The sequence below is a fragment of the Mustela lutreola genome, chromosome 2 (genome assembly GCF_030435805.1).
Source record: "Mustela lutreola isolate mMusLut2 chromosome 2, mMusLut2.pri, whole genome shotgun sequence".
Classification (NCBI taxonomy): Eukaryota; Metazoa; Chordata; class Mammalia; order Carnivora; family Mustelidae; genus Mustela; species Mustela lutreola.
The window spans coordinates 10,559,343-10,631,431 of NC_081291.1; the positions used below are offsets into that span (position 1 = coordinate 10,559,343).

General features: G+C 38.7%; 2 protein-coding genes across 2 annotated transcripts; both read left to right on the plus strand.

Annotated features, from left to right (window-relative positions):
- The first annotated feature begins 29,405 nt into the window (after positions 1 to 29,405).
- Positions 29,406 to 30,344, plus strand: LOC131823104 (olfactory receptor 7A10-like). The gene has a single exon (XM_059159081.1). It carries the CDS (start codon positions 29,406 to 29,408, stop codon positions 30,342 to 30,344), a length of 939 nt encoding a protein of 312 aa, XP_059015064.1.
- A 19,840-nt stretch (positions 30,345 to 50,184) lies between these two features.
- On the plus strand, positions 50,185 to 51,123 carry LOC131823105 (olfactory receptor 7A10-like). The gene has a single exon (XM_059159082.1). The coding sequence runs from the start codon at positions 50,185 to 50,187 to the stop codon at positions 51,121 to 51,123; it is 939 nt and encodes a 312-aa protein (XP_059015065.1).
- Positions 51,124 to 72,089: the final 20,966 nt, after the last annotated feature.

Genomic DNA, 72,089 nt, shown 5'->3' on the forward strand with positions numbered 1-72,089 from the left:
GAGTAAATACCCAGTAGTGCAATTCCAGGGTCATAGGGAAGCTCTATTTTTAATTTCTTGAGGAATCTCCACACTGTTCTCCAAAGTGGATGCACCAACTTGCATTCCCACCAACAGTGTAGGACGGTTCCCCTTTCTCCACATCCCCTCCAACACACGTTGTTTCCTGTCTTGCTAATTTTTGCCATTCTAACTGGTGTAAGGTGGTATCTCAATGTGGTTTTAATTTGAATCTCCCTGATGGCTAGTGATGATGTTTATTCTGATTTTTATTCTTTGCCTGGTATTACCATTGCACTGCCAACCTCCTTGCTGATGTTTCTTAATTTCTAATGATGAGAGTGAGTGATGGTGAATCTATTTAGAGGGTCTTTCTAGAAGAGTAAATCTGCTGGTCCCTCGCCAATGCTGCAGTTCAGGATTATTGAATAAGACCACTGCCTGGCTAATATCACTGAGTACTTTCTACAACCTGAGGTTTGAGCCATATAGGTTACTCTTCTTCATTCTTAATTTTCCTTATTGCTTTGACTCTAGAGACTCCAATCAAACAAGAATGGCTAGAGGTGGGAAGGCTGCCAAATTTATAGTTACTAGTTATATGATACCAGGCACATATACTCCTTAAGGTTTTTGTAAATTGAAAATACTTATTGTTGGGATTATTCAATGAAATAAAAGAGGTAAAGCATGGACCACTGGATGTGGTGTATAAACAATGAATCTTGGAACACTGAGAAAAAAAATAAAATTAAGATGTTAAAAAAATGATGACACATTATGTGGTCTACTGGAAATACCTAACAAAGAACATTCTTCATATCTTCCTTTGTGAAAGTTAATCATGCAAATGTTTGTTATTCCCATTATTTCACCATTATATTACCCTTATTAATTTTTTTTGTTTTTTTTTGAGGTTCCTTAAAATTACTGAGTTGTCCCCAAATTATACTTCCAAGATAAATATACCTGATTTGATATTCCACTTAAATGACTTAAAATATTTACTTAAGATAGCTTTTCATTGACAAATTATATAACTACATATTTGATTGTTAAAAAATTTCTTTAAAAAATTTTTATTTATTTATTTTTAAACTTCATTTTAAAATGTTTCCTTTGCTGTGCAGAAGCTTTTTATCTTGATGAAGTCCCAGAAGTTCATTTTCACTTTTGTTTCCTTTGCCTTTGGAGACATGTCTTGAAAGAAGTTGCTGTGGCTGATGTCCAAGAGGTTAATGCCTATGTTCTCTTCTAGGATATTGATAGATTCCTGCCTCACACTGAGATCTTTTATCCATTTCTAGTTTATCATTGTGTATGGTGTAACAGAATGATCAAGCTTCATTCTTCTATAAATAGCTGTCCAAATTTCCCAGCACCATTTATTGAAGAGACTGTCTTTTTTACACTGGATATTCTTCTCTGCTTTTATGAAGTTGAGGATGTTCCCTCTATCCCTATACTTTGAAGCATTTTAATCAGGAACAGATGCTGTGTCTTGTCAAATGCTTTTTCTGCATCAATTGAGAGGACCATGTGGTTTTTCTCTCTTCTCTTAATGATTTGTTCTATCACATGATTAATTTGCAAATGTTGAGGGATGCAACTCAGGGATGAATCCCACCTGGTCATGGTGGATAATCTTTTTAATGTGCTGTTGGATCCTATTAGCTAGGATCTTGCTGAAAATCTTAGCATCCATATTCATCAGTGATACAGGTTTGAAGTTTTACTTTTTGGTAGGGTCTTTGCCTGGTTTGGGGATCAGGGTAATGCTGGCTTCATAGAAAGAGTCTGGACGTTTTCCTTCTGCTTCAATTTTTTGAAACAGCTTCAGGAGAATAGGTGTTATTTCTTCTTTGAAAGTTTGGTAGAGTTCTCCAAGGAATCCGTCAGCTCCTGGGCTTTTGTTTCTTGGGAGGTTTTTGAACACTGCTTCAATCTTGTTACTAGATATAAGTCTATGCAAGTTGTCAATTTCTTCCTGGTTCAATTTTGGGAGTTTATAGTTTTCCAGGAATGCATCCATTTCATCTAGGTACTTAACTTAAATGCATATAACTGTTGATAATAATTTCTGAGGATTGTTTCTATTTCCTTGGTGTTAGTTGGGATATCTCCCTTTTCATTCATAATTGTATTAATTTGGGTCCTCTCTCTTTTCTTTTGAATTAGTTTGGCAAATGGTTTATCGATCTTATTGATTCTTTCAAAAAGCGAGCTCCTAGTTTCGTTGATGCATTCTACTGTCTGTCTAGTCTCTATCTCCTAGATCTTTGCTCTAATCTTGATTATTTCCCTTCTTGTGTGTGGGGTTGGCTTAATTTGTTGTTGATTCTCCAGTTCTTGAAGGTGTAAAGACAGCTGGTGTATTCTGGATTTTTCAATTTTTTTGAGAGAGGCTTGGATGGCTATGTATTTCCCCCTTAGGACTGCCTTTGATGTATCCCATAGGTTTTGGACTGAAGTGTCTTTATTCTCATTGGTGTCCATGAATTGTTTAAGTTGTTTGATTTCCTGGTTGATCTCTGGATATTCTCAGATCACAATGCTTTGAAACTGGAACTCACCACAAGGAAAAGTTTTGAAAGAAGTCAAACACCTGGAAGCTAAAGACCACCTTGCTTAGGAATGTGTGGGTCAACCAGGAGATCAAAGAATAACTTAATTCATGGACCCCATTGAGAATGAAGACACTTCGATCCAAAACCTATGAGATACAGCAGAGGCCATCCTAAGGGGGAAATACATAGTCATCCAAGCCTCCCTCAAAAAAAAAAAAAAAAAAAAAAAAAAAGGAAAAATCCAGAATACACACCAGCTGATCCAAACATTCTTGAGCAAGGTGGTCTTTAGCATCCAGGTGTTTGAATTCCTTCTGAACTTTTCCCTGTGGTTGAGTTCCAGTTCAAATTGTTTTGGTCTGAGAATATGCAGGGAATAATATCAATCTTTTGGTATCAGTTGAGCCCTGATTTGTGACCCAGTTCATGGTTTATTGTGACGTTTCCATGTGCACTTGAGAAGAATGAGTATTCTGTTGTTTTAGGGTGGAATGTTCCGTATATATCTATGAGATCCTTCTGGTCCAACATACGTTCAATGCTCTTGTTTCTTGATTTTCTCCTTGATTGGCCTATTACTGAGAGTGGCATGTTAAGATCCCCTACTATTAATTATTCATATCAATATGACTCTTTATCTTGATTAACAGTTGTTTTATGTAGTTGGCTGTTCCCATATTGGAAGCATAAATATTTACAGTTTTTAGATTTTCTTTGTGGACAAACCCTTTAAGAATGATCTCTGACTACAGTCTTCACTTTAAAATCTAATTTATCTGATATGAAAATCACTACCCCAGCCTTCTTTTGAGGCCCATTGGCATGAAAGATGCTTCTCCATCCCTTCACTTTCAGTCTGGATGTATCATTAGGTTCAAAAAGGGTCTCTTGTAGACAATATATGGATGGGTCCTGTTGTTTTATCCAATCTGTAACCCTGTGAAATTTTACAGGTGCATTTAGACCATTCACATTGAGAGTGATTATTGAGAGAGACGTTTTTATTGACATCATGTTACCTGTGAAGTATTTGCTTTTACAGATTGTCTACATAATGGAATGGGAGAAGATATTTGCAAATGACAATACAGACAAAGGGCTGATACTCAAGATCTATAAAGAACTCCTCAACCTCGACACTCAAAAAACAGATAATCATATCAAAAAATGGGCAGAAGACATTAACAGACCCTTCTCCAAAGAAGACATACAAATGGCTAACAGACACATGAAAAAAATATTCATCATCACCAGGCATCAGGGAGATTAAAATCAAAACCACATTGAGATACCACCTTACACAAGTTAGAATGGCCAAAATTAGCAAGACAGTAAACAATGTGTGTTGGAGAGGATGTGGAGAAAGGGGAACCCTCTTACACTGTTGGTGGGAATGCAAGTTGGTGCAGCCACTTTGGAAAACAGTGTGGAGATTCCTCAAGAAATTAAAAATAGAGTTTCCCTATGACCTGCAATTGCACTACTGGGTATTTTCCTCAAAGATACAGATGTAGAGAAAAGAAGGGCCATTGGTACCCCAATGTTTATAGCAGCAATAGCCATGGTCGCCAAACTGTTGAAAGAACCAAGAGGCCCTTTAATGGACGAATGAATAAGAAAGGTATAGTCCATATACACTATGGAATATTATGACTCCAACAGAAAGGATGAATACCCAACTTTTTTATCAACATGGCAGGACTGGAAGAAATTATGCTGAGTGAAATAATTCAAGCAGAGAGAGTCAATTATCATATGGTTTTGCTTATTTTTGGAGCATAAGAAATAACACGGAGGACATGGGGAGATAGAGAGGAGAAGTCAGTTGGGGGAAATTGGAGGGGGATATGAACCGTGAGAGGTAGTGGACTCAGAAACAAACTGAGAGTTTTAGAGGTGAGGGCAGTGGGAGGTTGGCTGAGCCTGGTGGTGGGTTTATGGAGGGCATGTATTGCATGGAGAACTGGGTGTGGTGCATAAACAATGAATTCTGAAACACTGAGAAGAATTTTAAAAAATAAATAGAAATTAAAAAAAAGACAAATGATAACATGTGTTGCAAGGATGCAGAGAAAAAGAGAACACTGTTGGGAACATAAATTTGTACAGCTTTTATGAAAAACTGTATAATAAATTTGTACAGCTTTTATGAAAAACTGTATAATAATTTGAAAAATGTATAGCTACCATATGATTCAGCAATATAATTTTTGCATATGTATCCCAAACGATGTCAGTATCTCAAAGAGATATCTGTAGTGTCATGTTTATTGCAGCATGACTCACAATAGTCGAGATATGGAAACAACCATGTGTCCATCGATGGATAAATGGATAAAGAAAATATGGATATATATGTATATTTGTATGTACACACACTCACTCTCTTTCTCTCTCTCTCTCTCTCTCTCTCTCACACACACACACACACACACACACACATGCACACAATGGAATGTCATTCAGTGTTAGAGTTGAAAGAAATCCTGTCATTTGTAACAATGTGGATGAACCTGGAGGACAATATGCTAAGTGAAGTAAGCCAGACACAGAAAGACAAATACTGCACGATCTCACTTATATGTTGAATTTAAAAATGTTGATCTCTGAGAAGCAGACATTAGGCAAGTGGTTTGCAGGGTCTGGCAGGAGGGGCAAAGGAGAAATGCTTGTTAAAGTGTATAGGACTTCCATTATGCAGATGAGTAAGTCCTGGTGATCTAATATACAGCATGGCAAGTATAGTTAACAATACTGCATTGTGTTCTAGATACTTGCTCATAGAGGAGATCTTGATTTTTTTTTTTTTTACCAAAGAAAAAAGAACCATGTGAGTTATGTTTATGTTAATTAGCTTGATTGTGGCGAGCATTTCACAATGTATACTTATATCAAAACATCACTTTGTATATGTTAGATATATACACATTTCCTTTGTCAGTTATACCTCCATAAAGCTGGAAAAAAATCATGGGGCTGTAAATTTTCTTTATCTTTTTTGGGTTAATTTTAATGAATTATGGCTTCTAAGAAATATGTCCAATTTCTCTCTTTTTTCCCCACAAAAGTCACTCCTATTTTGATTTCTGAGGCCATAGATTAATGTTCCCTATTTTTAAACCTTTTTTTAAAAAATATTTTATTTATTTGTTTGAAAGAGGGAGACCATTTAAGAGAGCACAAGCATGGGGAGTGGCAGAGGTAGAGGAGAAGCAGACTCCCTGCTGAGAAGGGAGCCATGTGGGACTCCATCCCAGGATCCTGAGATCACGACCTGACCTGAGGATTGGTGGTAAACTGACTGAGCCACCCAGGCATCCCAGTTTGCTCTTTTTTTTTTTTTAAATTGCTGAGTAGTATTCCATTGTATAAAAACCCTACAATTTATTTATTCATTTTACTCTTCATGAACATTTTGGTTATTTCCAGTTTTTTTTTGTTATTATAAATCAAACTTCCATAAACATTCCTGTAAACTTTTGATGCACTCAGTCACTCAATTTTGGGGGATTCATAAGAATGAAATGATGGGTCACAGGTTACATATAATTGGGTAACATTGCTAAACACTTTATAAAGTGGTCCTACCAGTTTATGTTTCCATCATCACTGCAGGAGTTTAAGGGTCCACATTAACCCATAATGCTTACTACTTTTCTTGTCTAAAATTTTAGCTATTCCAGAAGGTATATAGAGGGTGCGTAGTGCTTTCTCATTTTTATAATTTCTAAGTTATAGACTTTATTTTGGAATAATTTTCGATTTCTAGAAAAGTTGCACGAGTAGTGTAGAAAATTCCCATATGCTCTTCACTTAGCTTTTCCTATGTTAGCATCTTACATAACAATGACACATTTGGTACAAATAGGAAATTAACATTAAAACTGTGAGAAGTATGTTACATGAACATACAGACTTTATCTCGATTTCACCATTTTTTCCTATTTGTGGCCTTTTCCTGTTTTGAGATTAAATACATGAAACTTCTTCCCATTTAGGGTTCTTTGTGGTTTTTATTTGCACTTTTTTGATGGCTAATGATGTTACACATACTGATCATTTGCATAGCCTCCTTTGAGACACTCAATTTTTTTTCCCCACTCTCATTTTGGTTGTGTTTATTTTCTGTTTGTGAAAGTTCTTCATATATTCTGGAGTCGTTTGGAGGATATTGGTATTGTGAACTATCTCTTTCTCATGAATAGAAGAAATTCTCCATCTTAATAAATCCTAACTTAGTAACATTTCCTTTTGTGGTTATATCTTTTTATAATAGCTTTATTGAGGTATTATTGATATATAATAAAATTCACATGTTTAAAATACACAATTTGATACATTTTTCTTACCTTTTTAACATTTTTAAAGCTTACAGTTCAGTTATTTTGTATATATTTATGGTGTTGTTTAATGGGTCTCCAGAACTTTTACATCTTGTAAAATTGAAATTCTCAACCCGTTAAACAATAATTCCCCATAATCCCCTCTTCTAGCCCCCTGGAAATCACCACCCTATCTTCTGTTTCTATGAATTTGACTATTTTAGATACCACGTATAATTTGGATCATGTAGCCTTTGTCTTTTTGCAATGGTTTATTTCATTTAAGATATTATCCTCAAGGCTCATCCATGTTGTAGCATCTGACAGAATTTTCCTTCCTTTTTAAGGCTTGATAATATTCCATTGCATTTGTATATACCATTATGGTTATCCATTGATGGACATTTGAATTCCTTCCACATCTTACCTAATATGAATCATGTTACTATGAGCATGGACATGCAGAAATATCTTGATGCATTCTACTGTATCTCTAGTTTCTATCTCATTGATCTCTGCTCTAATCTTTATTATTTCCCTTCTTGTGTGTGGAGTATGTATTTCCTCCTTAGGACTGCCTTTGCTGTATCCCAGAGGTTTTGGACCAAAGTGTCTTCATTCTCATTGGTTTCCATGAATTGTTTCAGTTCTTCTTTGATCTCCTGGTTGATCCAAGCATTCTTAAGCAAGGTGGTCTTTAGCTTCCAGGTGTTTGAGTTCCTTCTGTACTTTTCCTTGTGATTGAGCTCCAGTTTCAAAGCATTGTGATTTGAAAATATGCAGGGAATAATCTCAATCTTTTGGTATTGGTTGAGCCTTGATTTTTGACCCAGTGTGTGGTCTATTCTGGAGAAGGTTTCATGTGCACTCAAGAAGAATGAGTATTCTGTTGTTTTAGGGTGGAATGTTCTGTATATATCTATGAGGTTTATCTTGTCCTATATGTTATTCAATAGTCTTGTTTCTTTTTTTTAAAACTATTTTATTTATTTATTTGACCGACAGAGATCACAAGTAGGCAGAGAGGCAAGCAGAGAGGAGGAAGTAGGCTTCCTGCTGCAGAGAGCCCAATGTGGGGCTCGATCCCAGGATTCTGGGATCATGATCTGAGCTGAAGGTAGAGAATTTAACCCACTGAGCCACCCAGGCACCCCAATACTCTTGTTTCTTTATTGATTTTCTGCTTGGATGATTTGTCTATTATTGAGATTGGCATGTTAAGATCTCCTACTCTTAATGTATTCATATCAATATGAATCTTTATCTTGATTAACAGTTTTCTTATGTAATTGGCTGCTCCCATACTGGGGACACAAGTATTTACAATTGTTAGATCTTCTTGGTGGATAGTCCCTTTAAGAATGATGTAGTGTCCTTCTGTATCTCTGACTAGTCTTTAGTTTAAAATCTAATTTATCTGATATGAGAATCAATACCCAAGCCTTCTTTTGAGGCCCATTGGCATGAAAGATGCTTCTCCAACCCTTCACTTTCAGTCTCGGTAAATCCTTAGGTTCAAAATGAGTCTCTTTTAGACAACATATGGATGGGTCTAGTCGTTTTAACCAGTCTGCAACCCTGTGTCATTTAATGGGCTCATTTAGGCCATTCGCATTGAGAGTGATTATTGAGAGATACGTTTTTATTGACCTCATGTTACCTGTGAAGTCTTTGTTTCTATAGATTGTCTCCATATATTTCTGTTCAATGATTTTCTTAGGATTTTTCCTGTTTTATAGAACCCCCCATTAATATTTACTTTAGTGTGGGCTTGGTGGTCACATGCTCTCTTAAACCTTGCCTGTCCTGGAAACACTTTATCTCTCCATCCATTTTGAATATCAGTCTCACTGGAGAAAGTATTCTTGCCTGCATGTTCTTCTCATTTATTGCCCTGAATATGTCTTGCCAGCCCTTTCTGGCTTGCCAGGTTTCTGTGAACAGGTCTGACATTATTTTGATTGGCTTTCCTCTGTACATAAGGAATTTCTTTGTCCTGGCTGCTTTCAAGAGCTCCTGTCTACAATTATGATTCATAATTTTCAGTATCAGGTGTCTTGAGGCCTTTCTAGGTTCTATGATTTTGGGGGTAGACCTTTCTACCTCTAGCACATGAACGCTGGTTCCATTCGCCACATTGGGAAAAGTTTCATATAGAATTTGTTCAACTATACCTTTTAGTCTTCTTTCTTTCTCCTCTCCCTCAAGGATTCTAATAATTCTGTCATTGGAACATTTCAAGGCATCATTTATTTCTCTAATTCTGTTTTCATGGTTTCTAAGCTGTTTGTTCCAGGCTTCCTTCTGATCCTTTCTCTCTATCTGTTTGTCCTCCTGATCACCAATTCTATCTTCTGTCTCAGTTACCCTAGCTTTTTAAAATAATTTTTTATTTTGTTTAATAAACACATATTTTTTATCCCCAGGGGTACAGGTCTGTGACTCGCCAGGTTTACACACTTCACAGCACTCACCATAGCACATACCCTCCCCAGTGTCATAACCCCACCCCTCTTCTCCCAACCACTTCCCCCAGCAACCCTCAGTTTTTTTTGTGAGATTAAGAGTCACTTATGGTTTGTCTCCCTCCCAATCCCATCTTGTTTCATTTATTCTTCTCCTACCCCCTTAACCCCCCATGTTGCATCACCACTTCCTCATATCAAGGAGACCATATGATAGTTGTTTTTCTCCGCTTGACTTATTTCGCTAAGCATGATACCCTCTAATTCCATCCACGTCATCGCAAACAGCAAGATTTCATTTCTTTTGATGGCTGAATAGTATTCCATGTGTATATATACCACATCTTCTTTGTCCATTCATCTGTTGATGGACATCTAGGTTCTTTCCATAGTTTGGCTATTGTGGACATTGTTGCTATAACATTTGGGCTCATGTGCCCCTTCGGATCACTACGTTTGTATGTTAAGGGTAAATACCCAGTAGAGCTATTGCTGGGTCAAAAAGTAGTTCTATTTTCAACATTTTGAGGAACAGCCATGTTGTTTTCCAGAGTGGTTGCACTAGCTTGCATTCCCACCAACAGTGTAGGAGGGTTCCCCTTTCTCCACATCCTCGCCAGCATCTGTCATTTCCTGACTTGTTGATTTTAACCATTCTGACTGGTGTGAGGTGATATTTCATTGTGGTTTTGATTTGTATTTCCCTGATGCCGAGTGATATGGAGCACTTTTTCATGTGTCTGTTGGCCATCTGGATGTCTTCTTTGCAGAAATGTCTGTTCATGTCTTCTGCCCATTTATGATTGGATTATTTGTTCTTTGGGTGTTGAGTTTGCTAAGTTCTTTATAGATTCTGGACACTAGTCCTTTATCTGATATGTCGTTTGCAAATATCTTCTCCCATTCTGTCAGTTGTCTTTTGATTTTGTTAACTGTTTCCTTTGCTGTGCAAAAGCTTTTGATCTTGATGGAGTCCCAATAGTTCATTTTTGTCCTTGCTTCCCTTGCCTTTGGCGATGTTCCTAGGAAGATGTTGCTGCGGCTGAAGTCGAAGAGATGGCTGACAGTATTCTCCTCAAGGATTTTGATGGATTCCTTTCTCACATTGAGGTCCTTCATCCATTTTGAGTCTATTTTCATGTGTGGTGTAAGGAAATGGTCCAATTTCATTTTTCTGCATGTGGCTGTCCAGTTTTCCTGACACCATTTATTGAAGAGGCTGTGTTTTTTTCATTGGACATTCTTTCCTGCTTTGTCGAAGATTAGTTGACCATAGAGTTGAGGGTCTATTTCTGGGCTCTCTATTCTGTTCCATTGATCTACGTGTCTGTTTTTGTGCCAGCACCATACTGTCTTGATGATGCTGGCTTTGTAATAGAGCTTAAAGTCCGGAATTGTGATGCCACCAACTCTGGCTTTCTTTTTCTATTCTTTTTTTTTTTTTTAAATTTTAAATTTTTAAATTTTTTATAAACATATAATATATTTTTATCCCCAGGGGTACAGGTCTGTGAATCACCAGGTTTACACATTTCACAGTACTCACCAAAGCACATATCCAGGAATGCATCAATTTCATCAAGGTTGCTAAGCTTATTGGCATATAACTGTTGATAATATCTTCTGATTATTGTTTCTACTTCCTTGGTGTTAGTTTTGATCTCTCCCTTTTCATTCATAATTTTATGAATTTGGGCTTTTTCTCTTTTCTTTTGGATTAGTGTAGCTAGTGGCTTATCAATCTTATTGATTCTTTCAAAAAACCAACTTCTAGTTTCATTGATATGTTGTACTGTATCTTTGGTTTCTACCTCATTGATCTCAGCTCTAATTTTGATGATTTCCCTTCTTATATGTGGAGTTGGTTTGATTTGTTATTGATTCTCCAGTTCTTTAAGGTGTAGAGACAGCTGGTGTGTTCTGGATTTTTCAATTTTTTTGAGGGAGGCTTGGATGGCTATGTATTTCCCCCTTAGGACCGCCTTTGCTGTATCCCATAGGTTTTTTTTTTTTTTTTTTAAATTTTTTATTTTTTATAAACATATATTTTTATCCCCAGGGGTACAGGTCTGTGAATCACCAGGTTTACACACTTCACAGCACTCACCAAATCACATACCCTCCCCAATGTCCATAATCCCACCCCCTTCTCCCAAACCCCCTCCCCCCGGCAACCCTCAGTTTGTTGTGAGATTAAGAGTCACTTATGGTTTGTCTCCCTCCCAATCCCATCTTGTTTCATTTATTCTTCTACCCACTTAAGCCTCCATGTTGCATCACCACTTCCTCATATCAGGGAGATCATATGATAGTTGTCTTTCTCTGCTTGACTTATTTCGCTAAGCATGATACGCTCTAGTTCCATCCATGTTGTTGCAAATGGCAAGATTTCATTTCTTTTGATGGCTGCATAGTATTCCATTGTGTATATATACCACATCTTCTTGATCCATTCATCTGTTGATGGACATCTAGGTTCTTTCCATAGTTTGGCTATTGTGGACATTGCTGCTATAAACATTCGGGTGCATGTGTCCCTTTGGATCACTACATTTGGTTTTTAACCAAAGTGTCTTCATTCTTATGGGTTCCCATGAATTGTTTCAGTTCTTCCTTGATCTCCTGGTTGATCCAAGCATTCTTTTTTTTTTAATTTTATATTTTTTATAAACATATATTTTATCCCCAGGGTACAGGTCTGTGACTCGCCAGGTTTACACACTTCACAGCACTCATCAAAGCACACACCCTCCCCAATGTCCATAATCCCACCCCCTTCTCCCAAACCCCCTCCCCCCAGCAACCCTCAGTTTGTTTTGTGAGATTAAGAGTCACTTATGGTTTGTCTCCCTCCCAATTCCATCTTGTTTCATTGATTCTTCTCCTGACTACTTAAGCCTCCATGTTGCATCACCACTTCCTTATACCAGGGAGATCATATGATAGTTGTCTTTCTCTGCTTGACTTATTTCGCTAAGCATGATACGCTCTAGTTCCATCCATCTTGTCATTTCTTTTGATGGCTGCATAGTATTCCATTGTGTATATATACCACATCTTCTTGATCCATTCATCTGTTGATGGACATCTAGGTTCTTTCCATAGTTTGGCTATTGTGGACATTGCTGCTATAAACATTCGGGTGCACATGCCCCTTTGGATCACTACGTTTGTATCTTTAGGGCAAATACCCAGTAGTGCAATTGCTGGGTCATAGGGCAGTTCTATTTTCAACATTTTGACGAACCTCCATGCTGTTTTCCAGAGTGGCTGCACCAGCTTTCCTTCCCATCAACAGTGTAGGAGGGTTCCCCTTTCTCCGCATCCTCACCAGCATCTGTCATTTCCTGACTTGTTGATTTTAGCCATTCTGACTGGTGTGAGGTGATATTTCATTGTGGTTTTGATTTGTATTTCCCTGATGCCGAGTGATATGGAACACTTTTTCATGTGTCTGTTGGCCTTCTGGATGTCTTCTTTGCAGAATTGTCTGTTCACGTCCTCTGCCCATTTCTTGATTGGATTATTTGTTCTTTGCGTGTTGAGTTTGATAGGTTCTTTATAGATTTTGGACACTAGTCCTTTATCTGATACGTCGTTTGCAAATATCTTCTCCCATTCTGTTAGTTGTCTTTTGATTTTGTTAACTGTTTCCTTTGCTGTGCAAGAGCTTTTGATCTTGATGAAATCCCAATAGTTCATTTTTTCCCTTGCTTCCCTTGCCTTTGGTGATGTTCCTAGGAAGATGTTGCTGCATCTGGGGTCAAAGAGGTTGCTGCCTGTGTTCTCCTCAAGGATTTTGATGGATTCCTTTCGCACATTGAGGTCCTTCATCCATTTTGAGTCTATTTTCGTGTGTGGTGTAAGGAAATGGTCCAATTTCATTTTTCTGCATGTGGCTGTCCAATTTTCCCAGCATCATTTATTGAAGAGGCTGTCTTTTTTCCATTGAGTATTCTTTCCTGCTTTGTCAAAGATTAGTTGACCATAGAGTTGAGGGTCTATTTTTGGGCTCTCTATTCTGTTCCGTTGATCTATTTGTCTGTTTTTGTGTCATTACCATGCTGTCTTGATGATGACAGCTTTGCAATAGAGCTTGAAGTCCGGAATTGTGATGCCACCAACTTTGGCTTTCTTTTTCAATATCCCTTTGGCTATTCGAGGTCTTTTCTGGTTCCATATAAATTTTAGAATTATTTGTTCTATTTCTTTGAAAAAGATCGATGGTACTTTGATAGGAATTGCATTAAATATGTAGATTGCTTTGGGTAGCATAGACATTTTCACAATATTTATTCTTCCAATCCAGGAGCATGGGACATTTTTCCATTTCTTTGTGTCTTCCTCAATTTCTTTCATGAGTACTTTATAGTTTTCTGAGTATAGATTCTGTGTCTCTTTGGTTAGGTTTATTCCTAGGTATCTTATGGTTTTGGGTGCAATTGTAAATGGGATTGACTCCTTAATTTCTCTTTCTTCTGTCTTGTTGTTGGTGTAGAGAAATGCAACTGATTTCTGTGCACTGATTTTATATCCTGACACTTTACTGAATTCCTGTACAAGTTCTAGTAGTTTTGGAGTGGAGTCTTTTGGGTTTTCCACATATAGTATCATATCATCTGCGAAGAGTGATAATTTGACTTCTTCTTTGCCGATTTGGATGCCTTTAATTTCCTTTTGTTGCCTGATTGCTGAGGCTAGGACCTCTAGTACTATGTTGAATAGCAGTGGTGATAATGGACTTCCCTGCTGTGTTCCTGACCTTAGCGGAAAAGCTTTCAGTTTTTCTCCATTGAGAATGATATTTGCGGTGGGTTTTTCATAGATGGTTTTGATGATATTGAGGTATCTGCCCTCTATCCCTGCACTTTGAAGAGTTTTGATCAGGAAGGGATGCTGTACTTTGTCAAATGCTTTTTTCAGCATCTATTGAGAGTATCATATGGTTCTAGTTCTTTCTTTTATTGATGTGTTGTATCACATTGACTGATTTGCGGATGTTGAACCAACCTTGCAGCCCTGGAATAAATCCCACTTGGTCGTGGTGAATAATCCTTTTAATGTACTGTTGAATCCTATTGGCTAGTATTTTGGTGAGAATTTTCACATCTGTGTTCATCAAGGATATTGGTCTATAGCTCTCTTTTTTTATGGGATCCTTGTCTGGTTTTGGAATCAAGGTGATGCTGGCCTCATAAAATGAGTTTGGAAGTTTTCCTTCCATTTCTATTTTTTGGAACAGTTTCAGGAGAATAGGAATTAGTTCTTCTTTAAATGTTTGGTAGAATTCCTCCGGGAAGCCGTCTGGCCCTGGGCTTTTGTTTGTTTGGAGATTTTTAATGACTGTTTCAATCTCCTTACTGGTTATGGGTCTGTTCAGGCTTTCTATTTCTTCCTGGTTCAGTTGTGGTAGTTTATATGTTTCTAGGAATGCATCCATTTCTTCCAGATTGTCAAATTTGTTGGCATAGAGTTGCTCATAGTATGTTCTTATAATAGTTTGTATTTCTTTGGTGTTAGTTGTGATCTCTCCTCTTTCATTCATGATTTTATTTATTTGGGTCCTTTCTCTTTTCTTTTTGATAAGTCTGGCCAGGGGTTTATCAATTTTATTAATTCTTTCGAGGAACCAGCTCCTACTTTCGTTGATTTGTTCTATTGTTTTTTTGGTTTCTATTTCATTGATTTCTGCTCTGATCTTTATGATTTCCCTTCTCCTGCTGTGCTTAGGGCTTCTTTCTTGTTCTTTCTTCAGCTCCTTTAGGTGTAGGGTTAGGTTGTGTATTTGAGACCTTTCTTGTTTTTGAGAAAGTCTTGTACTGCTATATATTTTCCTCTCAGGACTGCCTTTGTTGTGTCCCACAGATTTTGAACCGTTGTATTTTCATTATCATTATTCCATGATTTTTTTTCAATTCTTCTTTAATTTCCCTGTTGACCCATTCATTCTTTAGAAGAATGCTGTTTAGTCTCCATGTATTTGGGTTCTTTTCAAACTTCCTCTTGTGGTTGAGTTCTAGCTTTAGAGCATTGTGGTCTGAAAATATGCAGGGAATGATCCCAATCTTTTGATACCAGTTGAGTCCTGATTTAGGACCGAGGATGTGATCTATTCTGGAGAATGTTCCATGTGCACTAGAGAAGAATGTGTATTCTGTTGCTATGGGATGAAATGTTCTGAATATATCTGTGATGTCCATCTGGTCCAGTGTGTCGTTTAAGGCCTTTATTTCCTTGCTGATCTTTTGCTTGGATGATCTGTCCATTTCAGTGAGGGGATTGTTAAAGTCCCCTACTATTATTGTATTATTGTTGATGTGTTTCTTTCATTTTGTTATTAATTGATCCAAGCATTCTTAAGCAAGGTGGCCTTTAGCTTCCAGGTGTTTGAGTTCCTTCTGAACTTTTCTTTGTGATTGAGCTCCAGTTTCAAAGCATTGTGAACTGAGAATATGCAGGGAATCATCTTAGTCTTTTGGTATTGGTTTAGTCCTGATTTGTGACCCAGTATGTGGTCTATTCTTGAGAAGGTTCTATGTGCACTTGAGAAATATGAGTATTTTGTTGTTTTAGGATGGAATATTCGGTATATATCTATGAGGTCCATCTGTTCCAATGTGTTATTCAATGCTCTTGTTTCTTTATTGATTTTCTACTTCGATGATATGTCTGTTTCTGAGAGAGGCACGTTAAGATCTCCTACTATTAATGTATTCATATCAATATGACTCTTTATCTTCATTAACAGTTTTCTTATGTAGTTGGCTGCTCCCATGTTGGGAGCATAGATATTTATAATTGTTAGATCATCTTGGTGGATAGTCCCTCTAAGGATTATGTAGTGTCCTTCTGTATCTCTGACTACAGTCTTTAGTTTAAAATCCAATTTATCTGATATTAGAATCGCTGGGTTTATCTTTAGGTTCAAAATGGGTCTTTTCTACATTTCCTTAGTGATTCAGGCTCTCTTCTGATTCCATACAAATTTTAGGATTATTTGCTCCAGCTCTTTGAATAATACTGGTGGAATTTTGATCTGGATAGCATTAAAAGTATAGATTGTTCTAGGCAGTATAGACATTTTAAAAATGTTTATTCTTCCGATTCAAGAGCATGGAATGGTCTTCCATCTTTTTGTGTCTTCTTCAATTAGTTTCATGAGTGTTCTGTAGTTCCTCAAGTACAGATTGTTTACCTCTTTGGTTAGGTTTCTTTCCAGGTTCTTGGTGCTATAGTAAATGGAATCGATTCTCTAATGTGCCTTTCTGTATTTTCATTGTTAGTGTATCAGAAAGCCACGGATTTCTGCACATTGACATTGTGTCCTGCCACGTTGCTGAATTGCTGTATGAGTTCTAGTAGTTTGGGGGTGGAGTATTTGGGTTTTCCATATAAAGAATCATGTCATTTGTATGGAATCAGAAGAGACCCCGAATCACTAAGGAGATGTTGAAAAACAAAAATAAAACTAGAGGCATCACGTTACCTGATTTCAAGCTTTACTACAAAGCTGTGTTCACCAAGACAGCATGGTACTGGCATAAAAACAGGCACATAGTCCAGTGGAACAGAGTAGAGAGCCAAGATATGGACCCTCAACTCTATGGTTAAATAATCTTTGACAAAACAGGAAAAAATATACAGTGGAAAAAAGACAGTCTCTTCAATAAATGGTGCTGGGAAAACTGGGCAACTAATGTAGAAGAATGAAACTCAACCATTCTCTTACACTATACACAAAGATAAACTCAAAATGGATAAAAGACCTCAATGTGAGACAGGAATCCATCAGAATACTAAAAGAGAACATAGGCAGTAATCTTTTCGATATCAGCCACAAGAACAACTTTCATGATATGTCTCCAAAGGCAAAGGAAACAAAGGGAAGATGAACTTTTGGGACTTCATGAAAATTAAAAGCTTCTGTACAGCAAAGGAAACAGTCAAGAAAACAAGGAGGCAACTCATGGAATGGGAGAAGTTATTTGTAAATGACAGTACAGACAATAGGTTGATATCCAGGATCTATATGAACTCCTCAAACTCAACACACACAAAACAGACAATCTTATCAAAAAATCGGCAGAAGATATGGACAGACACTTCTCCAATAAAGACATACAAATGGCTATCAGACACATGAAAAAATGTTCATCATCACTAGCCATCAGGGAGATTCAAATTAAAACTACATTGAGATATCACCTTACACTCGTTAGAATGGCCAAAATTAGCAAGACAGGAAACAACATGTGTTGGAGAGCATGTGGAGGAAGGGGAACCCTCTTTCACTGTTGGTGGGAATGCAATTTGGTGCAGCCTCTTTGGAGAACAGTTGGAGATTCCTCAAGAAATTAAAAATAGAATTTCCCTATGACCCTGCAATTGCACTCCTTGGTATTTAACCCAAAGATATAGATGTTGTGAAAAGAAGGGCCATCCTTACCCCAATGTTTATAGCAGCATTGGCCACGGTTGCCAAACTGTGGAAAGAACCAAGATGTCCTTCAATGGTCGAATGGATAAGGAAGATATGGTCCATATACAACACGGAGTATTATGCCTCCATCAGAAAGGATGAATACCCAACTTTTGTAGCAACATGGACGGGACTGGAAGAGATTATGCCGAGTGAAGTAAGTCAACCAGAGAGAGTCAGTTATCATATGGTTTCACTTATTCGTGGAGCATAACAAAAAGCATGGAGGACATGGGGAGTTAGAGAGAAGGGGGTTGGGGTAAATTGGAAGGGGAGGTGAATCATGAGAGACAATGAACTCTGAAAAACAATCTGAGGGGTTTGTAGTGGCAGCGGGTGTGGGAGGTTGGGGTACCAGGTGGTGGGTATTATAGAGGGCACGGATTGCATGGAGCACTGGGTGTGGTGTAAAAATAATGATACTATTACTCTGAAAATAAATTAATGAAAAAAATGTGTCTCTTGTAGCAACATATGGATGGGTCCTGTCGTTTTATCCAATCTGCAACCCTGTGCCATTTTATGGGTGCATTTAGGCCATTCACATTGAGAGGGATTATTGATAGATACGTTTTTATTGATATCGAGTTACCTTTGAAGTCTTTCTTTCTGTAGATTGTCCACTTATTTCTGTTCAGTGCTCTTTGAGGATTTTTCCTCTTTTATAGAACCCCCCTCCCCTTAATATTTCCTGCAGTGTCGGCTTGGTGGTTGCATAGTCTTTTAAGCTTTGCCAGTCTTGGAAACTCTTTACTTCTCCATCCATTTTGAATGTCAGTCTTGCTGGATAAAGTATTCTTGGCCTCATGTTCTTCTCATTTAGTACCCTGAATATATCTTGCCAGCGTTTTCTGGCTTGCCAGGTCATTGTGGACAGGTCTGATGTTATTCTGAAAGGCTTTCCTCTGTAAGTAAGGAGCCTCTGTGCCCTAGTGGATTTCAAGAGATTTTACCTACAACTATAATTCCTCAATTTGACTATCAGGTGTTGTGATTTTTTTTTCTTTTAACAGAGACTTCTCCAATGAAGACATACAAATGGCTATCAGACACATGAAAAAATGTTCATCATCACTAGCCCTCAGGGAGATTCAAATTAAAACCACATTGAGATATCTCCTTACGCCAGTTAGAATGGCCAAAATTAACAAGACAGGAAAGAACATGTGTTGGAGGGGATGTGGAGAAAGGGGAACCTTCTTACACTGTTGGTGGGTATGCAGGTTGGTGCAGCCTCTTTGGAGAACAGTGTGGAGATGCCTCAAGAAATTAAAAATAGAACTTCCCTATGACCCTGCAATTGCAGTCCTGGGTATTTACCCCAACGATACAGATGTCGTGAAAAGAAGGGCCATCTGTACCCCAATGTTTATAGCAGCAATGGCCACGGTCGCCAAACTGTGGAAAGAACCAAGATGCCCTTCAATGGATGAATGGATAAGGAAAATGTAGTCCTTATACACTATGGAGTATTATGCCTCCATCAAAAAGGATGAATACCCCACTGCTGAGTGAAATAAGTCAAGCAGAGAGAGTCAATTATCATATGGTGTCACTTATTTGTGATGTTTTTTTGGAGTGTATAATCTTGGGTGGAGACCGTTCAGCCTCTAGTACATGAACGCTAGTTCCATTCGCGAGATTGGGAAAATTTCCATGAATGACTTTTTTCACTATATCTTCTAGACTTCTTTCTTTCTCCTCCCCTTCAGGGATTCCAATATTTCTGATGTTGGAACGCTTCATGGCGTCATTTATTTCCCTGATTCTGTTTTCGTGGTTTCTAAGCTGTTTGTTCCAGGCTTCGTCCTGATCCTTTCTATCTGTTTGTCCTCCTGATCCCCAATTCTATCTTCTGTCTCAGTTACTCTAGCTTTGAGAGTGTTTAAATTAGAATGGAACTCATTGAGAGCATTGTGAACCTCCTCCCTGGTAGCTTTAAGCTCCGCCCTAACATTGTGAACATACTGTCTGGTCGCTTTCAGTTCGGCCCAATCAATTCTGTTTGGTCATCCTTGACTTTCTCCAACCTCGCTATTGCCTGGATAATTGTTAGCCTGAATTCTCTTTCTGACATATTGTCTATGTAGCTCTGTTGCAGAAGGTCATCCTCTATAGTTTTCTTCTGTTGGGCATTCCTCCTCCTAGTCATTTTGGTGGGAGATGACCGAACAGATGTAGCTGGATGTATCAACTGTGGTGCAGTCAAGGTGCACCCTGGAACACTTCTGAGCAATCAGGATTCCCCACCCAAACGAGAGACAAAAGAGAGGAAAAAGAAGAAAAGAGAGAGAGATAGAGAGAGAGAGAGGAAAGAAAGGGACGATGAAAGAGAAGGTTTAGTCCAAACCTTTTTTGTAGACAAACAAAGCCCGACAAACAAAAAGACTGATAAAAGTATATGAAAAGAGAAAAAAATATATACGCAAATAAAGGAAGAACCTCGTCCAAAAGAACCCCTAGTGGAAGATTTATATGCTAACAGGACAAACACAAAAACACAGAACACTGATGGAAGAAAAAGATGGAAGAGTGGTTATAAATTCTCAGTGTGTGTGAGAAAAGTTGTTTTGATTCTTCCTGGATGTATCTTGATATCTTTGTTTAAGGACTCAACTTTCCTAAGATAAAGGGGATTAAAAATTAGTTTACCTATAGGGGTATTATTGATTGGGGAAAGGGGATTACTTTGAAGTTTAACTCTATATGAATATTAGCAGATAAAAATAAAAAGGAATAAACTAGACTAAACTAAATTTAAAAAAAAGGAGGAATTTAAAAAATAGAAATGCAAAAGAAAAACATAGGTGTTGTATCAAAAAGTTCAGGTTAGAAGTTTCTTATGGAATTTGATGTACTGGACAGCTCGTTGTGATGGTAAATAGGTTAAGATATGATATATATATATATATATATATATATATATATATATATATATAATGAACCAAAATAGTGTAATGAATAAAAAATAAAAGTTTTCCTGTGAAGTAGGGGTTGTTTTCTTGTAGTCCTTTTTTTTTCCCCTCTTTTTTTTTCTTTCTTGGTTTGTTTTCTCGGGGAGGGGCCTGCCACATGGGTTTTCAGTCAATGATGTTCCCTGAGTTAAGTCCTCCAGTCCCCCTCAGGGAGGTAGGCTCTGAGGAAACTGGTTTTTTTCAGGCTTTTGTTCTCTGGCGGTTTTTATGTTTGTTCACTTTTTTTTCTCACTTTGACCGCTTTTGATGGTTTTTGTAGTTTTAGAGGAAAACAAAGCGCACCCTGATCTCCTTCTCAGAAAGAAGCCTCAGTCTGGGTGCAGAGCCTAAATAAGTTCCCCCTTGGCCGCTGGCAGAGCAGGTTCCAATTCGCGATCTCTGGGACACAGGATCTTTTGCTTGTACCAAAAGCCAAGGCAGTGGTGGCTGGTTGGGCAGTTCCAGACCACCAGAGAGGGTCTAAGCAGAAATTGCACACTCAGATTTTCCTGCTCGCCTGGGCTGGGAGTGCCTGGTCTTTCTGGGTCTAAGAGTGCCCAGCTTGCGCGCACCAATTTCAGAGGAGGCTGAGGTTCACGCGCGGGTCTCAGGCTCTGAGAATGGGGGCGCAGGTCCGAGGGAGCACCAGGCTGGGCCTTCGCGCACCTCTCTGGGGAGAGAGTTTGGTGCAGGCTCTGAAACAATGGTGTGTATCAAAGGGCACTGGCTGGGCCTTTATACCTCTCTCAGGGGAGTATCTCAGGCTCTATAGCAGGGCTCTCATGTTCTGTTGCCCAGTGTGGCTCCCATCCCCTCACAGGAAATGGACCCCATGTGTTCTTGGGCGTACTGGCGGCTTAGGGATAGAGAACTAGTTTCTCCACTCTGCCTCAGTGCCAGGGGAGGCTTTCCTGGGATGGGGGACTTAAGTCGTGATCCCCCCCCCCCCTCCCGGAGATCCTTTGCTCTTTTGGAGTGCTTTCAACTAGTCTCCAGGTTAATGCTGGTCCCCAGACAAAGGGCACTCTCGCTTGTATTGGGGTATTACTTTCCAACTGGTTGCCTCTGGTGGCTCCCTCCCCCTTTTGTTTATCTTCTGATATCAGTCCTCCATTCCCACTCCGCTTTACCTGCCCACTGGTGTCTTCTGCCCCTGTAGAGATCCAGATGTGTATAATTATGATCTCAGGCTGATTTCATGGGTGATCGGAGTTCTTTGGTAGGTAATCAGCTCACTTTGGGGTACAGGTTGAAAAGGCACCTCCTCCTACTTCCCCGCCATCTTTTCCCCTAATTCAATTTTTTTAAAATTTATTTTTATTTTTTTTTCTTCCCTGTGGGTTGTGTTTCCTTGTGACTTTCCGTGTCTCTTCAGAGGGTCAGAGCAAAAAATGGATGTGCAGGGATCTCTGTCCCAGAGCCCCAAGATTGTGGTCCCCCCTTCTTCATTAAGCCCTCCAGGTTAAACTCCCCACTTCTGTGTGCACCAAACCCACAGACCGCTGTGATTTGCTCCCACTGGAATTCTCTCCAGGCAGAAATACCTGGGGGTCCATGAGCGACACTTCAGTCTTTTTGACTGCACACAGTTGTGAGCTCCTATGTGCACCTCTCTCCACTATTACACTCAGGTCACAGCTACATGCCACCCCACTGTTCTTTCCAGGGCCACTGCCACACCAAGAGCTGTTGCCCAGGCATGCAGGCAGCCATTTTGTAACTCCAGGGGATGTTAAGTGGTCCACATGTTCCAGTCCTCTTCAGGGTGCTCAAGCAAGGACCAGTCTCCCTATTGGCCTGGCTCACAGTTTATGGTGACCGGTGCTGAGAGTCACTTCTGGGCTCACTAACCATAACTAATTTTCCCACTTCACTGCTTGTGTACTCTATCAGCTCAGGAATCCCCATTCTTTCTTTGTCTCCTGGGATCCTGAGACCACATGAACCACCTAGAATTCTTCTCTATTCATTCCCTTGGTCCGTTTCAGAAAGGGATGTCTCTCACTGGAGCAGATTTCTAAGGGTTCCAATTTTGCACTCCAGTGTTATATCACTTTCTGGTAGCCAGCTTATGGAGGCTCCTTCCTCCCTCCATTTATTTTCTGATATTTCCCCACAGTTTCATCGTTTAGCACCTTCTACCTTTCAAAAAGCAGTCATTCTTCTGCTTGTAGAATTCCAGATATATGTTCTTTTTCTTTTTTAAAAATTTTTCTTTATTTTTTAAATTTCTTTTCAGTGTTCCAGAATTCATTGTTTATGCGCCACACCCAGTGCTCCATGCAGTATGTGCCCTCCATAATACCCACCACCAGGCTCACCCAACCTCCAGATATATTTTCTTACATCTCAAGATGAATTTTTGTGTGTTCAGAATGGTTTCACACACACCTAGTTTAATTTTAGGGACCAAATAAAATGAGATCCCCTGTTCTGTTGCCATCTTGCCTCCCCCTTGTCTTTTTAATGTTTAATTAAAGAAATGTTGAATCACTCTATTGTTCAACTGAAACTAATATTACATTGTACTTTAAATAACTGGAATTTAAACAAAAGCATTGTATTTTAAAAGTTGAGGTTTTTTTTTTTTTGCTGTTGAATATTTGGGTGTTAATCTATTATCAGATATATGTTTTGCCAATCTTTTCTCCACTTGTTGGCTGCCTTTCACTTGAGTAATATTGCCCTTTGATGCACAAATATTTTTAATTTTGCTGAAGTAATTTTCTTCTTTAGTTGACTGTGCCTTTGGCATTTTATCCAGGAAATCTTGGTCAGAAATCCAGTCATGGATATGTACATCAGTTTTTTCTTCTAAGTGCTTACAGTTTTATTTCTTGTGGTTAGGTCTGTGATCCATTTGGAGTCACGTTTGTATATGGTGGATAGAAGGATCCCTCTCATTTTTTGCATGTGGATATTCTGGTTTCCCAGCACCATTTCTTGAAAAGGCTGTCCATTTACATTTGAATTGTCTTGGCACTATTGTCAAATATCACTCAACTTATGAACCAAGTTTATTTCTGAGCTTCCTCCTGTTTCAATGATTTGTATTTCTTTTTTTAAATTTATTTTTTATTTCCAGCACAACAGTATTCATTATTTTTTCACCACACCTAGTGCTCCATGCAATCTGTGCCCTCTATAATACCCACCACCTGGTACCCCAACCCCCCACCCCCTGCCCTTTTAAAACCCTCGGATTGTTTTTCAGAGTCCATAGTCTCTCGTGGTTCACCTCCCCTTCCAATTTCCCCCAACTTCCTTCTCCTCTCTATCTCTCCATGTCCTCATGCTATTTGTTATGCTCCACAAATAAGTGAAACCATATGATAATTGACTCTTTCATCTTGACTTATTTCACTCAGCAAAATCTCTTCCAGTCACATCCATGTTGCTACAAAAGTTGGGTATTCGTCCTTTCTGATGGAGGCATAATACTCCATAGTGTATAGTGACTACATCTTCCTTATCCATTCGTCCGTTGAAGGGCATCTTGGTTCTGGGAAAACTGGGCAGCTATATGTAGAAGAATGAAACTCGACCATTCTCTTACACTGTACACAAAGATAAACTCAAAATGGATAAAAGACCTCAATGTGAGACAGGAATCCATCAAAATCCTAGAGGAGAACATAGGCAGTAATCTCTTCGATACCAGCCACAGCAAGTTCTTTCAAGATATGTCTCCAAAGGCAAAGGAAACAAAAGCAAAAATGAAATTTTGGGACTTCATTAAAATCAAAAGCTTCTGCACAGCAAAGGAAACAGTTAAGAAAACAAAGAGGCAACCCACGGAATGGGAGAAGATATTTGCACATGACAGTACAGACAAAAGGTTGATATCCAGGATCTATAATGAATTCCTTTTTTTTTTTTAGCAAGTCACAAAAAGATGTATTTTGCAAAAAGTGATTTAGTTCTAGAAAGCTGAGCTGAATTCCTCAAACTAAACACACACAAGACAGGCAATCATATAAAAAAATGGGCAGAAGATATGAACAGAGACTTCTTCAATGAAGACATACAAATGGCTATCAGACACATAAAAAAATGTTCATCATCACTAGCCATCAGGGAGATTCAAATTAAAACTACATTGAGATAACACCTTACACCAGCTAGAATGGCGAAAATTAACAAGACAGGAAACAACATGTGTTGGAGGGGATGTGGAGAAAGGGGAACCCTCTTCCACTGCTGGTGGGAATGCAGGTTGTTGCAGCCTCTTTGGAGAACAATGTGGAGATTCCTCAAGAAATTAAAAATAGAATTTCCCTATGACCCTGCAATTGCACTCCTGGGTATTTACCCCAAAGATACAGAAAAGAAGGGCCATCTGTACCCCAATGTTTATAGCAGCAAGGGCCACGGTTGCCAAACTATGGAAAGAACCAAGATGCCCTTCAATGGACAAATGGATAAGGAAAACGTGGTCCATATACACTATGGAGTGTAATGCCTCCATCAGAAAGGATGAATTCCCAACTTTTGTAGCAACATGGACAGGACTGGAAGAGATTATGCTGAGTGAAATAAGTCATGCAGAGAGAGTCAATTATCATATGGTTTCACTTATTTGTGGAGCATATCAAATAGCATGGAGGACATGGGGAGTTAGAGAGGAGAAGGGAGTTGTGGGAAATTGGAAGGGGAGGTGAATCATGAGAGACTATGGACTCTGAAAAACAATCTGAGGGGTTTGAAGTGGCAGGGTTTTGGGAGTTTGGGGTACTAGGTGGTGGGTATTATGGAGGGCATGGATTGCATGGAGCACTGGGTGTGGTGAAAAAATAATGAATACTGTTATGCTGAAAATAAATAAATTTAATTAAAAAATGGGCAGAATATATGGACAGACACTTCTCCAATCAAGACATACAAATGGCTATTAGACACGTGAAAAAATGTTCATCATCACTAGCCATCAGGGAGATTGAAATTAAAACTACATTGAGATATCACCTTACACTAGTTAGAATGGCCAAAATTAGCAAGACAGGAAACAACATGTGTTGGAGGGGATGCGGACAAAGGAGGAAGGAGAAGCAAGACAACAGGAGAAGCACTGTGGTGGCTGGTGGATCTATAATCACGAGGCAACAGAAGAGTGTCTGGATGGGAGAAAGAAAATATTGAAGACACAAGGAATCTCTCCTTCAAATAAGAATTACAGGGTAGTTTGCCTTATTAGTGTGATTCTTATTGAAAGGAGAACTCCTTGTGGGATAAAATAGTTTAATGAGATAAGAGACAATCATGGAATGCCCAGGCTGTGTCCCAGTACCAACACTGGGACTAGTTGCATTCTGTGTTTCTCTCCTAGCTCCAGAGCACCAAGTCTCTTAAGGGAAGTGAGACAAAAGAATATTTCATTAATGAGACTCATGGGAATTCACCCTTACAGCCACAAAAATTTAAAATACCTCTGCTCATATGTCTCTTCTAATCTCAGGTGATATGAACACATAATTGTGTCTTCCAGAGCCTTCATAAGTGGGGCCATGTCTCTTCCTTTCCTGGGGGCATAACTTAGAACCTCAGCAATCATCCATGGCAGAAACTGGGTCAGTGATCTCACAGTGTTCTGTGATATCCCTGGGTGAGCCACATGTTTTATGGTGGGAGGGACCATTTCAACCCATAGCTATTTTGGGGGCACCAAGAGGACAATAAGTAAATGAGGGTTTAGTGATGCCAAATCCTGCCTATTAAGACTTTGATTCTGTGACAAAACTCTTAATACACTAAGCCATCTTTCCCTGATCAGTCTTCTCCAGAGTAGTGCTTAATGACAGGGATGTCGTTCCTCAGTAGTCTTTCCTCTTTTTTCATTGATTGTTCTTTCATTGTTGAGAGCATCTGTTTATTGTTATTCAACCATTTGTATTGCAGTTATTTAAAAAACTTTTTTTCAGCAATTAATAAATGTAGACACTAAGGTTTATTCTGGGAATAAATTAATGACTAAGAAGTTGTTTCTTCTCTCAAGGTACTCACTGTGTAAATGAAGTGAGAGATGCAAAAATAAATAAATGTGATATCATGATGTTGCATGGAAATTTGTAGAAGTATCCAGAAAAGTTGACTCTTTAATTAATTAATTAATTAATTAATTTTTTATTTATTTGACAGAGAGACATCACAAGTAGGCAGAGAAGCAGGCAGAGAGAGAGAGGAGGAAGCAGGCTCCCTGCTGAGCAGAGAGCCCGATGCGGGGCTCGATCCCAGGACCCTGGGATCATGACCCGAGCCGAAGGCAGCGGCTTAACCCACTGAGCCACCCAGGCACCCTCTTTAATTTATTTTTAACTGCCTTCAAAAATTTGACTCTTTCAGCGGAGTTAGTAAAATCCACAGACAAGCTTATAATGGAACTGAGCCTTGAAGGAGCTGTTGGAGTTCTTCCAGGGGGATAATGGTTTTGATCAGTCCAGGGAGAAAAAGCAGAGGAGGAAATTTAGAGACTAATTAAACTAGAAGTTGTGCTGCTATGATTAAAAACACTTCTTACTCACCATCAAGCTCAGCATCTACAGTTTTTCATGGTTCATCTCCCCCTCCTATTTCCCCCAACTCACTTCTCCCCTCCTTCTCCCAATGTCCTTCATGTTATTACTTATGCTCCACAAGTCAGTAAAACCATATGATAATTTACTCTCCCTGGTGGTGGGTATTAAGGAGGGCACATGTTGAATGGAGCACTGGGTGTGGTGCATAAACAATGAATCTTGGAACACTGAAAGAATAAAATAAAATAAAATAAAATTTTAAAAATAAAATACTGATGTATATAATTCAAAAAAGAAAAGAAAAGAAAAGAAACACTTATTAGTGATCTGACCAACAATCAGTAGATCAGTAGCAGGGTATGCAAAATGAACCAACATGAACCTGGCCTGGTAGGAAACAGTATGTTAAGAATCAGGTATTTTGACTAAAGGATTGAAATTTAATTCTGAAATTAGTGGGGCATAAGTGCAGGTTTTAAATGTCAGGGGGTAGCTATGCACAGGTCTGCTCTATGGAAAATGGCACAGGTTAATGTGAAGAATAAACTATTGCTGTGTTCAGAGTGTGAGGGGGACATTGAGAGATAGAAGTAGCACCATGAGCATGAGATGGGAGGCAAGTGATGGGTCTCTGAGGGATGGACATCATAGATACAAAAATTCAGATGAACAATATTTTATCATATGTATATAACACATCCTCTTTATCCAGTAATCAGTAGATGGACATCTGGACTACAGTTTGGTCATTGCTGCCATTTGCAATTATATGGGTGGCACTAGACTGTATTATGCTAAGTGAAATAAATCAGTCAGAGAAAAATAAATAATATATGATCTCCTCATTTGTGGAATTTAAGAAAGAAAGTCACTGAACAATGGGAAAGGACAAAAGAAAAAAAGGAGAGAAAAAACAAGCCATAAAAGAGTCTTAATGGTGGAGGACAAACAGGGTTGATGAATGGAGGCAAGTGGGTGGGTGGGGGGGTGAGGGGATGTGCTAGATTACTGATGGGTAGTAAGTAAGTAGTAAGTAAGTAAGATCTTGGTGAGATCAGCATTGAGTGTCTTATGTAAGTGATGAATCACTGAATTCTACTCCAGAAACCAATATTGCACTGTATGTTAACTGACAAAATTTAAATAAATAAATTTAAAAAATAAGATGAATATTTTTATTCATTATTAAGTGTTTATTAGAAACTATGTTAGTCATCTTATTTTAATCACATCTATGAGATAATTAATACTACAAACAATGACAGACATATTATAGCCATTATTTTATTGAATTCTCAAAAACTATGGATTTGGTATCACTCTTTTATTTTACAGTTGAAAACCACCACTTGAAACATCATTTGCTCTTTCATTAATATTTTATTGCTCTCTCTGGCACACACATATCTTAGACACAATCTGGTGAAGGTCAAACACATATCACTACTTCATAAAGCTTTCACAATGCTTGCCACAAGATAATTGGTTAAAATATTTCTTAAGTAAACAAAAAAATCTCAGGAAATTTATAAAGCAGAATATTGCTTTGGGTAAATGTTTTGATTCAGGACTAGGACTGCAATTATTTTCAGCATCATGAAAAATATGGAGTTTTTGAGATCCTTGATATTCTTAGGTAATTTTTCTAGATTTGTAGGTAATGTGTAAGCATTAATGAACTAAGCATGTTGAAAAAGCCAATTTCACTGCACAAATAACAGAATTTCTTCTTTTTTCTCTTTCTTTCTTTCTTTCCTGGATTTCTTTCTTTCTTGGATTTCTTTTTTTTTTTCTCTCTTTCTTTCTTATTTATTCATTTAATTTTGAGAGAGATAGAGAGAGAGAGAGAGAGAGAGGGAAAGGACAAGCACGGGAGGGTAAGAGGACATGAGAGAATTTGAGGCAGACTCTTGTCACTGCAGAGAATCCAGTTTGGGGTTTGAACTCACCACCAGGAGATCATGACCTGAGCTGAAATCAAGAGTTGGTTGCTGAAACGACTGAGCCCCCCAGGAACACCAGTCACAGCATTTCTTTTAATTCTGTGCTCACTGTTTGTGACTTTGTTATGCTCTTGTCTCTGTTCCAGCTGTTTTCAGCAGTTACATGAAACAAAGGAATCAAACTGCTGTTTCAGAATTTATCCTCCTAGGACTTTCAGAGGAGGGAGATCTGCAGCCACTGCTCCTGTGGCAGTTCCTGTCCATGTACCTGCTCACCTTCAGTGGGAACCTGCTCATCATCCTGGCCATTGTCACAGACTCCCGCCTCCACACACCCATGTACTTCTTCCTCTCCAACCTGTCCTTTGTAGACATCTGTTACACCTCAACCACCATCCCCAAGATGCTGCTGAACATCCAGACACAGGGCAAAGTGATCACCTATGCAGGCTGCCTCAGCCAGATGTATTTTTTCATGCTTTTTGTGGGAGTAGACAACTTTCTCTTGACAGTGATGGCTTATGACCGGTTTGTGGCCATCTGTCACCCACTGCACTACATGGTTATCATGAACCCCAAGTTCTGTGCCAGCCTTCTTCTGGCATGCTGGGTGTTGAGTGTTCTGGACTCTCTATTACATGACTTACTGGTTTTGCAATTGTCCTTTTGTACGAAGTTAGAAATCTCTCACTTTTTTTGTGAACTTAATCAAGTGATCCACCTTGCTTGTTCTGACACCTTCTTCAATAACCTGGCAATTTATCTTACAAGTGGACTTCTGGGTTTTATTCCTCTCATTGGTATCCTTTACTCTTACTCTAGAATTGTAACCTCTACTTTGAAAATTCCGTCTTCTGGGGGCAAGTATAAAGCATTTTCCACGTGTGGGTCTCACCTTTTGGTTGTCTCTTTATTCTATGGTACAGGCTTTGGGGTGTATCTTAGTTCTGCAGCTTCTCAAAACTCGAGGACAACTGCCATAGCTTCAGTGATGTACACAGTGGTCACACCTATGCTGAACCCCTTCATCTATGGTCTGAGGAACAGAGACATAAAGCTGGCACTAAGAAAGCTCTTGAGCAGAAAGACTTTCTCTTCATAGAAGGATCCTGTGTTTCAAGATAAAGATGTGAGTAAAAGGTCTCAAGACCCTAGATGACCCAGATCATGATTTTTGTATCAGTTCATGGAAACATGATCTACAATTTATCTTTCTACACTATTCCTTCTTTTAATTTTTTCATACAGAGCAATCAACTATCTGTTTATTTTTTTCAGTTTGAAGTTAAAAAAAAATTCCAGTTAGTTAATAGATAGTGTAATATTAGGTTCAGGAATAGAATTCAGTAATTTATCACTTACTGACAAGGTCCAGTGCTCATCACAACAAATGCCCTCCTCAATCCCAATCACCCATTTAGCACATCCATCCCCCATATCCTCTCCAGCAACCCTTAGTTGGTCTTCTGACTTTAAGAGTCTGATTGTGGTCTATTTTCTTAAAAAAGTTTTCTTAAAATATCTATCTATCTATCTATCATCTATCTATCTATCATCTATCTATTTATTTATTTATATTTTAGAGAGAGAGAGAAATAGTATGAGTCGGGGGGAAGTAGAGAGAGAGGGAGAAAATCTCAACCAGACTCCAGGTTGAATGAGGAGCCACTTGCGGAGCTTGATCTCACCACCCGCAGATGATGACCTCGGCCAAAATTAAGAGTCAGTTGCCTAACAGACTGTGCCATCCAGGTGCCCTGTATTTTGCCCAATTTTAAGTTACCAATTTTAAATTACAATCACAGTCCTAATGAGCCATAGTAACCTGGCCAGCAACATCACCTTAGAGTCTTTGGGTTTGGTTTGGAGGAAAAAGTATTGCATTCATTGCTATTTTACAATCTCCACTCAGGGGAAACTGGTTGCATCAACTGAAGATATGGGTCAGTGATTGATCTCACGTCGGAGAGTGAAATAGAGATTATGACCTATCAGAGCAATGATACGGTTACTCTTTTATTCATGATTTTTAAAGGGATTTTTTTTTCTTTTGTTTTCCTTAGTTACACAAATTGGATGAGCCCTTAGTAAGCTGCCCATCGTTTTTGTTTTCTGGAGACACCATGAATAATTTTCCATTTTGAGAAATCCCCGTGGCTCTCACAGTTTAGATGAGAATGATGAATTCTTATATGAACTATGAATATCAAACCTCAGATGGTTGTGGGCTGCTGACATTTTCTGTTGACATCCCCCAGTTCAGGATGGGCTGACCACAGGACAAATCCATTTCAATCTGAGCATGTTCATGGCACTTATACTGCAGGGGAGAAGTTCTGTAGAGCTTGTCAAGGAGGCCATTACAGCCTCACCAAGTCATTTCTCAGTGACCTTATTTTATGGCCTCTGAACCCTTATTTTGGGTATACTTTGGGGTTGAGGTATTGAATCACATAACATAGGTTCATCACATCACAACACCCTTGTCTTCCTCTATGTCATATAAAGCTATTTATGACATTGACATTCTTAGAGTATGCCAATTTTTTCATCCCTTTTTTGTCATGGTAAAAAATATATAAAATTTATTATTTTGAACATTTTGAAGCATTCAGTTATGTGGCATCAAAGATTTTCTCCCCATTGAGCAACCAAAGTCCCTATCCATCTCCAGAACTTTCTCATCTCAAACTGAACCTTTTGTTCCCATGGAACACCAACTCTCCATTGCCCCTCTGGCCAGCCCCTGGCTCCCACCATCTTACCTTATCTCTCTAAAAGTGGGTCTTGTAGGTGCCTCATATAGATGGAACTGTATATTATTTGTCCTTTTGTATTTGGCTGCTCTCACTTAGCATAATGTTGGTGAGGTTCATCCATGTCATAGCCTGTGCCAGAATTCTATTCTTTTTACAGAATAGAATGAATGACAAATGGTATTCCACTGTCTGTGGTCACCATGCTTTATTCATCTGTGATTTTGTTAATGGAGATTGGGGTTGTATCCACATTTTGGCTACTGTAACTGAAGCTTTATGACAAGTGGTGTCCAAATATCTGTTCTAGTCACTGCTACAAATTCTTAGGGGGCATATAAGTAGGCATATACCCACTGGTGAAACTACTGGATCATATGATAATTCCATGTTTCACTTTTTGAGTAACTGGCACACAGTTTCCCACAGAAGCTGGGCCACTTTTAAAATTCTCATCAGCAAAACATCACCAGGCTCCAATTTCCCCATGTCCTCACCAACTCTTATTTTCTGTTTTATCTTTGAAAATAGCCATCCTAGTGTGTGTGAAGTGGGGCTATAGTATGGTTCTGGTTTGCATTTCCCTAAAGATATTTATGTTACCCATCTTTCATGTACTAAGTATTGATTCCTATATCTGCTTTGGAGAAGTGTCTCTTTGTGTGTGTGAAGTGGTTTTGGTTTACATTTCCCCAATAATTAATGGTGTTGCACATCATTTTTGTGTTAAATATCAGTTCCATATCTTCTTTGGAGAAATATTTATTTGAGTCCATTGCCTGTTTTTTTTTCATCATTAATTTTATATTTTAAATTATTTTAAGTTTTGATTCTGGTGTAGTTAACATATAGTGTAATGTTAGATTCAGTTGTACAATATAGTGATTCACTACCTCCTTAGATCATCCAGTGTTGGTCAGGGGCAGTGCACTCCATAATCCCCATCACCTACTTCACCCATGACCCCTATTTCCCCTCAGGTAACCATCAGTTTGTTTTCTTTTTATATAATTTTTTATATTTTATAAACATATATTTTTATCCCCAGGGGTACAGGTCTGTGAATCACCAGGTTTACACACTTCACAGCACTCACCAAAGCACATAGCCTCCCCAATGTCCATAATCCCACCCCCTTCTCCCAAACCCCCTCCCCCCAGCAACCCTCAGTTTGTTTTGTGAGATTAAGAGTTACTTATGGTTTGTCTCCTTTCTAAAGAGTCTGTTTCAAGTTTGTTTTTCTCTCTTTTTCCATTGCTCATTTGTTTTTTTTTCTTAACTTCTTCTTATGAGTGAAATCATGTGGTATTTGTCTTTCTATGGCTGACTTATTTCACGTAGCTTTGCATTCTGTAGCTCTGTCCATGGATTGCAAATAGGAAGATTTCATTCTTTTTTATGACAGTAATATTCTAAGTATAATTATATAATATCTTCTTTTAAGTTTTTATTTTATTTATTTTTTTTCAATTTATTTATTTTCAGAAAAACAGCATTCATTATTTTTTCACCACACCCAGTGCTCCATGCAATCCGTGCCCTCTATAATACCCACCACCTGGTACCCCAACCTCCCACCCCTCTGCCACTTCAAACCCCTCAGAGTGTTTTTCAGAGTCCATAGTCTCTCGTGATTCACCTCCCCTCTTCTTTAACCATTCATCTGTTCATGGATTCTTGGTTTGCTTCTATGGCTTAGCTACTATAAATAATGCTGCTGTAAAAATGTAATCCTTTGAATTTTGAATTTTGGGGGTAGTTACTCACCCAGAAGTGTGTTTACTGGATCATAAAATGGTTCTATTTTTAACTTTTGAGGAACCTCCATACTGTTTTCCATATTGGTTTCACCTGTTTGCATTCCCACCAACAGTGCAAGAGAGTTTCTTTTTCACCAAATCATTGCCAACAGTTGTTCTTTTGTTTTTTTTAAAATACTTTTTTTAGCATCATTTCTGAATATCTTCTCCCATTCCATGGGCGGCCTCTTTGCTTTGTTGACTGTTTTCTTGGCTGTGCAGAAGGTTTTGATCTTGATGTAGTGCCAAAGGTTCATTTTTGCTTTTCTTTTTTTTTTCCATTTTTTTTAAAATTTATTTTTTATTTTCAGCATAACAGTACTCATTATTTTTGTACCACACCCAGTGCTCCATGCAATCTGTGCCCTCTATAATACCACCACCTGGTACCCCGACCTCCCACCCCCCGCCCCTTCAAAACCCTCAGATTGTTTTTCAGAGTCCATAGTCTCTCATGGTTCACCTCCATTTTCACTTTTCTTTTGAGGGGGCGGAGGGTGTGAGGTTGGGTGAGCCTGGTGGTGGGTATTATGGAGGGCAGGTATAGCATGGAACACTGGGTGTGGTATATAAACAGTGAATTCTGGTACACTGAAAGGAAATAAAAAATTAAGAAAAGCAGACAAGACACATAATTACATGATTTCATGTATATGAAGTCTCTAAAGTCACCACTTTTCGAAATAGAAACTAGAACAGTTGTTGCCTGAAACCAAGGGAAGGGGGAATGGGAATTGTTCAATGTGTACAGAATTTCAGCTCTGCAAGAAGGAAAAGTTCTGGAGCTCTGTTGTTAATACTGCTGGGCTGTACAGTTAAAGATGGTTAAGATCTAAATTTTATGATATCTGTTTTACCATAATAAAAAACAATAAAATAAAGTAAAAATGAATTGTTTGGGTCTTTTGCTATTGAATTTTTGTACATATTTTGGATATTAATTTGTCATCAAGTATGTGGTTTGCCAATTTTTTCTTTGTGGCTTGCCTTTTCACCTGGGAAATAGTGCCTTTCAATGCACACATAGTTTGAACTTATGGAAGTACTTTTTTCTCTGGTTGCCCATGTCCTTGGTATTATGTACTGGAAATCTTGCTCAAATCCAGTATCATAAAGATGTACTTTTGTGTTTCTTTCTATGTACTTACAGTGTTATTTCTTGTGGTTAGATCTGTGATCCATTTGGAGTCATGTTTGTAGATCATGGGCAGAAAGGTTACCTTCAAGATTTTGCAGATAGAAATCTTGGTTTCCCATCACTATTTCTTGGAATGGCTGTCTGGTTACCATCGAACTGTCCTGGCAATATAAAAACTCATTCAATCATATACATGAGAGTTTATATATATGGGCTTTCTCCTAGCCCAGTGATTTCTGTTTCTGTTTGTGTTGTTGTTATTAAAAACAGATTGGTTTAAAAGTAAAATTTGGTAATTCTGAAAATCAGGTTTCCCCCTCTCCCTGGGATTATTTTTTATGAAAGTATAATAACATACTTTGTTATATTAGCTTCAGGTGTATAACACAATGATCCAACAATTGTGTATACTTTTCAGTGTTCATGAAGATAGGTGTAGTCTTAATCCTCTTTATTTATCTCATTCATCTCCTCACCCACCTCCCCTTTGGCAATCACCATTTTCTTTTCTGTATTTAAGAGTCTGTGTCTTCTTGTCTCTTTTTTCCTGGTTTGTTCATACATTTCGTTTCCTCAATTCCATATATGATTGACATCAAATGGTATTGGTCTTTTTCAGACTGACTTATTTCACTCAGTACTATACCTTTAGCTCCATCTATGTGGAAAACTTGCATACTATATTATGGTTTTTTTTTTTGGCCTTGTAAAAGTGTCCATTCTTTCTCTATTTTATCAGTCTATACTTTTTCAGTTTTCTTTCAGTATTATAGTAGCAAGAGTGTATGCATAACATTGTCACAGGATGACTTTTCCACAAGGTGATCTTGATCCTGGACATGCCACCACGAAATCTGCACTGACACTCAACTATTTTCATAAAAAAATGTCAGCCTGTAGCCAAAATACAAGCAAGCATCTCTGCTATCTGAATGCTGTCTCACTGCCCAGGGGCAGGTTTCAATTATCATCCTTAGCCGCTTATTACTGGTCAGCAAGTATGAAGTACAGGAAATATCTTGACTGTACCTTAACAGTCTAACTGCCACATTGACTGCCCTGATACCCCTTATTGGAGTGCTCTTACCCCTTTCCCTGACATCAAGACTGAGGACATTATAAGCTTATTTGGGAAGCCTTCATTCATTGCCCCTGGAAGAGTCGATTATGTTGGTGTTCTCTTCATCAGGTGTCAGGGCCATTTCAGGTTAGTACATTCATTTGTTGTTCAGTCTCTTGCCATGTTTTAACTCTGAGCCATATCTTACACTTTTCTTAATCCCCAGGATGTACCTTAGTACCTCTGTATCTACCCCTGCTATCCAAGTGTTTGCAAGATGCCCAAAGAGGCTAATGGTCGAGCCACGTTAAACAGAAACCGTGTACAATGAAGGAGAAAGAGGTGCAGAACAGGAAAAGCATTGTGGGGTCTGGGGGATCCATGATCATGAGCCAACAGGAGAGGGTTCAGATGGGAGCAAGAAGAGATTTAGGGAACATGGAATCTCTCTTCCAAATAAAGAGTTGCATATTCATTATGGGGTACTCTGGCTTAGTGAGACCCTCTACAGGGAGAGGACTTCCTTGTGAGATCAAAGAGTTTAATGGGATAAGAGACGATCATGGAATGCCCAGGCGGTGTCCTAATACCAACACTGGGACTAGTTTGCATTCTGTGTTTCTGACCAAGTCTTTCAAAGGGAAGTGAGACAAAAGACTATTTTATTAATGAGACTCCTGGGAATTCAGCCTCTATAGCCACAGAAATTGAAAATGTCTCTGCTGCACCCCCTGCCTTCATCTTTTCTAATCTCAGATGATACAAACACATAACTGTGCCTTCCAAAGCCTTCATGAATAGGACTGTGTCTTTTCCTTTTCTGGGGGCATAACTTACAACCTCATCAATCATCCATGGGAGAAAATGGGTCAGGGATCTCATACTGTTCTGTGATAACATCTGGGTGAGTCACAAGTTCTGGGGACCTGTGGTATGGTGGGAAGGACCCCTTTTGTTGGTGATTATTGTTGGGGGATTGACAGGGACAATAAGTTAAGGAGAGTTTAATAAAGCTAAGGCCTGCCTGTTCAGGCTTTGATTCTGAAGAGAAACTCTGCCTACACTAAGCCACCTCTCTCTGATCTGTCTTCTCTGGAGTAATGTTTAATCATAGAGACTCCATTCCTCAACAGTCTTTCCTCTGTTTCATTGCTTGTTCTTTCATTTTTGAGAGTGACTGTTTATCATTATTCAGCCATTTGTTATTGTAGTCTTTCAACAAACATTTTTTCAGTATTTAGCATATGGTAAACACTACCATTTATTGTGGAAACAAATAAGATGTTGTTTCTTCTCTCAAGGTACTCACTGCATAAACTAAGTGAGAGATGTAAAAATAAGTAAACGTGGTATCGTGAGGTTGCATTGAAATCTGTAGAAGTATCCAAAAAGTTGACTTATTCTTTGAATATTTTTTTCCCAAAAGTTAACTCTTTTATGGGACTTAGTGAAGGCTTCACAGACAAGATTATAATGGAACTGACCATTGAAGGAGGTGTTTTGGTCCCTCCAGGGGCACATTGGGTATGATCCATCCAGGAAGAAACAGCAGATGAGGAAATTTAGAAATTAATTGAACTAGAAGTTGTGCTGCTATGATTAGAAACACTTCTTACTGATCTGACCAACAATCAGTAGCAGGATATGCAAAATGGGTGAATAGGCAACTGGCCTAGTAGGAAATCGTATGTTAAGAAAAAATCAAGTGTTTTGGCTACAGGGTTGAAATATAATTCTGAAAGTAGTGAAGCATAAGTGCAGGTTTTAAAGGTCAGGGGATATCTATGCATAGATCTGCACTGTGGAAAATTGACATAGGTTACTGTAAAGATCAAACTGTTACTGTGTTCAGAGTGTGAGAGGGACATTGAGGGATAGAAGTAGCACCATGGCCTGAGATGTGAGACACGTGATGGGTCTCAGAGGGGGTAGACATCATGGATACAAAAAAACCAGATGATTTTTTTTCATTCATTATTATGTTTTTTTCCAGAAAGTGTACCAGACATCTTCTCTTTATCATTTGTATGTATTAGTTAATAGTACAAACAGTTCTAGACTTATCATATCATAGTCATCATTTTATTGAAAGCTTTCAAAAAGTATCAATTTGTTATCAGTCTTTTTTTTAAATATAATTTTTTATTTTTTATAAACATATATTTTTATCCCCAGGGGTACAGGTCTGTGAATCACAAGGTTTACACACTTCACAGCACTCACCAAAACACATACTCTCCCCAATGTCCATAATACCACCCCCTCCCCCCAGCAACCCTCAGTTTGTTTTGTGAGATTAAGAGTCACTTATGGTTTGTCTCCCTCCCAATCTCATCTTCTTTCATTTATTCTTCTCGACCCACTTAAGCCCCCATGTTGCATCACCACTTCCTCATATCAGGGAGATCATATGATAGTTGTCTTTCTCCACTTGACTTATTTCGCTAAGCATGATACGCTCTAGTTCCATCCATGTTGTCGCAAATGGCAAGATTTCATTTCTTTTGATGGCTGCATAGTATTCCATTGTGTATATACACCACATCTTCTTGATCCATTCATCTGTTGATGGACATCTAGGTTCTTTCCATAGTTTGGCTATTGTGGACATTGCTGCTATAAACATTCGAGTACACGTGCCCCTTTGGATCACTACGTTTGTATCTTTAGGGTAAATGACCAATAGTGCAATTGCTGGGTCATAGGGCAGTTCTATTTTCAACATTTTGAGGAACCTCCATGCTGTTTTCCAGAGAGGTTGCACCAGCTTGCATTCCCACCAACAGTGTAGGAGGGTTCCCCTTTCTCCGCATCCTCGCCAGCATCTGTCATTTCCTGACTTGTTGATTTTAGCCATTCTGACTGGTGTGAGGTGATATCGCATTGTGGTTTTGATTTGTATTTCCCTGATGCCGAGTGATATGGAGCACTTTTTCATGTGTCTGTTGGCCATCTGGATGTCTTCTTTGCAGAAATGTCTGCTCATGTCCTCTGCCCATTTCTTGATTGGATTATTTGTTCTTTGGGTGTTGAGTTTGCTAAGTTCTTTATAGATTCTGGACACTAGTCCTTTATCTGATATGTCGTTTGCAAATATCTTCTCCCATTCTGTCAGTTGTCTTTTGATTTTGTGAACTGTTTCCTTTGCTGTGCAAAAGCTTTTGATCTTGATGAAATCCCAATAGTTCATTTTTGCCCTTGCTTCCCTTGCCTTTGGCGTTGTTCCTAGGAAGATGTTGCTGCGGCTGAGGTCAAAGAGGTTGCTGCCTGTGTTCTCCTCAAGGATTTTGATGGATTCCTTTCGCACATTGAGGTCCTTCATCCATTTTGAGTCTATTTTCGTGTGTGGTGTAAGGAAGTGGTCCAATTTCATTTTTCTGCATGTGGCTGTCCAATTTTCCCAGCACCATTTATTGAAGAGGCTGTCTTTTTTCCATTGGACATTCTTTCCTGCTTTGTCGAAGATTAGTTGACCATAGAGTTGAGAGTCTATTTCTGGGCTCTCTATTCTGTTCCATTGATCTATGTGTCTGTTTTTGTGCCAGTACCATGCTGTCTTGATGATGACAGCTTTGTAATAGAGCTTGAAGTCCGGAATTGTGATGCCACCAACGTTGGCTTTCTTTTTCAATATTCCTTTAGCTATTCGAGGTCTTTTCTGGTTCCATATAAATTTTAGAATTATTTGTTCCATTTCTTTGAAAAAGATGGATGGTACTTTGATAGGAATTGCATTAAATGTGTAGATTGCTTTAGGTAGCATAGACATTTTCACAATATTTATTCTTCCAATCCAGGAGCATGGAACATTTTTCCATTTCTTTTTGTCTTCCTCAATTTCTTTCATGAGTACTTTATAGTTTTCTGAGTATAGATTCTGTGTCTCTTTGGTTAGGTTTATTCCTAGGTATCTTATGGTTTTGGGTGCAATTGTAAATGGGATTGACTCCTTAATTTCCCTTTCTTCTGTCTTGCTGTTGGTGTAGAGAAACGCAACTGATTTCTGTGCATTGATTTTATATCCTGACACTTTACTGAATTCCTGTATAAGTTCTAGCAGTTTTGGAGTGGAGTCTTTTGGGTTTTCCACATATAGTATCATATCATCTGCGAAGAGTGATAATTTGACTTCTTCTTTGCCGATTTGGATGCCTTTAATTTCCTTTTGTTGCCTGATTGCTGAGGCTAGGACCTCTAGTACTATGTTGAATAGCAGTGGTGATAATGGACTTCCCTGCCGTGTTCCTGACCTTAGTGGAAAAGCTTTCAGTTTTTCTCCATTGAGAATGATATTTGCGGTGGGTTTTTCATAGATGGCTTTGAATATATTGAGGTATGTGCCCTCTATCCCTACACTTTGAAGAGTTTTGATCAGGAAGGGATGCTGTACTTTGTCAAATGCTTTTTCAGCATCTATTGAGAGTATCATATAGTTCTTGTTCTTTCTTTTATTGATGTGTTGTATCACATTGACTGATTTGCGGATGTTGAACCAACCTTGCAGCCCTGGAATAAATCCCACTTGGTTGTGGTGAATAATCTTTTTAATTTACTGTTGAGTCCTATTGGCTAGTATTTTGTTGAGTATTTTCGCATCTGTGTTCATCAAGGATATTGGTCTATAGCTCTCTTTTTTGGTGGGATCCTTGTCTGGTTTTGGGATCAAGGTGATGCTGGCCTCATAAAATGAGTTTGGAAGTTTTCCTTCCATTTCTATTTTTTGGAACAGTTTTAGGAGAATAGGAATTAGTTCTTTAAATGTTTGGTAGAATTCCCCTGGGAAGCCATCTGGCCCTGGGCTTTTGTTTGTTTGGAGATTTTTAATGACTGTTTCAATCTCCTTACTGGTTATGGGTCTGTTCAGGCTTTCTATTTCTTCCTGGTTCAGTTGTGGTAGTTTATATGTTTCTAGGAATGCATCCATTTCTTCCAGATTGTCAAATTTGTTGGCATAGAGTTGCTCATAGTATGTTCTTATAATAGTTTGTATTTCTTTGGTGTTAGTTGTGATCTCTCCTCTTTCATTCATGATTTTATTTATTTGGGTCCTTTCTCTTTTCTTTTTGATAAGTCTGGCCAGGGGTTTATCAATTTTATTAATTCTTTCGAGGAACCAGCTCCTACTTTCGTTGATTTGTTCTATTGTTTTTTTGGTTTCTATTTCATTGATTTCTGCTCTGATCTTTATGATTTCTCTTCTCCTGCTAGGCTTAGGGTTTCTTTCTTGTTCTTTCTCCAGCTCCTTTAGGTGTAGGGTTAGATTGTGTACCTGAGACCTTTCTTGTTTCTTGAGAAAGGCTTGTACCGCTATATATTTTCCTCTCAGGACTGCCTTTGTTGTGTCCCACAGATTTTGAATCATTGTATTTTCATTATCATTTGTTTCCATGATTTTTTTCAATTCTTCTTTAATTTCCCGGTTGACCCATTCATTCTTTAGAAGGATACAGCCCAGAATACTATATCCAGCTAGGCTATCATTGAAAATAGAAGGAGAGATTAAAAGCTTTCAGGACAAACAACAACTGAAAGAATTTGCAAACACCAAACCAGCTCTACAGGAAATCTTGAAAGGGGTCCTCTAAGCAAAGAGAGAGCCTACAAGTGGTAGATCAGAAAGGAACAGAGACCATATACAGTAACAGTCACCTTACAGGCAAAACAATGGCACTAAATTCATATCTCTCAATAGTTACCCTGAATGTTAATGGGCTAAATGCCCCTGTCAAAAGACACAGGGTATCAGAATGGATAAAAAAACAAAACCCATCTATATGTTGCCTCCAACAAACTCATTTTAAGCCTGAAGACACCTCCAGATTTAAAGTGAGGGGGTGGAAAAGAATTTACCATGCTAATGGACATCAGAAGAAAGCAGGAGTGGCAATCCTTATATCAGATCAATTAGATTTTAAGCCAAAGACTATAATAAGAGATGAGGAAGGACACTATATCATACTCAAAGGGTCTGTCCAACAAGAAGATTTAACAATTTTAAATATCTATGCCCCCAACGTGGGAGCAGCCAACTATATAAACCAATTAATAACAAAATCAAAGAAACACATCAACAATAATACAAAAATAGCAGGGGACTTTAACACTCCCCTCACTGAAATGGACAGATCATCCAAGCAAAAGATCAGCAAGGAAATAAAGGCCTTAAACGACACACTGGACCAGATGGACATCACAGATATATTCAGAACATTTCATCCCAAAGCAACAGAATACACATTCTTCTCTAGTGCACATGGAACATTCTCCAGAATAGATCACATCCTGGGTCCTAAATCAGGACTCAACCGGTATCAAAAGATTGGGATCATTCCCTGAATATTTTCAGACCACAATGCTCTAAAGCTAGAACTCAACCACAAAAGGAAGTTTGAAAAGAACCCAAATACATGGACACTAAACAGTATCAGTCTTATTTTATGGGTGGAAGTGTCCCTGACAACAGTGATACTGCTTAGAGAAAACATGTTATAGAGCCCAAGATGTTGTCAGTGTTCCGTGTTTCCAAAGGTTTTGCATTTCATTAATTTTTTTTCTTCATTAATAATTTTAAGTTTTATTCAACTTTAGTTTTTGAACAGTTTTACATTTACACACACAAGAAATTGCTGTGATAGTTCGGAGAGTTCTCACAAGCTCCTTTCCCAGTTTCTGGTCTTATCATTACATTGTATCTGTTATACATGTAATGTGTAATCCTCTTATCTGCTGAACTTCCACACACGTGAATTTTCTGAGGCCTCCTTTGTTCTTGAAGTAATTGATAGTTTTGAGGAGTACTAGGTGGGTGTCCTATAAAATTATCTTTCATGGACTTGCCTTCTTGTTCTTTTCTTTCTGAGTAGGCTAGGACTATGGGTGTGGGATAAGAAGACCAGAGAGGTAAATTGCCATATTCATCTCATGATATCAAGGGTACACACTGTCAACATGACTGACCCCCATTGGTGTTGCTGCTGATTCGCTGCGTGCCTGGGGTTTTCCAGATTTCTCTACTGTGGTTACTTCCCTCCCACTTTTTTTTTTCCATACTGTACTCTTGTAGGGACTTTTCTAAGTGTAGCCTTATTCCTAAGTAGTGGGAATTATCCTCCACCTCCTTGAAAATGACACGTATTGCATAGAGCACGGGGTGTGGTGCAAAAACAATGAATATTGTTATGCTGAAAATAAATTTAAAAAAAGAAAAAAAGAAAAAAAAATGGAATATCTATGCACATCCTTGGTATTCTTCTGCCCTCTAGTGTGCCTCTTCTCCATTTTTTCCCACTTATTTACGCTGGTGTGCACTCCTTGATATTGGTAATATAGTCTGTGTTTTAACCCAGTAGTATTTCATTTTGTTGCTCAATTTGTTCCAGCTTTGGCAATAGAGAACTCCTTCAGTCACCTAATATGTCTCTTTAGCATGTATCTATTCTTGGATTTTTAGGGTAATATTTCATTACTGTCTTACAGTAAAAGAAACTTCAGCTTCAGCTTCGGCTTCCTGTATTTTACCCCCCGAGCCCTAGAATCAGTGATTCCTGCAAGGACTCATTTTATTGATCAGTTTCATTTTATTGGATCATTGGATCAGCACCAGGATCTGGGTGCCAGGTGTGCTTGCTGCTGCCAGGGTCTCTATACACCCACATCTGATGTGGTGAGGAAACATATGAGTGTATACTCTGTGTATATGTGCACACACACACACACACACACAGATAGATAGAGATAGAGATAGAGATAGGGATAGAGATAGGGCTAGATATATACAACTCTCTGTAACTTTGTTAAGCTGAAACAAGTTCATACTGATGGCTCCAGCTCCCATTTATTGCCACATGGATCATCCTAACCTCTCCACCTTGCTTACATGTAAACTCCAACACCAAATGGCCCACGATTTACTTTCCATTTCTTTATATGTTTAGTTTCAGTTCACATGTGTAGCGTATCAGCATCATTAGCAGTTCTTTCTGGGATACACCTCTATTAACTATAGTAGAATCGTTCTGTACACTTTCATCTCCAGTTTCACTGGCACCACTCAGTCTCCAGATCACATATTTCTGCATTTTATCCCCAGGGGTACAGGTCTGTGAATCACCAGGTTTACACACTTCACAGCACTCACCAAAGCACATACCCTCCCCAATGTCCATAATCCCACCCCCTTCTCCCAAACCCCCTCCCCCCAGCAACCCTCAGTTTGTTTTGTGAGATTAAGAGTCACTTATGGTTTGTCTCCCTCCCAATCCCATCTTGTTTCATTTATTCTTCTCATACCCACTTAAGCCCCCATGTTGCATCACAACTTCCTCATATCAGGGAGATCATATGATAGTTGTCTTTCTCTGCTTGACTTATTTCGCTAAGCATGATACTCTCTAGTTCCATCCATGTTGTTGCAAATGGCAAGATTTCATTTCTTTTGATATTTCTGCATTTTTGCCCACATGCTTCATTGAGATTTTCTTCATGCAATTATATATAGTTAGATTGTTTTTTATTTTGTCACATGGAACATTACATTTCGGGATTTTCTCACTCCTCTGTGTTTTCTGTGTATGATTTGTATATTTATAATTAATTCATTTTTTCAGCATAACAGTATTCATTGTTTTTGCACCACACAGAGTGCTACACAATATGTACCCTCTCTAATACCCACCACCTGGTTCCCCAACATCCCCGTCCCATCAGATTGTTTTTCAGAGTCCATAGTCTCTCATGGTTCACCTCCCATTTCAATTTCCCTCAACTCCCTTCTCCTCTCCATCTCCCCTTGTCTTTCATGCTATTTGTTATGTTCCATAAATAAGTGAAACCATATGATAATTGACTCTCTCTGCTTGGTTGATTTCACTCAGCATAATCTCTTCCAATCCTGTCCATGTTGCTACAAAAGTTGGGTATTCCTCCTTTCTGATGGAGGCATAATACTCCAGAGTGTATATGGACCACATCTTCCTTATCAATTCATCCGTTGAAGGGCATCTTGGTTCTTTCCACAGTTTGGTGATCATGGCCATTGCTTCTATAAACATTGGGGTACAGCTGGCCCTTTTTTTCACTCCATCTGTAACTTTGGGGTAAATACCCAGGAGTGCAATTGCAGGGTCATAGGGAAGATCTATTTTTAATTTCTTGTGGAATCTCTACACTGTTCTCCAAAATGGCTGCACCAACTTGCATTCCCACCAACAGTGTAGGAGGGTTCCCCTTTCTCCACATCCCCTCCAACACATGTTGTTTCCTGTCTTGCTAATTTTGGCCATTCTAACTGGTGTAGGGTCATATCTCAATGTCGTTTTACTTTGAATCTCCCTGATGGCTACTGATCATGAACATTTTTTTAATGTGTCTGATAGCCATTTGTATGTCTTGATTGGAGAAGTTTCTGTTCATATCTTCTGCCCATTTTTTGATATGATTGTTTTGTGTGTGTTGAGTTTGAGGATTTCTTTACAGATCCTGGAAATCAACCTTTTGTCTGTACTGTCATTTGCAAATATCTTCTCCCATTCCGTGGGTTGCCTCTTTGTTTTGTTGACTGTTTCCTTTGCTGTGCAGAAGCTTTTGATTTTGATGAAGTCCCAAAGGTTCATCTTCGCTTTTGTTTCCTTTGTCTTTGGAGACATATCTTGAAAGATGTTGCTGTGGCTGATATTGAAGAGATGACTGTCTATGTTCTCCTCTAGGATTCTGATGGATTCCTGTCTCACGCTGAGGTCTTTTATCCATTTTGACTTTGTGTATGGTGTAAGAGAATGATCAAGTTTCATTCTTCTACATATAGCTGCCCAGTTTTCCCAGAACCATTTATTGAAGAGACTGTCTTTTTCTACTGTATATTTTTTCCTGTTTTGTCGAAGTTTAATTGACTACAGAGTTGAGGGTCCATATCTGGGCTCTCTACTCTGTTCCACTGGTCAGTGTGTCTGTTTTTATGCCAGTACCATGCTGTCTTGGTGATCACAGCTTTGTAGTAAAGCTTGAAATCAGGTAACGTGATGCCCCCAGTTTTATTTTTGTTTTTCAACATTTCCTTAGTGATTCGTGGTGTCTTCTGATTCCATACAAATTTTTGGATTATTTGCTCCAGCTCTTTGAAGAATACCGGTGGAATTTTGATTGGAATCGCATTAAAAGTATTGATTGCTCTAGGCAGTATAGACATTTTAAGAGTGTTTATTCTTCCGATCCAAGAACATGGAATGGTCTTCCATCTTTTTGTGTCTTCTTCGATTTCTTCATGAGTGTTCTGTAGTTCCTCAAATATAGATCCTTTACCTCTTTGGTTAGGTTTATTCCCAGGTATCTTCTGGTTCTTGGTGCTGTAGTAAGTGGAATTGATTCTCTAATATTCTTTTCTGTATTTTCATTGTTAATATATAACAAAGCCACTGATTTCTGTTCATTGACTTTGTATCCTGCCATGTTGCTGAATTGTTGTTTGAGTTCTAGTAGTTTGGGGGTAGAGTCTTTTGGGTTTTCCATATAAAGAATCATGTCATCTGCGAATAGAGAGAGTTTTACTTTTTCATTGCCAATTTGGATATATTTTATTTTTCTTTGTTGTCTGATTGCTGTTGCTAGGACTTCTAATACTATGCTGAACAAGAGTGGTGAGAGTGGGCATCCTTGTCATGTTCCTGATCTCAACGGGAAGGCTGCAAGCTTTTTCCCATTGAGGATGATATTTGCTGTGCGTCTTTCATAGATAGATTTGATGAAGTTCAGGAATGTTCCCTCCATCCCTATAATTTGAAGCGTTTTAATCAGGAATGGATTCTGGATTTTGTATTTTTTAAAAATTTTCTTATTTTTCGAATTTCTTTTCAATGTACCAGCATTCATTGTTTATGTACCACCCCCAGTGCTCCATGCAATACATACCCACCAGGCTCGCCCTTCCTCCCATGTCCCGCCCTGTCAAGACCCTCAGATTGTTTTTTAGAGTTCATAGTCTCTCATGGTTCATATCCCCCTCCAATTTCCCCCAACTCCCTTCTCCTCTCCATTTCCCCATATCCTCCATGTTTTTCCTTATGCTCCACAAATAAGTGAAACCATATGATAATTGACTCTCTCTGCTTGACTTATTTCACTCAGCATGTCTCTTCCAGTCCATCCATGTTGCTAAAAGTGTTGGTTATTTTCATCCTTTCTGAAGGAGACATAATATGCCATAGTGTATATGGACCACATATTCCTTACTTATTCGTGGTTGAAGGGTATCTTGGTTCTTCCCACAGTTTGGCGCCCATGGCCATTGCTTCTATGAACATTGGGGTACGGATGGCCTTTATTTTCAGTACATCTGTATCTTTGGGGTAAATACCCAGTAGTGCAATTGCATGTCATAGGGAAGCTCCATTTTTAATTTCTGAAGGAAATTTTTGTTCTCCAAAGTGGCTGCACCAAATTGCATTCTCACCAACAGTGGAAGAGGGTTCCCCTTTCTCCACATCCCCTCCAACACATGTTGTTTCCTGTCTTATTAATCTTGGCCATTCTTACTGGTGTAAGGTAATATTTCAATGTGGTTTTGATTTGAATCTCCCTAATGGCTAGGGAACGTTTTTGAACGTTTTTGAACGTTTTTTTATTTGTCTTCATTGGAGAAGTGTCTATTCATGTCTTCTCTCCATTTTTTTGACACGATTATCTGTTTTGTGTGTGTTGAGTTTGATTTGTATTTGTAACATTGTTGAACCATGTATTAGTCTATTGGTTTTTCTTGTTTTTAATTATGTTTTATTTTATAAAATACAATCACCTTCTTTAGGAACAGAAATCGTATTTTTCTTCCTTTCTAAGTTTCATGCCTTCCCTTTCCTTCCTTTCCCTTTCCTTTCCTTCCCTTTCCTTTCTCTTTTCTCACCTTCCTTCCTTCCTCCCTCCCTCCTTTCTCTGTCATCTTCTACTTTTCCTCTTTCTTTCTTTCTTTCTTTCTTTCTTTCTTTCTTTCTTTCTTTCTTTCTTCTTCACTGGTTCATTGCTTTGCATGTAATTTGGAAAGCTGTGTGTAAAGAAGTTATAAAAGCAGGCATTCTTGCCTTGTTCTTATCTTAGGGTTGTTTCAGACTTTCACTATTAAGAATGAAGGTGGGTTTTCATATGTGACCTATATCACATTGAGGTAGTTTCCTCTTGTTCTTAATTTTTCCAATGTTGCTATTATGAAATAATGCAGAATTTTGTCATTTTTTTCTACATCAGTTGAGATAATCCTGCCTTTTATCCTTCATTCTGTTACTGTGGTGTATTACAGGGAGGGGTTTTCATAAATTAAACCATCCTTGCCTTCCAGGAATGCATCCCACTTGGTCATGATGCATAATCCTTTTATACAGCATGAACAAAAGGCTGCTATATTCAGTTGTAATATTTAATCAAAGATTCCCATGGAATGTTGATCTGTACTCCTCTTTTCTTGCAATGTCTTTGGCTTCAGTGTAAGTGCAGTACTGTCCTCTTGGAATAAAGTAGGAAGTGTTTGCCCTTTGAAACTTTTGGGAAGAGTTTGAGAAGGATTAGTGTTCATCCTTCTAATTCTGTGTGGACCTCGTGATCTTTAATCATGACTACTCCATTGAAATGTTGAAATTATAAAATGCAATCCTCCTAGGAGAAAGAAGCTCTGTGGCTCATGGTATAGCCTTTCCTCTGCTTTCTAATACAGTTGTGCTTCAGCTACAAGGGGTACACAGTACTACAATATTGGAAAACACTGTATTTCTCCTTCTCTGCACTCTGTGCTTGCGTACTTGCATGTGCGTGTGTGTGTGTGTGTGTGTGTTTCTGTGTGTTTGTATTTCTGTGTGTGTGTCTGTGTGTAGAGAATAGAGAAGTTAACATTAGAGTACACACTGGTTAAACATTTAGAGCAAGCTGAGCTGTTTAGGTAATAAAAAAATGCAGAGTGTAGACCAACTATAGACTGAGGATAGAGAGAGAAAGAGAAAGAATTGTAGAGGAATAAATTTTTTCCATTTGTATATATATTTCCATTTGTATATATTACAGAAAATATATAATATATATATGTACATATATGTATATACACACATATATACACACACACGTACATATATATGTACACACACACACACACACACACACACACAGAATGACAATGTCCATTGCCTTAGAACGTTTCCAAAGATGTAGGAGACTTTGACATCCTCTCTCTTCTCCTACATCCAGCACCTGTTCTTTTGGTGTTACCCACCCTGCTCACAGCTTTCTCTTTGATGTTGCCCTACAGTTTCAGTGAGCTCTTGTCTAAGGCTGTTTGCACAGGCTCTTTCTCTGCCTTATGTGTTTTTCTCAAAATTATGTGCATGGTTCAAGAATCCACTATCCTCAGCTTTCCTGCTCAAAATCCCCTTATCAGAGAAGAGACACTGGAAAGTTTTCTCATTCATGTTGTACTACCCTGTCTTGCATTATTTTACTTATTAGTGAAAACCACCACTTGAAATGTCATTTGCTCACTCATTAATATTTTATTGCTCCCTCTGACACACACATATCAGACTCAATCTTGTTAAGGTCAAACACACATCACTAATTTATAATGCTCTCAACAGTGCTTGCCACAAGATAATTGGTTAAAATATTTGTCAAGTGAACAAAAAACATCTAAGGAAATTTATAGAGGACAGCAGTACTTTGGGTAAATATTTCAATTCAGGACTGCTAATTTTTTCAGTAACATGGAAAACATGGGCTTTTGAGGTCCTTGAAATTTTTAGCTAATTATTCTAGATGGATAGGTAATGTATGAGAATTAATGAGTGAAGCAATTTGAAAACAAAAATTTCACAAATCTCAGCATTTCTCTCTCTCTCTCTCTCTTTCTGTCAGCCATCCTGAGAGATAGATAGAGAGAGAGATAGACAAGATAGATGTGTGAGAGAGAGAGAGAGAGAACACAAATGGGCAGAGGAGGAGAAGGGGAGGAAGAGCATCTGACATAGCCTCTGCTCCCAGCAGAGTCCAGTGTGGGGGTTGAATTCACCACCAGGAGATCATGACCTAAGCTGAAATCAGGAGTTGGTTGCTGAAACGACTGAGCCCCCCAGGAACACCAGTCACAGCATTTCTTTTAATTCTGTGCTCACTGTTTGTGACTTTGTTATGCTCTTGTCTCTGTTCCAGCTGTTTTCAGCAGTTACATGGAACAAAGGAATCAAACTGCTGTTTCAGAATTTATCCTACTGGGACTTTCAGAGGAGGGAGAACTGCAGCCACTGCTCCTGTGGCAGTTCCTGTCCATGTACCTGCTCACCTTCAGTGGGAACCTGCTCATCATCCTGGCCATTGTCACAGACTCCCGCCTCCACACACCCATGTACTTCTTCCTCTCCAACCTGTCCTTTGTAGACATCTGTTTCACCTCCACCACCATCCCCAAGATGCTGCTGAACATCCAGACACAGAGCAAAGTGATCACCTATGCAGGCTGCCTCAGCCAGATATACTTTTTCATGGTTTTTGTGGGAGTAGACAACTTTCTCTTGACAGTGATGGCCTATGACCGGTTTGCGGCCATCTGTCACCCACTGCACTACATGGTTATCATGAACCCCAAGTTCTGTGCCAGCCTTCTTCTGGCGTGCTGGGTGTTGAGTGTTCTGGACTCTCTATTACATGACTTACTGGTTTTGCAATTGTCTTTTTGTACGCAGTTAGAAATCCCTCACTTTTTTTGTGAACTTAATCAAGTGATCCACCTTGCTTGTTCTGACACCTTCTTCAATAACCTGGCAATTTATGTTACAAGTGGAATTCGGGGTTTTATTCCTCTCATTGGTATCCTTTACTCTTACTCTAGAATTGTAACCTCTATTTTGAAAATTCCGTCTTCTGGGGGCAAGTATAAAGCATTTTCCACGTGTGGGTCTCACCTCTTGGTTGTCTCTTTATTCTTTGGTACAGGCTTTGGGGTATATTTTAGTTCTGCAGCTTCTCAAAACTCGAGGACAACTGCCATAGCTTCAGTGATGTACACAGTGGTCACACCCATGCTGAACCCCTTCATCTATGGTCTGAGGAACAGAGACATAAAACTGGCACTAAGAAAGCTCTTGATCAGAAAGACAGTCTCTGCATAGAAGGATCTTTTATTTCAAGAAAAAGAAGTGAGTAACAGGTCTCAAGACCCTAGATGACCCAGATCATGATTTTTGTATCAGTTCATGAAAGATGATCTACAGTTTAACTTTGTACACTATTCAGTCTTTAATTTTTTCATACATAACAATCAACTATCTGTTTATTTTTTTCAGTTCAAAGTCTTAAAAAAAATTCCAGTTGGTTAACAGATAGTGTAATATTAGGTTCAGGAATAGAATTCAATAATTCATCACTTATTTTCAACATCCAGTGCTCAACGCAACAAATGTCCTCCTCAATCACCCATTTAGTGCATGCACCCCCCATCCCCATATACTCTCCAGCAACCCTTAGTTTGTTCCCTGTATTTTAGAGTCTGATTGTGGTCTATTTTTTTAAAAAGTTTTTTTTAGAAGATTTATTGATTTATTTATTTCAGAGAGAGATAGCATAAGTGTGGTGGGCAGAGGGAGAGGGAGAGAATCTCAACCAGACTCCAGGTTGAATGTGGAGCCAGTTTCGGAGCTTGATCTCACCACACGCAGATGATGACCTAGGCCAAAATCAAGAGTCAGTTGCCTATCAGACTGTGCCTTCCAGGTGCCCCTTATTTTGCCCAATTTTAAGCTTCCAATTATTTTTTTTATAATTTTTTTTATTTTTTATAAACATATATTTTTATCCCCAGGGGTAGTCCTAATGGGCCATAGTAACCTGGCCAGCAACAACACCTTAGAGTCTTTGGGTTTGGTTTGGAGGTAAAAGAATTGCATTTATTGCTATTTTACAATCTTCACTCAGGGGAAACTGGTTGCATCAATCAAAGATCTGGGTCAGTGATTGATCTCAGGTCAGAGAGTGAAATAGAGATTATGACCTATCAGAGCAGTGATATGGTCACTCTTTTATTCATGATTTTTAAAGGGATTTTTGTTTTGTTTTGTTTTGTTTTCCTTAGTTACACAAATTGGATGAGCCCTTAGTAAGCTGCCCATCATTTTTTTTTATGGAGACACCATGAATAATTTTCCATTTTGAGAAATCCCCGTGGCTCTCACAGTTTAGATGAGAATGATGAATTCTTATATGAACTATGAATATCAAGCCTCTGATTGTTGTGGGCTGTTGACATTTTCTGTTGAAATCCCCCAGTTCAGGATGGGCTGACCACAGGACAAATCCATTTCAATTTGAGCATGTTCATGGCACCTATGCTGCAGGGGAGAAGTTCTGTAGAGCTTGTCAAGGAGGCCATTACAGCCTCACCAAGTCATTTCTCAGTGACCTTATTTTATGGCCTCTGAACCCTTATTTTGGGTATACTTTGGGGTTGAGGTGTTGAATCACATAACATAGGCTCATCACATCACAACACCCTTGTCTTCCTCTATGTCATATAAAGCTATTTATGGCATTGACATTCTTAGAGTATGCCAATTTTTTCATCCCTTTTTTGTCATGGTAAAATATGTAAAATTTATTATTTTGAACATTTTGAAGCATTCAGTTATGTGGCATCAAAGATTTTCTCCCCATTGAGCAATCACAGCCTCTATCCATCTCCAGAACTTTCTCATCATCTCAAACTGAACCTTTTGTTCCCATTGGAACACTAACTCTCCATTGTCCCCCTGACCAGCCCCTGGCTCCCACCATCTTACCTTCTCTCTCTAAAAGTGGGTCCTCATATAGATGGAATTGTATACTATTTGTCCTTTTGTGTTTGGCTGCTTTCACTTAGCATAACGTTGGTGAGGTTGATCCATGTCATAGCCTGTGCCAGAATTCTATTTTTTTTTACAAAACAGAATGAACGACAAATGGTTTTCCATGGTCTGTGGTCACCACGCTTTATTCATCTGTGATTTTGTTGATGGAGATTGAGGTTGTGTCCACATTTTGGCCACTGTAACTAAAGCTTTATGACAAGTGGTGTCCAAATATCTGTTCTAGTCACTGCTACAAATTCTTAGGGGGCATATAAGTAGGCATATACCCACTGGTGAAGCTGCTGGATCATAAGATAATTCCGTGTTTCAGTTTTTGAGGAACGGGCACACGGGTTCCCATGGAAGCTATGCCACTTTTAAAATTCTCATCAGGAAAACATCACCAGGTTCAAATTTCCCCACGTCCTCACCAACGCTATTTTCTGTTTTATCTTTGAAAATAACCATCCTAGTGTGTGTGAAGTGGTGTTCTATTATGGTTTTGGTTTGCATTTCCCTAAAGATATTTATGTTACCCATCTTTCATGTACTAAGTATTGATTCCTATATCTGCCTTGGAGAAGTGTCTCTTTGTGAAGTGGTATTACATTACGGTTTTGGTTTACATTACCCCAATAATTAATGATGTTACACATCATTTTTGTGTTAAATATTAGTTCCATATCTCTATTGGAGAAATATCTATTTGAGTCCATTGCTTGTTTTTTTTTTTTTTTTTACTGTTAATTTTATTTTTTAAATTATTTTAAATTTTGATTCTGGTGTAGTTAACATATAGTGTAATGTTAGATTCAGGTGTACAATATAGTGATTCATTACCTCCATAGATCACCCAGTGTTGATCAGGGGCAGTGCACTCCATAATCCCCATCACCTACTTCACCCATGACCCCTATTTCCCCTCTGGTAACCATCAGTTTGTTCTCTAAAGAGTCTGTTTCAAGTTTGTTTTTCTCTCTTTTACCTTTGCTCATTTGTTTTGTTTCTTAAGTTCTTCAAATGAGTGAAATCATGTGGTATTTGTCTTTCTATGGCTGACTTATTTCACGTAGCTTTGCATTCTGTAGCTCTGTCCATGAATTGCAAATAGGAAGATTTCATTCTTTTTATGGCTGAGTTATATCTTATTATAAGTATAATTATATAGTATCTTCTTTAACCATTCATCTGTTCATGGATAATTGGTTGGCTTATATGGCTTAGCTACTGTAAATAATGCTGCTGTAAAAATGTACTCCTTTGAATTTTGAATTTAAGGGGTAGTTACCAACCTAGAAGTGAGTTTACTGGATCATAAAAAAATTCTATTTTTTAAATTAATTTATTTATTTCACATAACACTATTCCTTATTTTTTCACCACACCCAGTCCTCCATGCAATCTGTACCCTCTATAAAACCCACCACCTGGTACTCCGATCTCCCACCCCCACCCCGCTACTTCAAACCCCTCAGATTGTTTCTCCGAGTCCATAGTCTCTCATGATTCACCTCCCCTTCCAATTTACCCCAACTCCCTTCTCCTCTCTAACACCCCTTATCCTCCATAATATTTGTTATGCTCCACAAATAAGTGAAACCATATGATAATTGACTCTCTCTGCTTGACTTATTTCATTCAGCATAATCTTTTCCAGTCCCATCTATATTGCTACAAAAGTTGGGTATTCATCCTTTCTGATGGAGGCATAATACTCCATAGTGTATATGGACCACATCTTCCTTATCCATTCGTCCATTGAAGGACATCTTGGTTCTTTCCATAGGTTGGAGACCGTGGCCATTGCTGCTATAGATACTGGGGTACAGATGGCCCTTCTTTTCACGACATCTGTATCTTTGGGGTAAATACCCAGGAGTGCTATGGCAGGGTCATAGGGAAGCTCTATTTTTAATTTCTTGAGGAATCTCCACACTGTTCTCCAAAGTGGCTGCACCAACTTGCATTCCCACCAACAGTGCAAGAGGGTTCCCCTTTCTCCATATCTTCTCCAACACATGTTGTTTCCTGTCTTGCTAATTTTGGCCATTCTAACTGGTGTCAGGTGATATCTCAGTGTGGTTTTAATTTGAATCTCCCTGATGGCTAGTGATGATGAACATTTATTCATGCGTCTGATAGCCATTTGTATGTCTTCATTGGAGAAGTGTCTGTTCATATCTTCTGCCCATTTTTGATATGATTGTCTGTTTTGTGTGTGTTGAGTTTGAGGAATTCATTATAGATCTTGGATATCAACCTTTTGTCTGTATTGTCATTTGCAAATATCTTCTCCCATTCCGTGGGTTGCCTCTTTGTTTTCTTGATTGTTTCCTTTGCTGTGCAGAAGCTTTTGATTTTGATGAAGTCCCAAAAGCTTATTTTCGCTTTTGTTTCCTTTGCCTTTGGAGACATATCTTGAAAGAAGTTGCTGTGGGTAAACCTGGTGATTCACAGACCTGTACCCCTGGGGGTAAAAATATATGTTTATAAAAAAAAAAGTTGCTGTGGCTGATATCGAAGAGATTACTGCCTATGTTCTCTAGGATTCTGATGGATTCCTGTCTCACGTTGAGGTCTTTTAAACATTTTGAGTTTATCTTAGTGTACGGTGTAAGAGAATGGTTGAGTTTCATTCTTCTACATATAGCTGTCCAGTTTTCCCAGCACCATTTATTCAAGAGACTGTCTTTTTTCCACTGTACATTTTTTCCTGTTTTGTCGAAGATTAATTGACCATAGAGTTGAGGGTCCATATCTGGGCTCTCTACTCTGTTCCACTGGTCTATGTGTCTGTTTTTATGTATTCCTGAACCTCATCAAATCTATCTATGAAGGACCCAAGCAAATATCATCCTCAATGGGAAAAAGCTTGCAGCCTTCCCGTTGAGATCAGGAACACGACAAGGATGCCCACTCTCACCACTCTTGTTCAACATAGTATTAGAAGTCCTAGCAACAGCAACCAGACAAGAAAGAGAAATAAAAGCTATTCAACTTCGCAAAGAAGAAGTCAAACTCTCTCTCTTCGCAGACGACACGATTTTTTATGTGGAAAACCCAAACGACTCCACCCCAAAACTACTAGAACTCATACAGGAATTCAGCAACGTGGCAGAATACAACGTCAATGTGTAGAAATCAGTGGCTTTCTTATACACTATCAATGAAAATACACAAAGGCACATTAGAGAATCGATTCCATTTACTATAGCACCAAGAACCATAAGATACCTGGGAATAAACCTAACCAAAGAGGTAAAGGATCTGTACTTGAGGAACTACAGAACACTCATGAAAGAAATCGAAGAAGACACAAAAAAATGGAAGACCATTCCATGCTCTTGGATCGGAAGAATAAACATTCTTAAAATGTCTATACTGCCTAGAGCAATCTATACTTTTAATGCCATTCCTATCAAAATCCCACCGGTATTCTTGAAAGAGCTGGAGCAAATGATCCAAAAGTTTTTATGGAATCAGAAGAGACCCTGAATCGCTAAGGAAATGTTGAAAAACAAAAATAAAGCTGGGGGCATCACGTCACCTGACTTCAAGCTTTATTACAAAGCTGCGATCACCAGAAAGTTCTATTTTTAACTTTTGAGGAACCTCCATACTGTTTTCCATATTGGCTTCACCTGTTTGCATTCCCACCAGAAGTGCAAGAGAGTTTCTTTTTCACCATATCATTGCCAACAGTTCTTTCATTTTTTAAAAATACTTTTTTTAGTGTCATTTCTGAATATCTTCTCCCATTCCATGGGTTGCTTCTTTGTTTTGTTGACTGTTTTCTTTGCTGTGCAGAAGCTTTTGATCTTGATTAAGTGCCGAAAGTTCATTTTTGCTTTTCTTTTGAGGGGGCAGAGAGTGTGAGGTTGGGTGAGCCTGGTGGTGGGTATTATGGAGGGCAGGTATTGCATGGAACACTGGGTGTGGTATATAAACAGTGAATTCTGATACACTGAAAGGAAATAAAAAATTAAGAAAAGCAGACAAGACACAAAATTACATGATTTCATGTATATGAAGTCTCTAAAGTCACCACTTTTCGAAATAGAAACTAGAACAGTTGTTGCCTGAAACCAAGGGAAGGGGGAATGGGAATTGTTCAATGTGTACAGAATTTCAGCTCTGCAAGAAGGAAAAGTTCTGGAGCTCTGTTGTTAATACTGCTGGGCTGTACAGTTAAAGATGGATAAGATCTAAATTTTATGATATCTGTTTTACTGTAATAAAAAAACAATAAAATAAAGTTAAGAAATGAATTGTTTGGGTCTTTTGCTATTGAATTTTTGTACATGTTTTGGATATTAATTTGTCATCAAGTATGTGGTTTGCCAATTTTTTCTTTGTGGCTTGCCTTTTCACTTGGGAAATAGTGCCTTTCAATGCACACATAGTTTGAACTTATGGAAGTACTTTTTTCTCTGGTTGCCCGTGTCCTTGGTATTATATACTGGATATCTTGGTCAAATCCAGTATCATAAAGATGTACTTTTGTGTTTCCTTATATGTACTTACAGTGTTATTTCTTGTGGTTAGGTCTGTGATCCATTTGGAGTCATGTTTGTAGATCATGGGCAGAAAGGTCACCTTCAAGATTTTTCAGATGGAAATCTTGGTTACCCACCACTATTTCTTGGAATGGCTGTCCGGTTACCATTGAACTGTCCTGGCAATATAAAAAATCATTCAATAATATACATGAGAGTTTATATATATGGGCTTTCTCCTAGTCCAGTGATTTCTGTTTCTGTTTGTGTTACCGTTTTAAAAAACAGATTGGTTTAAAAGTAAAATGTGGTAACTCTGAAAATCAGGTTTCCCCCTCTCCCTGGGATTATTTTTTATGAAAGTATAATAACATACATTGTTATATTAGCTTCAAGTGTACAACACAATGATCCAACAATTGTGTATACTGTTCAGTGTTCATGAAGATAAGTGTAGTTAATCCTCTTTTATCTCACCCATCTCCTCACCCACCTCCACTTTGGCAATCACCATTTTCTTTCTGTATTTAAGAGTCTGTGTTTTCTTGTCTCTTTTTTCCTGGTTTGTTCATATGTTTTGTTTCTTCAATTCCATATATGATTGGCATCAACTGGTATTGGTCTTTTTCAGACTGACTTATTTCATACAGCACTAAACCTTTAGCTCCATCTATGTGGCAAACTTGCATACTATTTTATGTTTTTTTTTCCCTGTAAAAGTGTCCATTCATTCTCTATTTTTCAGTCTATACATTTTCAGTTTTCTTTGAGTATAGTAGCAAGAGTGTACATATAACATTGTCACAGGATGACTTTTCCACAGGGTGAGCTTGATCCTGGATATGCCATCATGAAATCTGCACTGACACTCAACTATTTTCATTAAAAAACATGTCAGCCTGTAGCCAAAATATAAGCATCTCTGCTATCTGAACGCTGTCTCACTGCCCAGGGACAGGTTTCAATTATCATCCTTAGCCCCTTATTCCTGGTCAGCAAGAATGAAGTACAGGAAATACCTTGACTGTAGCCTAACAGTCTGTCACATGGACTGCCCTGATACCCCTTCTTGGAGTGCTCTTACCCCTTTCCCTGACATCAAGACTCAGGAAAATTATAAGCTTGTTTGGGAAGCCTTCCTTTATCTCCCCTGGAAGAGTCGATCATGTTGGTGTTCTCTTCATCAGGTGTCAGGGCCACTTCAGGTTAGTACATTCATTTGCTGTTCAGTCTCTTGCTCTGTTTTAACTCTGAGCCATGTCTTACACTTTTATTAATCCCCAGGATGTACCTTAGTACCTCTGTATCCACCCCTGCTGTCCAAGTGTTTGCAAGATGCCCGAAGAGGCTAATGGTTGAGCCATGTTAAACAGACACCGTGTACAATGAAGGAGAAAGAGGTGCAGAACAGGAAAAGCATTGTGGGGGTTGGGGGATCCATGATCATAAGCCAACAGGAGAGGGTTCAGATGGGAGAAAGATGGGGTACTCTGGCTTAGTGAGACCCTCTACAGGGAGAGGACCTCCTAGTGGGATCAAAAAGTTTAATGGGATAAGAGACGATCATGGAATGCCCAGGTGGTGTCCTAATACCAACACTGGGACTAGTTTGCATTCTGTGTTTCTGACCAAGTCTTTCAATGGGAAGTGAGACAAAAGACTATTTCATTAATGAGACTCCTGGGAATTCAGCCTCTATAGCCACAGAAATTGAAAATGTCTCTGCTGCACCCACTGACTTCATCTTTTCTAATCTCAGATGATACAAACACATAATTGTGCCTTCCAAAGCCTTCATGAATGGGACCATGTCTCTTCCTTTCCTGGGGGCATAACTTCCAACCTCATCAATCATCCATGGGAGAAAATGGGTCAGGGATCTCATATTATATACTGTGATAACATCTGGGTGAGTCACAAGTGCTGGGGACCTGTTGTGTGGTGGGAAGGACCCCTTTTGTTGGTGATTATTGTTGGGGGATTGACAGGGACATAAGTTAAGGAGAGTTTAATAAAACTGAGGCCTGCCTGTTCAGACTTTGATTCTGGAGAGAAACTGGCTGCACTAAACCACCTCTCTCTGATCTGTCTTCTCTGGAGTAATGTTTAATCATAGAGACTCCATTCCTCAACAGTCTTTCCTCTGTTTCATTGCTTGTTCTTTCATTTTTGAGAGTGACTGTTTATCACTATTCAGCCATTTGTTATTGTAGTCTTTCAACAAATATTTTTTCAGTATTTAACATACGGTAAACACTACCATTTATTTTGGGAATAAAAAATATGTTGTTTCTTCTCTCAAGGTACTTACTGTGTAAACGAATTGAGAGATGTAAAAATAAGTAAATGTGCTACCATGAGATTGCATTGAAGTCTGTGGAAGTATCCAAAAACACTGACTTTATCTTTGAACATTTTTAAAAAATTATATTTTATTTATTTTCAGCATAACAGTATTCACTATTTTTGCCCCACACCCAGTGCTCCATGCAATCCATGCCCTCTATAATACCCACAACCTGGTACCCCAACCTTCCACCCCCCCACCCCTTCAAAACCCCAAGATTATTTTTCAGAGTCCATAGTCTCTCATGATTCATCTCCCCTTCCAATTTACCCCAATCCCCTTCTCTCTAACTCTACATTTTTCCCATGCTATTTGTTATGCTCCACAAATAAGTAAAACCATATGATAATTGACTCTCTCTGCTTGACTGATTTCACTCAGCAGAATCTCTTCCAGTCCCATCCATGTTGCTACAGAAGTTGGGTATTCATCTTTTCTGATGGAGGCATAATACTCCATAGTGTATATGGACCACATCTTCCTTATCCATTCATCCGTTGAAGGGCATCTTGGTTCTTTCCACAGTTTGGCGACCGTGGCCATTGCTTTTATAAACATTGGGGTACATATGGCCTTTCTTTTCACTTCATATGTAACTTTGGGGTAAATACCCAGGAGTGCAATTGCAGGGTCATAGGGAAGTTCTGTTTTTAATTTCTTGAGGAATCTCCACACTGTTCTCCAAATTGGCTGCAACAACTTGCATGCCCACTAACAGTGTAAGAGGGTTCCCCTTTCTCCACATCCCCTCCAACACATGTTGTTTCCTGTCTTGCTAATTTTGGCCATTCTAACTGGTGTCAGGTGATATCTCAATGTGGTTTTAATTTGAATCTCCCTGAGGGCTAGTGATGATGAACATTTTTTCATGTGTCTGATAGCCATTTGTATGTCTTCATTGGAGAAGTCTCTGTTCATATCTTTGGCCCATTTTTTGATTTGATTGTCTGTTTTGTGCGTGTTGAGTTTGAGGAATTCTTTATAGATCCTGGATATCAACCTTTTGTTTGTACTGTCATTTGCAAATATCTTCTCCCATTCCGTGGGTTGCCTCTTTGTTTTGTTGACTGCTTCCTTTGCTGTGCAGAAGCATTTGGTTTTGATGAAGTACCAAAAGTTTATTTTGGCTTTTGTTTCCTTTGCCTTTGGAGACATATCTTGAAACAAGTTGCTGTGGCTGATTTTTTCAAAAAGTTAACTCTTTCATGGGAGTTAGTAAAGGCTTCACAGACAGGATTATAATCGAACTGACCATTAAAGGAGGTTTGGAGTCCTTCCAGGGGGACACTGGGTGTGATTCATCCAGGAAGAAACAGCAGAGGAGGAAATTTAGAGATTAATTAAACTAGAAGTTGTGCTGCTATAATTAGAAACACTTCTTAGTGATCTGACCAACAATCTACTGATTGTTGCAGGATATGCAAAATGGGTGAATAGGCAACTGGCCAAATTCTTTCTGAATTGAATGAGAAATTTTAACAAAAAGATATGAAATTTTGTACTTTGCATGTTTACATTAGTGTCATGAATAGTGATGAAATAAAATCTATTTAAATTAAAAAAAAGAAAGAATCAAATGTTGTGGCTACAGGGTTGAAATTTAATTCTGAAATTACTGACACATAAGTGCAAGGTTTTTTTTTATTTTTTAAATTTATTTTTTATTTATTTTCAGCATAACTGTATTCATTATTTTTGCACCACATCCAGTGCTCCATGCAATCCGTGCCCTCTATAATACCCACCACCTGGTACCCCGACCTCCCACCCCCACCCCTTCAAAACCCTCAGATTGTTTTTCAGAGTCCATAGCCTCTCATGGTTCACCTCTCCTTCCAATTTCCCCCAACTCCCTTCTCCTCTCTAACTCCCCATATTCTCCATGCTATTTGTTATGCTCCACAAATAAGTAAAACCATATGATAATTGACTTTCTTTGCTTGACTGATTTCACTCAGCATAATCTCTTCCAGTCCCGTCCATGTTGCTACAAAAGTTGGGTATTTGTCCTTTCTGATGGAGGCATGATACTCCATAGTGTATATGGACCACATCTTCCTTATCCATTCGTCTGTTGAAGGGCATCTTGGTTCTTTCCACAGTTTGGCGACCGTGGCCATTGCTGTTATAAACATTGTGGTACAGATGTCCCTTCCTTTCCCTACATCTGTATCTTTGGGGTAAATACCCAGGGTTGCAATTGCAGGGTCATAGGGAAGATCTATTTTTAATTTCTTGAGGAATCTCCCACCGTTTTCCAAAGAGGCTGCAGCAACTTGCATTCCCACCAACAGTGTCAGAGGGTTCCCTTTTCTCCACATCCCCTTCAACACATGTTGTTTCCTGTCTTGCTAATTTTGGCCATTGTAATTGGTGTAAGGTGATATCTCAATGGGTTTTAATATGCATAGGTATGCTCTGTGGAAAATTGACATAGGTTAATGTAAGGATCAAAGTGTTACTGTGTTCAGAGTGTGAGAGGGACATAGAGGGATAGAAATAGCTCCATGAGCCTGAGATGGGAGACAAGTGATGGGTCTCTGAGGGGGTGGACATCATGGATACCAAAAAATCAGATTATTTTTTTTCATTCATTATTACATTTTTTTCCAGTAAGTGTGCCAGACATCTTCTCTTTATCATTTGCATGCATTAGTTAATACTACAAACAGTGCTAGACATATCATATCATAGTCATCATATTATTGAAACCTTTAGAAAAGTATGAATTTTTTACCAGTATTTTATTTTATGGATGGAAGTGTCCCTGACAACAGTGACACTGCTTACAGAAAACGTATAATGGAGCCCAAGATGTTGTCAGAGTTCCGTGTTTTCAAAGGTTTTGCATTTCATTAATGTTTTTCTTTGTTAATAATTTTAAGTTTTATTCAACTTTAGTTTTTGAACATTTGTACGTTTACACACACAATAAATTGCTGTGATAGTTTGGAGAGTTCTCACAAGCTCCCTTCACAGTTTCTGGTCTTATCATTACATTGTATCTGTTATACATGTTATGTGTAATCCTCTTATCTGCTGAGCTTCCACACACGGAATTCTCTGAGGCCTCCTTTGTTCTTGAATAATTGATAGTTTTGAGGAGTACTAGGTGGGTGTCCTATAAAATTATCTTCTTTTGGACTTGCCTCCTTGTTCTTTTCTTTCTGAGTAGGATAGGACAATGGGTGCGGGATAAGAAGACCAGAGAGGTAAACTGCCATATTCGTCTCATGATATCAAGGGTACACACTATCAACATGACTGACCCCCATTGGTGTTGCTGCTGATTCGCTGGGTGCATGGGGTTTTCCAGATTTCTCTACTGTGGTTACCCCCCCCCCTTTTTTTCCATACTGTACTGTTATTGGGACTTTTCTAAGTGTAGCCTCATTCCTAAGTAGTGGGAATTATCCTCCACCTCCTTGAAAATGTTGTGGCATATATATATATATATATATATATATATATATATATATATGCAAAAACAATGAATATTGTTATGCTGAAAATAAATAAAAAAAAAGAAAAAAGATAAAAAAGAAAATGGAATATGTATGCACATCATTGGTATTCTTCTGCACTCTAGTGGGCCTCTTCTCCAATTTTCCCCACATATTTACACTGGTGTGCACTTTTTGATATTGATAATGTGTTCTGTATTTTAACCCAGTACTATTTCATTTTGTTGCTCATTTTGTTCCAGCTTTGGCAATAGAGAACTCCTTCAGTCAGCTAATATTTCTCTTTGGCATATCTCTATTTTTGGCTTTTTGGGGTAACATTTCATAACTGTCTTACAGTAAAAGAAACTTCAGCTTCAGCCTCGGCTTCCTGTATTTTACCCCCCAAGCTCTAGAATCAGTGATTCCTGCAAGGAATCATTTTATTCATCTGTTTTATTTTATTGGATCATGGGATCAACACCAGGATCTGGGTGCCAGGAGTGATGCTGCTGCCAGGGTCTCTATACACCCTCAACTGATGTGGTGAGGAAACATACGAGTGTATACTCTGTGTATATGTGCGTGCGCACACACACACACACACACACACACACAGATAGAGATAGAGATAGAGATAGAGATAGAGATAGAGATAGAGATAGAGATAGGGATAGATATATACAACTCTCTGTAACTATGTTAAGGTACAGCAAGTTCATACTGATGGCTCCAGCTCCATTTACTGCCACATGGATCATCCTAGCCTCTACACCTTGCTTATATGTGAACTCCAACACCAAATAGCCCACGATTTACTTTCCATTACTTTATAAGTTCAGTTTCAGTTCACATGTGTAGAGTATCAGCATCATTAACAGTTCTCTCTGGGATACACCTGTATTAACTATAGTAGAATCGTTCTGTACACTTTCATCTCCAGTTTCACTGACCTCACTCAGTCTCCATATCAAATATTTCTGGATTTTTGCCCACATGCTTCATTGAGATTTTTTTCATGCAATTGTAACATAGTTAGATTGTATTTTATTTTTTCACATGGAACATTCCATTCCGGGATTTCCTCACTCCTCTGTGTTTTGTGTGTTTGAATTGTATGTTTTTTTAGAATTTAAATTTATTTATATTTTTCAGCATAACAATATTCATTGTTTTTGTACCACACCCAGTGCTCCATGCAATATGTGCCCTCTCTAATACCCATTACCTGGTTCCACCAACCTACCACCCCCAGCCCCTTCAAAACGCTCAGATTGTTTTTCAAAGTCCATAGTCTCTCATGGTTTACCTCCCCTTCCAAATTTCCTGCACTCCCTTCTCCTCTCCATCTCCCCTTGTCCTCCATCTATTTGTTATGCTCCACAAATAAGTGAAACCATATGATAATTTACTCTCTCTGCTTGACTTATTACACTCAGCAGAATCTCTTCCAGTCCCATCCATGTTGCTACAAAGGTTGGGTATTCATCCTTTCTGATGGAGGCATAATACTCCATAGTGTATATGGACCACCTCTTCCTTATCCATTCATCCGTTGAAGGGAATCTTGGTTCTTTTCACAGTTTGGTGACCGTGGCGATTGCTGCTATAAACATTGGGGTACAGAAGACCATTTTTTTTCATTCCATCTGTATCTTTAGGGTAAATACCCAGTAGTGCGATGGCAGAGTCATAGGAAAGCACTATTTTTAATTTCTTGAGGAATCTCCACACTGTTCTCCAAAGTGGCCACACCAACTTGCATGCTCACCAACAGTGTAAGAGGGTTCCCCTTTCTCCACATCCTCTCCAACACATGTTGTTTCCTGTATTGTTAATTTTGGCCATTCTAAGTGGTGTAAGGTGGTATCTCAATGTGGTTTTAATTTGAACCTCCTTGAGGGCTAGTGATGATGAACATTTTTTCATGTGTCTGATAGCCATTTGTATGTCTTCATTGGAGAAGTCTCTGTTCATATCTTCTGCCCAATTTTTGATATAATTGTCTGTTTTGTGTGTGTTGAGTTTGAGGAGTTCTTTAGAGATCCTGGATATCAACCTTTGTCTGTACTGTCATTTGCAAATATCTTCTCCCATTCCATGGGTTGCCTCTTTGTTTGTTGACTGTTTCATTTGCTGTGCTGAAGCTTTTGATCTTGATGAAGTCCCCAAAGTTCATGTTCGCTTTGTTTCCTTTGCCTTTGGAGACATATCTTGAAAGAAGTTGCTATGGCTGATATCGAAGAGGTTACTGCCTATATTCTCTCTAGGATTCTGATGGATTCCTGTCTCACGTTGAGGTCTTTTATCCATTTTGAGTTTATCTTTGTGTACGGTGTAAGAGAATGGTCGAGTTTCATTCTTCTACATTAGCTGCCCAGTTTTCCCAGCACCATTTTTTGAAGAGACTGTCTTTTTTCCACTGTATCTTTTTTACTGTTTTGTCGAAGATTAATTGGCAATAGAGTAGTGGGTCCATATCTGGCCTCTCTACTCTGTTCCACTGGACTATGTGCCTGTTTTTAATCCAGTACCATGCTGTCTTGGTGATCACAGCTTTGTAGTAAAGCTTGAAATCAGGTAACGTGATGCCCCCAGTTTTATTTTTGTTTTTCAATATTTCCTTAGCAATTCGGGGTCTCTTCTGATTCCATACAAATTTTAGGATTATTTCCTCCAGTTCTATTACAAATACTGGAGGAATTTTTTTTTAATTTATTTTTTATTTATTTTCACCATAACAATATTCATTATTTTTCCCCACACCTAGTGCTCCATGCAAATCGTGCCCTCTATAATAACCACCAACTGGTACCCCAACCTCCCACCTCCCCGCCAGTTCAAACCCCTCAGATTGTTTTTTAGAGTCCATAGTCTCTCATGGTTCACCTCCCCTTCCAATTTCTCCCAACTCCATTCTCTCTAACTCCCCATATTCTCCATGCTATTTGTTATGCTCCACAAATGAGTGAAACCATATTATAATTGACTCTCTCTGCTTGACTTATTTCACTCAGCATAATCTCTTCCAGTCCCGTCCAAAAGTTGGGTATTCATGCTTTCTGATGGGGCATAATACTCCATACTGTATATGGACCACATCTTCCTTATCCATTTTTCTGTTGAAGGGCATCTTGGTTCTTTCCACAGTTTGGCGACCGTGGCCATTGCTGTTATAAACATTGGGGTACAATGGACCTTATTTTCACTCATTCTGTATCTTTGGGGTAAATATCCAGGAGTGCAATTGAAGGGTCATAGGGAAGCACTATTTTTAATTTCTTGAGGAATCTCTATACTGTCCTCCAAAGAGGCTGCACCAACTTGCATTCCCTCCAACAGTGGAAGAGCGTTCCCCTTTTCCACAGCCCCTCCAACACATGTTGTTTCCTGTCTTGTTAATTTAGCCATTCTAACTGGTGTAAGGTGGTATCTCAATGTGGTATTAATTTGAATCTCCCTGATGGCTAGTAATGATGATCATTTTTTCATGTGTCTGATAGCCATTTGTATGTCTTCATTGGAGAAGTCTCTGTTCATATCTTCTGCCCATTTTTTGATATGATTGTCTGTTTTGTGTGTGTTGAGTTTGAGGAGTTCTTTATAGAAATTGGATATCAACCTTTTGTCTGTACTGTCATTTGCAAATATCTTCTCCCATTCCGTGGGTTGCCTCTTTGTTTTTTTTTGACTGTTTCCTTTGCTGTGCAGAAGCTTTTGATCTTTTTTTTTTTTTTGGTCTTTTTAAAAAAATTAATTTATTTTTAGCATAACAATATTCATTATTTTTTCACCACACCCAGTGCCCCATGCAATCCGTGCCCTGTATAAGTATGAGTATCACCTGGTACCCCAACCTCCCACCCCCTGCCACTTCAAACCCCTCAGATTGTTTTTCAGAGTCCATAGCCTCTAATTATTCATCTCCTTTTCCAATTTACACGAACTCCCCTCTCCACTCTAACTCCCCATGTCCTCCATGCGTATGTTTTGTTCCAAAAACAAGTGAAACCATATGATAATTGACTCTCTCTGCTTAAATTATTTCACTCAGCATAATCTCTTCCAGTCCTGTCCATGTTGCTACAAAAGTTGGGTATTCGCCCTTTCTGATGGATGCATAATACTCCGTAGTGGATATGGACCACATTTTCCTTATCTATTCATCCGTTGAAGGGCATCTTGGTTCTTTCCATAGTTTGGCGACCGTTACCATTGCTGCTATAAACACTGGGGTACTGATGGCCCTTCTTTTCACGACATCTGTAACTTTGGGGTAAATACCCAGGAGTGCAATGGCAGGGTCATAGGGAAGTTCTATTTTTAATTTCTTGAGGAATCTCCACACTGTTTTCCAAAGAGGCTGCACCAACTTGCATTCCCACCAAAAGTGGAAGAGGGTTCCCCTCTCTCCACATCCCCTCCTACACATGATGTTTCCTGACTTGCTAATTTTGGCCATTCCATTGATGTAAGGTGATATCTCAATGTGGTTTTTTTTTTAATCTTTATTTTTTTAAATTTATTTTTTATTTTCAGCATAACAGTATTCATATTATGGCACCACACCCAGTGCTCCATGCAATCCGTGCCCTCTATAATACCCACCACCTGGTACCCTGAATTACCACCCCCCGCCCCTTCAAAACTCTCAGATTGTTTTTCAAAGTCCATAGTTTCTCATGGTTCACCTCCCCTTCCATTTTCCCCCAACTCCCTTCTCCTCTCTATGTCCCCATGTCCTCCATGCTATTTGTTATGCTCCATAAATAAGTGAAACCATATGATAATTGACTTTCTCTGCTTGACTCATTTTACTCAGCATAATCTATTACAGTCCGGTCCATGTTGCTACAAAAGTTGGGTATTTATGCTTTCTGAGGGAAGCATAATACTCCATAGTGTATATGGACCATATCTTCCTTATCCATTCGTCTGTTGAAGGTCATCTTGGTTCTTTCAACAGTTTGGTGACCATGGCCATTGCTGCTATAAACATTGGGGAACAGATGACCCTTCTTTTCACTCCATCTGTATCTTTCAGGTAAATACCCATTCATGCAATGGCAGGGTCATTGGGAAGTTCTATTTTTAATTACTCAATGTGGTTTTAATTTGAATCTCCCTGAGGGCTAATGATGATGAACATTTTTTCATGTGTCTGATAGCCATTTGTATGTCTTGATTGGAGAAGTGTCTGTTCATATCTTCTGCCCATTTTTTGATATGTTTGCCTGTTTCGTGTGTGTTGAGTTTGAGGAGTTCATTATAGATCCTGGATATCAACCTTTTGTCGCTACTTTCATGTGCAAATATCTTCTCCCATTCCGTGGGTCGCCTCTTTGTTTTTTTGACTGTTTCCTTTGCTGTGCAGAAGCTTTTGATTTTGATGAAGTCCCAAAAGTTTATTTTCACTTTTGTTTCCTTTGTCTTTGGAGACATATCTTGAAAAAAGTTGCTCTGGCTGATATCGAAGAGATTACTGCCTATTTTTCCTCTAGGATTCTGATGGATTCCTGTCTCACATTGAGGTCTTTTATCCATTTTGAGTTTATCTTTGTGTACGGTGTAAGAGAATGGTCCAGGTTCATTCTTCTACATATAGCTGCCCAGTTTTCCCAGCACCATTTATTGAAGAGACTGTCTTTATTCCACTGTATCTTTTTTACTGTTTTGTCGAAGATTAATTGACAATAGAGTTGAGGGTCCACAGTAGAGGCTCTCTACTCTGTTCCACTGGTCTATGTGTCTGTTTTTATGCCAGTACCATGCTGTCTTGGTGATCACAGCTTTTTTTTTTAATATAATTTTTTATTTTTTATAAACATATATTTTTATCCCCAGGGGTACAGGTCTATGAATCACCAGGTTTACCACTTCACAGCACTCACCAAAGCACATACCCTCCCCAATGTCCATAATACCACCCCCTTCTCCCAAACCCCCTCCCCCCAGCAACCCTCAGTTTGTTTTGTGAGATTAAGAGTCACTTAGCCATCAAAAGAAATGAAATCTTGCCATTTGTGATCACAGCTTTTTAATAAAGCTTGAAATCAGGTAACGTGATGCCCCCAGCTTTATTTTTGTTTTTCAACATTTCCTTAGTGATTTGGGATCTCTTCTGATTTCATACAAATTTTAGGATTATTTGCTCCAGCTCTGTGAAGAATACCGGTGGAATTTTGATTGGAATCGCATTAAAAGTATAGATTGCTCTAGGCAGTATAGACATTTAAACAATGTTTATTCTTCCGATCCAAGAGCATGGAATGGTCTTCCATCTATTTGTGTCTTCTTCAATTTCTTTCATGAGTGTTATGTAGTTCCTCGAGTACAGATCCTTTACCTCTTTGCTTAGGTTTCTTCTCAGGTATCTAATGGTTCTAGGTGCTATAGTAAATGGAATTGATTCTCTAATTTCCCTTTCTGTATTTTCATTGTTAGTGTATAAGAAAGCCACTGATTTCTGCACATTGACTTTGTATCCTGCCACGTTGCTGAATTGCTATATGACTTCTAGTAGTTTGGCGGTGGAGTCTTTTGGGTTTTCCATATAAAGAATCATGTCATCTGCAAAGAGAGAGAGTTTGACTTCTTCATTACCAATTTGGATACCTTTTATTTCTCTTTGTTTTCTGATTGCTGTTGCTAGGACTTCTAATACCATGTTGAACAAGAGTGGTGGAAGTGGGCATCCTTGTCTTGTTCCTGATCTCAACGGGAAGGCTGCAAGCTTTTTCCCATTGAGGGTGATATTTGCTGTGGGTCTTTCATAGATTTGATGAAGTTCAGGAATATTCCCTCTATCCCTATACTTTGAAACATTTTAATCAGGAATGAATGCTGGATTTTGTCAAATGCTTTTTATGCATCAATTGAGAGGACCACGTGGTTCCTAGTTCTTCTCATATTAATTTGTTGTATCCCATTGATTGATTTGGGAATGTTGAATCATCCTTGTAGCCCAGGGATGAATCCCCCCTGATCATGGTGGATAATCTTTTTAATGTGCTGTTGGATCCTCTTGGCTAGGATCTTGATGAGAATCTAGCATCTGTATTCTTCAGTGATATTGGTCTAAGATTCTCCTTTTTGGTAGGGTCTTTGCCTGGTTTGGGGATCAGGGTAATGCTGGCTTCATAGAAAGAGTCTGGAAGTTTTCCCTCTGCTTCAATGTTTTGAAACAGTTTCAGGAGAATAGGTGTTATTTCTTCTTTGAAGGTTTGGTAGAATTCCCCAGGGAATCTGTCAGGTCCTGGGCTCTTGTTTTTTGGGAAGATTTTGATCTGCTTCAATCTCTTTATTAGATATCCATCTATTCAGGTTGTCTATTTCTTCCTGGTTCAATTTTGGTAGTTTATATTTTTCCAGGAATGCATCCATTTCATCTAGGTTGCAAAGCTTATTGGCATATCACTGTTGATAACTTCTGATGATTGTTTCTACTTCCTTGGTGTTCATTGTGATCTCTCCCTTTTCATTCATAATTTTATGAATTTGGGCTTTCTCTCTTTTATTTTGGATTAGTATGAACAATGGTTTATAGATCTTATTGATTCTTTCAAAAAACCAACTTCTAGTTTGATTGATACGTTCTACTGTATCTCTGGTTTCTACCTCATTGATCTCAGCTCTAATCTTGATGATTACCTTTCTTATGTGTGGAGTTGGTTTGATTTGTTGTTGATTCTCCAGTTCTTTAAGGTGTAGAGACAGCTTGTGTGTTCTGGATTTTTCAATTTTTGAGGGAGTCTTGGATGGCTATGTATTTTCCCCTTAGGACCGCCTTTGCTGTATCCCATAGGTTTTGGACCGCATTGTCTTCATTCTCATTGGTTTCCATGAATTGTTTCAGTTCTTACTTGATTTCCTGGTTGATCCAAGCATTCTTAAGCAAGGTGGTCTTTAGCTTCCAGGTGTTTGAGTTCCTTCGGAACTTTTCCTTGTGATTGACCTCCAGTTTCAAAGCATTGTGATCTGAGAATATGAAGGGAATCATCTCAGTCTTTTGGTATCAGTTGAGTCCTGATTTCTGACCCATTGTGTGGTCTATTCTGGAGAAGGTTCCGTGTGAACTTGAGAAGAATGAGTATTCTGTTGTTTTAGGGTGGCATGTTCTGTATATATCTATGAGGTCCATCTGGTCCAGTGTGTCATTCAATGCTCTTGTTTCTTTATTGATTTTCTGCTTCGATGATCTGTCCATTTCTTTTCTTTTTTTTTTTCCTGACTAAATTTATTTTTATTTTTATTTTTTTTAATTTTTTATTTTTTATAAACATATATTTTTATCCCCTGGGGTACAGGTCTGTGAATCACCAGGCTTACACACTTCACAGCACTCACCAAATCACATACCCTCCCCAATGTCCATAATCCCACCCCCTTCTCCCAAACCCCCTCCCCCCGGCAACCCTCAGTTTGTTTTGTGAGATTAAGAGTCACTTATGGTTTGTCTCCCTCCCAATCCCATCTTGTTTCATTTATTCTTCTTCTACCCACTTAAGCCTCCATGTTGCATCACCACTTCCTCATATCAGGGAGATCATATGATAGTTGTCCTTCTCTGCTTGACTTATTTTGCTAAGCATGATACGCTCTAGTTCCATCCATGTTGTTGCAAATGGCAAGATTTCATTTCTTTTGATGGCTGCATAGTATTCCATTGTGTATATATACCACATCTTCTTGATCCATTCATCTGTTGATGGACATCTAGGTTCTTTCCATAGTTTGGCTATTGTGGACATTGCTGCTATAAACATTCGGGTGCATGTGTCCCTTTGGACCACTACATTTGTATCTTTAGGGTAAATACCCAATAGTGCAATTGCTGGGTCATAGGGCAGTTCTATTTTCAACATTTTGAGGAACCTCCATGCTGTTTTCCAGAGTGGCTGCACCAACTTGCATTCCCACCAACAGTGTAGGAGGGTTCCCCTTTTCTCCGCATCCTCGCCAGCATCTGTC

Excerpts from the sequence above, each read along its gene's own strand:
- LOC131823105 (XM_059159082.1), top strand. The coding sequence starts at position 50,185 with ATGGAACAAAGGAATCAAACTGCTGTTTCAGAATTTATCCTACTGGGA.
- LOC131823104 (XM_059159081.1), top strand. The coding sequence starts at position 29,406 with ATGAAACAAAGGAATCAAACTGCTGTTTCAGAATTTATCCTCCTAGGA.